Genomic DNA, 64,060 nt, shown 5'->3' with positions numbered 1-64,060 from the left:
TGTTATTTATTTTAGGTTTTTTTTTTCTGGTGAGATTGAAAGAAAAATGTGGTTCAGAAAATTTTAGGAAACAGGCAAGCCGATAAGAAGTTGGCGAAATATTGGTTTGAGAGACTTCGTCCACAAGCGCCTGAGTAGAGAAAACGAATACATACGTATAAAATGAGATTTTTATTCCGTCTAGATGGACATGACAACCTAATATATGCACTTGTTATCGGCTCTAGTTAATTTGGGCCAGAGAATTGTATTTGGAATATATATATATATTGCTTGAAGTCCAAGTTAGTAGACACCAACGTCAGAATATGTAAAAGATCTACAAACCTAAATTATAGAACTATCAATGGAAACCTGCATCCATTGATACTCCAGATAACGAAAAGCATTCTATTACCACTTTCTATTATTATCCTTTGCATTCTATTACCACTTTCTATTATTATCCTTTCTTTCTTCTAATATGAGAATTCTTATAGGGGTGGGCGTTCGGGTACCCGTTCGGGTTCGGATCGGGTATTTCGGATTATCGGGTATTTCGGTATAGAGGTCTAGAATCCGTTCGGGTATTTCTGTACTTCGGGTCGGGTTCGGGTATTTTTAGTTCGGATTCGGTTATTTTGGATCGGGTTCGGATATTTAGATTTTGAAAAAAAATATATTAAAATTTTTATTTCTCAAGTTTGTTGTATTTAAAAATATAACTTTCAGTTAACTAATTTTTTATTTTTAATAGATTGAATGGTTAATATATTTGGACATAACATTTTAAAACTAAAAATGCATTAATTTAGTTACTTTTTTTAAATTTTGGATGTAACTTTTTGTTAATTTTTGAAATAAAAAACTTGATATGCATTTTAAGTGAGTAGCAAATCATTTTTTCCGTAATTGTATGTATATCATATGAACTTAAAGTATGTGTAGTATCAATATAAATATTTTATATAAAATGAGAGATATAAACTAGAAATATAAGGTTAATTATATATATGTTCGGTTATCTTCGGATATCCATTCGGGTTCGGATATTATCCATTCGGGTTTGGGTATCCAATCTCTCCTTATTCAATACCCGTTCGGGTATTTTGCTACTTCGGTTCGGATTTCGGTTCGGGTTTTTCGGATCGGGTTCGGGTGCCACTTCGGTATTTTGTTGGAAGTGGCATTCCAACAAGCAATGAAATGTCAAATGATGGCCCATGTGTTTAGGGTTTCACAAGTGTTTTCGTATAAATATTCATGTTCTTTGCAAAAAATATAAAAAATATGCATCTTATGTAATGAAAAAAACTCAAAAAGTAACATTATCTCATCAATGGACGCAAAGCATGTTTCCTTTGATAGTTTGGCAATATAGGTTTGTAGGTCTTTTACATTTTCTGACGTTGGTATCTAATAACTTGGTATTCATGCAGTAGACCACATATACGCTCATGTCATTGTTTCCTCTTTACGATCTAATCGAACTTCCTATTGATCTTGGTGACAATCTAAAGTTCTTTTTCCTTTTCTTTATTTTTATCTTGGTGACAAGCTACTTCATTTTCTATATATGTTGTTTATGACTAATCTAATTGAGTTATTAAAGCAAACATAAGCCTATATAGGATCTATTCACAATTATATGCTGAAATCAAGGTTCTAAAAATCGGTTTAGGTGGCGCCTAGGCGCGGTCCTATTTGAGACGATTTTTCTAAAATCCGATCTATACCGATTAAACAATTCAAATCGGTTGAAACTGTTCTAAATCAGTTAAAATTGATATAAGTTAGTTTAAATATGTTAAATTAAACAATAATGTAAGTATAAATCCACATTTTTCTAATTTATTTTGTTTTATATATCTAATTTTGATAATTTATTACAACAATTTTATATTTAAATTCAAAAACTAAAATATATCAAATAAATGTAAAATATATATAAAATATATCAATAATTTACTAACGTCTAGGCCTCGCCTAGACCCCGAGTAATCCGTCTAATCGTTAGTCGTCTAGTTATCGCTTAGCGATAGTTTGAATATTGGTTGAAATTGAGATTAATCCACGGAGCATTCGGTCAATCGTCAATCATGACTAAAATTACAATTACAACATTGGGATTTTGGTCTCTCGACCCTATGATAACTTTTTCAACCACTAAATCACTTTGCTATTTTTACTTTGCATTTGGCAATGATCACAACAATTATAGTTTTATGTAATTTGGTGTTGACTATTTTATTTTTTCTACTGCATTTGTTGTTGGTTATCAACATCACCGCCATAACTAACTAATTATAAGGTTGGATTTCTTGACTCGCGAGAGAGAAGAGCTTACAAAACGCGATTGAATTAACCCCGGCGTCCGGTGGCGCGTGACGGCGCGTGCCGACGCCGGAGGCACCTTCCATCTTACTTTTTGCTTTCTAGTTTGCTTCCCCGACAGATCTGTTCTCTCGTCGTCTTGTTCGTTTTCTCTGGTGTGGGGTCTCGTTTATGGATAGATCTGCCCTCAAGGTTGTTCGGACCGGAGATGCGTCAGCCATGGCTGGAGGTGCGACGCGACAGATTGTAGCAGTCTCTGCTGAGGGGAGTCGAAGTTTATGGGTCTTGAGAGCTTTCATTTTTCAATTTTCTGGATCTCTCGTGTAGTGATCTTCATGAGTGGGATGAGTCTGATGAACAGTCCGGTTGTTTCTGTGACGGGTAAGCAGAGCTGATGACGTTTTAGTTCGTCTATGGTGTTTGGAGCAGTGGTATCCTTGGATCCCTTGCCTTCCGGTTTTAGTCCGTTGACGTTTATTGACTTTTGGCGTCCCGTTAACCAAAAAAGTGGTGTTTAAGTAAGGTTTTGTGAGAGTTGACTTAGCAGGTTTATTTCAAATGGAGGAGGTTACAGTGGTCGCTTGCCTTTTCGGTTGGAATTTTCGATTGGCAAGGCTTCATCTTTATGGAGTTTGTTTGGGCTTCTATCTAGGAGTTAGTGGGCGCTAAAAGCGTCACATCCGTATCCGAAGATTGTGTGAACCGGGTAGAGGTTCGTTCTGTCGGATTATGAAGTCGTAGAGTCTTGGTTTCTTGGGCGTTATCGTATGGCGGGCATGAGCAGCAGCGGTAAGTCGTGGTGTTGGGGTGTAGGAAGTGGAGTTTCTTGTGTGGCGGGCTATTGGCAGCAGCGATAAACAATTCTCGTTCACTGACCTATTCTTAGTTCTAAATTTTGCTAAGTCAACTTGTTACGTCCTTTAGGTAGTTGAAAGTTGAGTATCTAGTTTTTCTTCTGGTTTTACTCAGTTGTTGTATTGCAGTAAGGTACCCCGGAGTGGGTTTAAGTCGCCGCCATCATGTGGGCTCTAGTGTCTGGGGACTACCTTTTATCCGCCAGTTGTTGTATTAAAATGTGAACTTTATTTGGAATGAAAAAAAAAAAAAATCAACATCACCGCCAAGTGTACTTAATAGTCTGAAAAGAACCAATTCCGTTTTTGTTTGACATACCGGCGTCCCGTATAACTTCGTATAACACAACACACATCTTCCTGTGAAGAGATTATCATTATGGTACTTGAGAAAATTTTGGGCCTAACTTAGGCCACCAAAGTTCACAGGCCATATAAAGAAGCATAGCCTACACAAAAAAATAAACAAAGAAAGTAAACTAAACTAAACATTTTACTTTAGTAAATATTCAGTTTCGTATCAATATTTGTTTGTTTTCTTGTAGATATAGCTTAATTCAAACCTAGCCAGATTTAGATCATAACTTGGCCCTAATACCATAGTGAAGAGCCGCACTGATATTTGTATTAAACAAAAACAGCTTTGTTTTTCTTAGTTGTTGAACCAAAAATATTTCCATTACAATAGTCAATAGAATACATGTTTACTCTGTTGATAAATTAATTGATTTCGTTCTTGGCGTGGCCGAACAAATTATACAGTTTTAAATCCAGAGATATTTTTTATATAAATTGCTTTCATCATTTAAGATGTATGGTCAGTTGGTCACTCAATTTGACCCAATGTTCAGAGTTCTTAACCTATTTAAAAATCAATTTGTATTTAAGATGTACGTATTAATTGAAAATACTGTGTCTTCGACCGTTCGACGTTGTCAGTTTTTTTTTCATCCCAGTTTATATGAATTCAAATAAATGAATTATTGCGTTAGATCCATATATGAATGGGTTCATTTATAATCTAAATAAACATCACTAGAAACTCCCCGGCCTAGGTCAGACCTAAATAGTTAGGATTTTTGAAAGAAATGTAACAACGTAGAACCATCATCATAACCTAACTTTTTTGTTGGATGATTCTGACTCCATTAACCATTACAGTATCAATTACTTGGACGAGAAATGTCACCTCTCTTCAATTTTTTTAAAATAAAAATTATCGAGTCATCAACTTTATTATTATGCCATTTGGACCCCATCATCTTTATATTTTCTAATGTGGGTCCTTAATCAACCGCAGCCAAGAGTAGACAAATAGACTGGTCCACTAAATTTTGCTGATTGTTACTACAAGATTTTACGTTGCTTATGTCAGCCAAATGCCTTGTCGTTTCTTTTTGTTTTCTTGCGCTTAAAATATTAGGTCATGATTAAACCGATCTCTTAACTAAGTTCTTAATTTCGGCAAAAAAATGATTCTTAACTTTTAATTAAGAAAAAGAGAAGTTTCTTAACCGGAAAATGTAAAAAAAAAAGTTAAATTGTGAGTTAAAAATTTTAAATAAGAAAACGAGATTAATCATGTTCTTATTTCACATACAATGATATTTTGAACAAAAAGCTTTGCTTACAATTTTAAAAGTTGGTTAGTGGAAGTTAAGGTAGAATCCCATAATTACTTCACAATTTGGGACTTAATTACTAAGAAAGAGTTTTGTGGTCTAGTGAGACGCGCATGTTGCTACTAATACTAATCCTAATATCTACCACTTACATAAGTGAATACGTAATCATAATGATTATTAGGTATGGCGTTGTATTTGATGGTATACTATGTTCATAAATATTGAGGTTTTGCGCTATCTGTTGTTTGACAAAAGATAATAATGTTAGTTTCAGACAGAAAAAATCTAGATGAGATGAGAATTAAAAATATATATATGGATGGGATGAGATATTTTTTTGTTGGATTTTGCCAAGCTTTATAAATTTCTTTTTTTCTTTTTCACTATATTGTTTCTCAGTTAAGCATATTTTCAGTCGTTATGTTGTTCAGAGTATCTATCAGTTAGATTCATCGTTAATTACTAACTGAAAGTTCATGAACCAGAGTCCAGATAAATCTCCAAACTTGCATATATATGCATGTATATATATATATATTGCTTAAAATGTTTTTTTTTTTGTAAAAATGTTAAAATTTTATACTGTTTAAAATGTTTAAAGATGTCGGTCACAATTGTAATCGTAAAGTGGAAACGCTTGAACCATCGTTACTCAAATCATAGTAAATTATTCAGTTACCACAGTCCACAGACCACCATGCATTAGTTTAGATTTATCATTTGTTCTTCATAATATCAATGATTTTTAATCAATATGTTATGAAAACAAACTATTAAGGCATGGTGATGTGGTTTACACATTTAGATAGTGGTTTAGTTGAAACCGGCTTGTACCGGCGGATAGTTTATGGTTTGTATATAAACACTTGTATCTCGTTACTTTACAATTAACAGAAACTATTCATTCATTTCCAAATCTTCTCAACTTCATCTTCTTCATGAGAGCTCTGTTCTGTTCAACCTCAAGTTTACTAAAACAAACACTGAATCAACCAATACGCCTCATATAGTACAGATGATGCTTATATCATGACATTTACAGATCTAGGTTATATATGTTCATTTCCAGACTCCGGATATATAAAAACTCAGGGTATTAGGAATAAACAACGAATTGGTCTCCATTTTAATCATATCGCTGATCAGTTGGCGTATGATAATAATTATTTCTGACGATATATTAGGAGAACTCACGTACGTTCTATATAAATCATGGTCTCTTGATACGTTATAGGACGAAACGCGACGTAACTACATAAATAAAATGTTTAGATAGCATCACACTATTTGGATTTATGTTTAAACACATGCCGATAAAAAATAAAAAGTAATATGACGTAAACATCTTACCCTTAGTGCAATTGTGGAGACGCTCGTGTAGCTTCGTCACGCATGTAAAGTAGCCTCACCTCTATGTGAAAGGTTATTATCTGAAAATAGATATTGATAAATAAATAAAACATGTACGACAATTCCATCTTCTATATATCATTGGAGAAATTAAACCAATAATTCCGTATCTTTTCCAATAGCATTGAAAATCTTCTTCACCTCTCTATCTCTCTCCTTCTTTCTCCACATCTATCTATATTTCCCTAGATCCTTGGACGTCGTGCCGTTTATTTAATTTAAAAGTGTAGAGGTAGAGAGATGGAGGTGAAGGTTAGAAAGCAAGAGTTTGTGCCGTTTATGGCAATGGTGATAATGGAGGCATGCACAATTGCTCTAACGATAATGGCGAAAACGGCTTTAACAGGAGGGATGAGTCCTTTTGTGTTCGTTGTTTACACAAACGCTTTGGGATCTATTCTTCTTCTTCCATTTTCTTTGTTCTTCCACCGAAATGATAGGTCGGTCTACTTGATCCATATAATTTATAAGCATAATATGTTTTCACTCATCAGTCTTGACTCATGTTCTGGTTTTGTTATGTTTTTACATTCTTGCAGAACTGAAGAGTCCATCTTTTCTTGGCCACTCGTCGTTCGTGTTTTCTTTCTTGGTTTCACCGGGTGAGTACATCATCTCGCCTTATTATTGAATATTTTCTTATGAAGATAGATTTTAGGGGTCAGACTTTTCCCCAATATTTTCCTTAGCAATACTAATAGGAGGTCTTAAACCAAAAGAATAATACAAGGTCCGTGTTGTGATATTCTGTAGACGTATCAACCACAAAATGTTTTGATTAATATTATATTATTATATGACATGGGTTTTCCACGTCATCTATCGAAAATGGACAAAATTATAAACAACTAGGGCTATTTTAGTGTCTACAACATCGTGACGTTTCCTTGTGAGCGGCATGCATCGCACACCATGTTTTATTTGTATAATAATTAATATAAAATAAATAAAAATTGCATGACGTTGTGTCTAATTATTTTACCCTCTTGTTAGCACACACGTACTGCACTTGCATGATTTTTTAACGTACTAATTAGCTTGTTATTCATGCATGTACACGTACACTGAAATATATTTTTTTATATATGAAGGGTATTTCTTTTCCAAAACTTGGCATTCGTGGGACTAAGCTTCAGTTCACCCATAGTGGTATGCGCAATGGGATTACTCATTCCTTCATTCTCCTTCTTGCTCAATCTTATTCTCGGGTAAGCCATCTACATCACCATTTCATAATCTGCATATCAATTAGAGGTGACGATTTTCAAATAACTATGTATGCTCAAATAGAAGGAGCAAGTTGGACTTGAGAAACACGAGCACGAGGGCTAAAGTGATGGGAACAGTAATTTCATTAAGCGGAGCATTTGTTGAAGAACTATACAAAGGTCCCTTCATAAGACCAGCTTCGTCTCCTTCCCCAAATCATCTTCTTAAATCAATCCGTAAACTCTTGGTCTACTACAATCTTCCCGACAATTGGTTCCTTGGTTGTATCTTTTTGGCCGCAGCTGTTTTTTTTGTCTCCCTCTTCAATGTTGTTCAGGTACCTTTAACAATAATATAAACCATATGTATGCCTTTTATTCAATTAAGATTATAATTATTTTCAATCTTTTGTCAGACAGGGACGGTCAAAAAGTATCCACACGTTATGAAAGTGGCTTCGTTTTACAGCATAGTCGGGACGGTTCAATGTCTTATTTTCTCGTTGTATATGGAAAGAGACCTAAGTGCATGGAAGATCGAACCTAACTTCGATCTTTTTCTCATTATCGCCACGGTAATTAAATTTAGGCACAATTATATACAAACACAACCTAGTATCCGTATAGCTAAGTAACCTATCATGAATGTAATAAAAACAGGGAATATTCGGAAGTGTGATTCGAACAAGCGTACACGTAAAGTGCACCCAAATGAAAGGACCATATTATGTACCATTATTCAAACCTTTTGGTATCTTTTGGGCAACACTCTTTGGCACCAGCTTCTTCGTCAACAGTCTTCACTACGGCAGGTAATTCGTTAAAGATTATTTACTAATCGTCATAATTTATTTGCATATAGTTACCATGCTTGAGTATTGAGTATATGTTTGGTGCATGTGTGTGCAGTGTGTTAGGAGCAGCCATAGGTGGCGTTGGATATTACACAGTATCGTGGGGACAATTGAAGGAAACCGAAGAAAAACAAAATCCAAAGGAAGAAAGAAAACCCATCAAAACTATCTATCATCAAGAAGAAGATGAATACAAAGTTCCATTGCTTATTAGTCAAGAAGAAAGTCCTGTGTGAATTTTGTATCAAATATACATTTTTCTTAATAGAAGAAAAGGAGGGTCGCTTAAATATTTTTGGCCCTTTATTTCTATTGCTTGTAAAAGAAGAAATGCGTGTTAGAATGTGTTAAGTCGTCAGTGTCAATGGGAGATTGCGGAAGTAGGCTTAGCTTTTTGGTCCGAAAAGCATAAACCCACCCAATGTAAATACATGTTTTTGGATATATAGAGCTCTTTATTATGTATTATATTGAAGATTCTGCAAATCACGGATCGATTTATTCCCACTATTAAATCTAATGTATATACATTGAACAAGTTGTTTACATGTCTTTTAGACTCTAAAAAGCTAGCTTCGTCTTCTGAAAACAGTTAAATACTTGCATTAGTTTCTTTTATGGGCCAGATACAAGTGTGTACGATACTATTTCAGTCGAGGAAAAAAGTATTCCTTCGTCTCTAATTTGGTAGCGGTTTCGAACTTTCTATAGGCTTGCATTTATTGGTTTTGATCTAGGTTAAAGTACGTTTTTAATCAAATAGAATTGACAAAATATTGAATTGAATTTTTACTGTTTTCGGTTTATTATTATTAATAGACCACTATATATATAGAGAGAGAGTTCGTGTTACCTCATTAAAAATGTCCACGTTATGGGAGATAGCATAGACATATATACCCACGATTTTTATTCATATTTTATTCTGTAAATATGCACTTGATAGAGGGAATGCTATTATGAAGGCTTATACCATCTTCAATAGAACTCTATTTTTTCTTTTATAATTTACACAAAAATAAAATAATTCTATTATAGTGTAATTTTTGCTCCAATGGTGTTATTCTATAATAGAGTTACTCTATTATAAAGTAACACCACTAGAACAAAAGTTACACTATAACAGAGTTACTTTATTTTGGTGTAAATTATAAAAGAAAATAGAATGTTATTGGAGATTCCCTTCCGGTAGTACTTTTATCAAAGAAAATCCTCCAGCTGAGCTCGATCCCTTGATAGCTATCGGCTAATGTGAGTTCGCCAACATGGTAATTGACCGAGTGAACGCCGAGCTTATTGAAAACATAAGCGTGAGTGGAGGAATAGCTAGAGTTATGGTGATCGATAATGAAAACTGCCTATTGTTTGAATAAGTTTCTCCCACTTGGAAATGGGTAATGGATAGTTAGCTGATGGGTGTGGCTTGACTGTTGGCATTTGTTCTTAATCTGTTGTATTGCTTTCAAGCAGGCCTTTGTGGAAAATCGTAATCGAAAAAGATATCTTAGTGCAATTAAATGTTCGGGTTTGTTAGTATGAAGCTAAACCAGCGGGAGGGCTGTATTTTTTCATGCAAAACTTTAGCTATAATCATTATGAAAGAATCATGAACCAGGTGAGTTTGCTAGGTTCCATTTGGTACAAATAAAGACCTTCACAATTTTCATTTTGTATGGTATTGACTCATGTTTTTGTTTGTTTAAGGCAATACAATGCAGTTTGTTGGGCATCTCTTTTAGGATATTAAGGATGAAGAAAAACAAAATTCAGTGAAGCACTAAGGATTAAAAAGGATCATCTTATGCGCTCAAGCTACAACAACGCTATATAAAAAATGATGAGCCGAAACTACTGGTTATATAGGCCGACGACAACAATCTCATATATACATCTACTGACAATTTTATTGTCCATTATTATTTCTTAAATGATGTAACAGAAATGGTAGTGAAGAGGGTTTGTCAACAGACCTAACTGATGAACGAAAGAGAACTGAAATTCAAATTAAAATTTCTCGGGATTTACATTCCTCATTAAACTATCGTGAAAGTGAAGACGCACTGAAATTTGTGTCTGTTTTAGAGTTTACGTTCCTTTCTTTTATTACTTTAGTCCCAAGTCGAGACTTATTTTTAAAATTCAAATAGCTATGCAGTCTTTATCATTGTTTATATTGCAAAATTAAACAATTAAAAAAAACTGTAAATCCACGTGTATATGTTTAATCTAGTACACACAAAAATAACATAATATAGTAAAAAAATAGAATTAATAAATATGTGGGTTTAAATTGATGAAACAAAGTCTAAGGCTAAACAGGAGTAGAGTCCAAAACTTCACTTGCAGACCATGATAACAAATAGTTATTTTATTTTTGTTAATAGAAATAGACAAATATAAAACCACCAGAAACAGAGACTGAAGTTACACGACTTGCATCTCACCCTACACTAAGTATCCTCAAACCTTTATTTTACTTGATGATGATGATTAGCTAATACTCTTGCTGCATTGTTGTTGTTTCCAAGTGAAATCACTTGCTTTGCTGTCAATGCTTACCACTGTCTCCGTTTGCAAGGTAGTGGTGTTAAGTCCATTGTGCTTCCTTCATCAACTGTAGCATCAGGGAAACCTGTGGTGTTCTGTGCACCTCTTATGTCCACCTCATGAGAGGTTTCACAGTGACGGTCATTCAGGTAAACAAACCCAACAGCATTCTCGTCATGCCAACCTGCAGATGTGAAAGATGTGAATCCGCATTGTAGTTTTAGTGAGCAATTAGAACATGTTATAGTACCATATGTTATAGTATTAGTAGTCTCAATGCCACCAACTTGGGAGTGTAGATGCACTCCACCGTCCGTGGTGTTATTGTTGCATACTGAGTAGAGTGCAATAGTGACATTCGAAACAAAGCTGGGAGTTAATGCAATGTAAAAAGAGTAAGAAAACGAACTTGTGGCGGAGAATGCAGCCAGTGTGATGACTCTATTAACTGAACACCTCCATATTTGGAAGAATTTTAGTAGCAACCTATGCCACCTTCACAAGACCTGCGGTGAGTAGTGTGCCACAAAGTTAAGGACGCTATTTAGATTAAAGTTATTCCAAAATCTCCAGTTTGATGCCTCTTACTCGTTGAACTCTAGCTGGACAGGCTTTCATGGTCAAAATAGGAGTGTGTTTAGAGCCTTAATTACATTGAGTAATAGCCAACCTGCAGTCAGACATTTGGTTGGTATGTAAGCTGGTGTGATGTTGTTATTAAAAATGATAAGGAAAACAAAAGATGAGGACCTCCAACTAATCTAGGATTTAATGTGGGTTGCAAATTACTTGCAATGATGACTTTTGGCACTATAGAATTGAGCCCATTGGATATTAGCTAAGTTAGGCCCATTAAAGTAAGTTAGGCCCATTAAAGTAGAGGTTTCTACGGGCCTTTATTCCATTTAACGGAGGCTCATTTACGGTTACAACCGAAGATATTTCTCAACCGCTACATTTTCCAGAACCACCGTCTGAGAGCGCGAAGAGGAAGTTCCAATCGCCGCCATGAGTCCAGCGAACGCGACGGCGACCAAAGCCGGAGGTGGAGGAAGCGGTGACGAGTACGAGGTGGGGAAGACGTACGAGGTGAAGCTGACGACTGGAAACGAGTTCAAGGGGATCGTCTTGGCATACGACTCTGATCCACACGTCGTCATCTTCCATATCCTTTCGATCTTACTTCTTTTTATCTCTTTGCTACTTCTTCTTCGTCTTCTTGAGATGTATCCTTGACGTGAATTTCTACGAGAGGGAGCGATTCCGGGAAAATGTAAATCGATGATGACTACACGGACGGTGAACGCAAGTTTCATATCCAAGGCCAATCTCATTGGGAAGTGTAAAGATCCGATGGATTCGAACAAGAAAAAGTGGTTCGTTGATCTCAGTGGACTCTTAGAGAAAGAGGCAATCGCTATTAGGTGTGTGATTTGTTGAATGATTCACTCGTTGTGACTGATTGATTGAATCTTACGAGGCAACGTATTATGCAGGAGGATCGAGAGCATTGGTGTTGGCGTTACCGCAGAGGCGCAGAAGATCTTCGACGCTTTGTCTAAGACGTAAGGATCTTTTGGTTCTTTGAATCTTTTTTTAGCGTGGTTTTGGTTAGTTCTTGTGCCAAGAAGCCTAGGTTGATTCTACTTTGATTGAGTGGTTGGCTTGTTTAAGGAACTGTGAATCGTTAGGACTTCTCTTTTTTAGTTATTGTGGGATGATTACGTTTGATCTTGATTCAATTTAGCGTGTGTATTATTGCGCTTGGTGTGGTGAAGATGCTTACTTTTTGTGACTAACAATGTTTTTGCTCTATGGTTTGAATTTGTCTTTAGTCTTGCTTTCAGTGTTTGCTTCTATGAAAATGCGTGTTAATCAGCTTCAAACCTCAAATATTTACTCTAGTCTTCTTACAATGATCGAGTAGAATTGCAACGAAAGTAATCAGCTAGTTTATGTTACCATTGGGTGAGTTTGATTATATCAGTTTCGAGATGGTTATAGGCTGCCTATGTTGTGTACACTAAGCTTTCTTGGTTTAATAATTAAGAACCGGTCATGACGCATGGCTTTAGACTCTTATATATGTCAGTTGATGAATGTGTCACATTTTCCAGGCTTCATGTAAAGTGGGAAAACAAAGACATGGTGATAATGGAAGATGTGCGTATATGTAGCCCTTACCATTCTGATTCTGTCACTGGAGGAACTCGTGCTGCCAATGATCGTATAAAGAAAGTGGTAAGTGTCAATGCTACCAAAGTAATAAATGGTACATCCTTGCATTTCACCGCAGATGATATTAATATAGTTTTGTTTCACAGCTGAACAACGTGAGAGAGAAGCTGCAACTTAGTAGTGACACATGATGCAAGTGAAGGAGTTGTCCATTGAAAAACGGCAAAGGGTAAAGCTGTTACTATTCTGAATAAGTGAATGTATTGCTTATAATGGTTAAGCATAGATCGAGTGTGGGTGATGACAAGAACATAGAGAGTGTTGGTGTTTTCTTGTGTATATAGCAAATTAGAATCCTCGGAACCAAAACAAATTCATGTTTAGAAGCTAACTGCTCGCTAATGAAAAGGTCAACATTTACATTTTATTTCAGTACACTGAAACTGAGAGCTGTAGTGGATTGATGGCTTGATCTAGTTAAAACTTAGGATAATGATGAATGTTGAAGATCAAAAATATTAAGGAAGTATTTGTAGTGTATGTTCTAGCATCAGGCTTTACTCCTAAACCGAACGTCGTTTTCTTGTATTTTTCCTGAACTTATTTGCTTTTGCATATTCCCTGCTAAAGCAAATGCAGTTAACTCTTCTGGTTTCATCTGCTGAAACGTGAAAAAGACAAGCACCCAAAATGATCATCAAACAGGGTATTTATAAGCAAACATCTCCTTTCCAAAGCTACCTTACTTGGTTTCTCCTTCAAGCCGTCTTAACCGTTCCCAGAGTTGAACACAAAGTTCTAGCAGATTTATGGAAGAGGAACAGGGTCTATAAGCAGTTGGTTAAGCTGAGGAATGGCTTTACGGTCATCACTACCGGAAGATTCAGGGTTTTGGAGAAGCACAGGATTCTCCAATTCTGCTTACGGTCCCAAGCTAGACATTTGTTCGTTAGATCCGACAAGCCATGGGTTTGAGAGCTGACTCTCTAAGTAATCTTGTGGTTTGGATCGGTTATGACTTTGAACTTAGCCTAGAAAGTCTTATAATCTGCAAAAGTGTTCTTCCATACACCATCTGGTATTATAGTATGCAACCAAGTGACCAAAAATCTGATGGCCTCCCACATTTTCATCATTCTCGTTGCACATGAATGCCTCTGGTGACATGAAACTCAAAGTCCCCACCACATATCTTATTGATATCAGTAGCTTGTCAGATTTAAGTTTAGAAAATGGGAGTATTTTACCAATTATTATTGAATATTCCTAGCGTCACTATTGATGGCCTTAGCGATACCAGATATAACTTTTGAAAATGCGATATATGAAGCTGACATCTGTTTTTTATTTAGAACCTTTCTTATTTCGAGAATGCAAAATGAATGGGAAAATGGGTGGCAGGTGTTCATAAATCTGTAGCGGGCTGTGGCAGTTAAATTTAAAGATTGTGTAGTGTGGGGCACTGAAGGCAAGAGATAATAAATACAATAATGGTAACTACATAGCTTCAATGAACACGGCCTATCTGAGAGATATAGAGTTTCACATTTGATCAACAGAGACTGAGATGAAGGCGTTTGCGGTAGAGGAAGGAGCTAGAGTTGACATAAGACAACCAACTGAAGACAACATCAAGATAGAGCCTACACCCATTTGTCATTACCGGTTCTTAATTGTCAAACCAAGAAAGTTCAATGTACACAACACATGTATAAGATCATCTCCATTGCTAAATAATCTATGAGTATCTTAGCAAAAAAAAATTGAAAAAGTAAGAGAGAGATAGGATTTTCTCAAAGATTCTTTGAAAAATTTATGAGAAATTCTCTCAAACCTATGTTTGAATATGAGTGATTCATATTCATTTAAAATTAAAATTTAATCTAGTAACAAAATTGTGATATAATATTAATACTATCGAAATCAGAAATCATATTTGACAAATTCTTTTAATGTGATTATTAAACAAATATTTATTTTTCTAAAATATGAATCTTTTTATAACATAATGAGTAACTTTTTAGAGTAGGTGTTTAGTTGCCTTAAATATTTGAGAAAAGCTTGACTTTTAAATTTGAAGTGTTTGTGAAAAGGTTGATAAGAATAAATCTAGATTTTCGTTGAACTCAACACCTAATTAAAAAATAGTCCACGAATACAAGATGAAAATCCCATCCACGAATGATGTTTAATAATCTAACTATAATCAATCAAATTATGCACAAGATCTGACCAAAACCACAAAATAAAATCAAAGAAACTATAGGATTGCATAAAAAAAGTCACTGAATAAAAGCAAACCAATAGCAAAGTAATTATGAAATCTCTCGTCTCATTAGTCTCAGTCTGTATAAAAAAAAACAGCAGCTAAAAGAACCAAAGACAATATTCAAATTACACAAATACTCAAACTTTGGGAACTACTTCATCATCCTGAAACTATGGAAAAAAATATTCCAAATCATCATGCTCTCTCTCTCGATATCGCTCTCTTTGTTTCAATAATTTAAAGTAAATAGACATTTTATAGTAAATTGAATGAGAAATTCACTTTGGTTCCATCAATATGTGAGTTTCTCTCTTCATATTATGTTTAAGATCTTCAACATTGACTTTATTTATTAATCTTTATTTTTACTAAAATCGATTTAACGCTACAGTAAGTCAAAACTACTTGTAATCAATGTTGTTAAATTCTAAAGCAAGCTGCAGTTTTCCTCTTTGCTCTCGTTATGGGAATATTTTCTTGTGTGATCATTATTCATAAAACAATTTACAAACTCTACATTAGAATATACTGATAGAACCGAATTTGTACAAGTCTTGGCGAACAAGTTTATACAAATATATTAGCCGATGCTCTTTTTAATATAAATAAATCCATAAATGGATTAATTATATCAATATTAATATAAGACCAACATATATATATATATGTTAATTAATCAATAATTATAATTAAAGTCTGATTAGAGCGAGTCAAATGTTTATGATCTAGCTCTTTATAGATCATAAAAGATGTCGATTGCAAAGATGAAACAAGTTTCCTTGATTAGCTTGTTCGTGATGCTCGTCAATGATTTGTCAAACACATAATATAATGGTAACTGGGAATATCCCCATGCGCGTTAAACAAGCTTGTCATGCTAAACTCCCCTTTTTTCCAAGCCCCACAAAAGGTGAAGTGTAACTGGGGATATTCCCCACTTTCCCATGTATTGTGATCATCGACGCTACATGCTCTTAAACAAGTTGTCATACTATTTATTATAAGTTAAAAATCATTATATGTGACAATTATTATACATAACATAAATAAATAAACAAAGAATTTAAGATTTTATAAAGAAACACTATATATATATAAAGTGATTAACCAAAGTATTTTGAAACAAAAATGAGCTTATTTTATTCTAAACTATTCTAAATCGAACATAAAATTCTCGGAAATCGATAATTTCATGTTCTTCATTATTAACATTTAATTAGATGAAAGTAATAATATAAACTTTGAAGTTAATTAGATGATGATAAACACTTCTAATTTATTCAAGTATAAAATAACAATATGTTAAAGGATTAGTTTGTAAAAAAAAGGTTCATCTTAAAAAAATGATCAACTAAACAGTATTTCTTTAAATTTGAAGAAATACAGTTTGATTCTTCAAGATTTGAAGAGGTGATAAAGAAAATGAAGCACTATTTGAGTAAAAAAGAAGCAAAAATTGAAAATAAAACACTAGTAAGGATGCTTGAGGTGTTATTGGTTTATATATTTTGATTGATTTAGAAATTCATATAGTATTTACAAATCAAAAAAAAATATACAGATTTTCAAATTTTCTCGGATTAGTATTTATAAATCCGGAGATTTTTCCTTGGATTTTAGTCTTTGTATTTTTAACAAAGAAATCTATACAAATCAATTCAAATCCATTATAAAATCAAATCTATTAACAAATCTGTATGATTGAATAACACTTGATTTAAATTAGAATTTATAAATAATAAAACCAATAACATGATTTCAATACAAATTTTAAAATCATAGAACCAATAACAATAAATTTAGTTTAGATTTTCAAATCCATTAAAGACACCAACCAATAACCCCCAAGACTATAAAAACAAGGATCTTCCTCTAGACCTAGTCAGTTATGTACACAAAACCTAGAATGCATCAGCACATAACATTCAATTAAAAAGAGTAAATGTTTGTTGTTCTTGTTGCCATGATTCCTTCATCAACTAACGTAAGACAACATCTAAATTGAGCCTACAACCCTTTTTCATGACTTGTTCTTGATTGCCAAACCAAAAGTACTCTAGCATAAGAAAACTACAGTAAGGTTTGAGACTGATCTACATGCACTTTCACAACATCAAACACATAAGCAGGACTAAAGACATACTCAACAGGAAATGCATAGTTGTCCCAAAAAGTATGCAACCTATGGAAACCAGGAGCAATAAAAACGTTAAGATCAAAAATACTTGTCCCAGAGTAACTGAAATAAAATTCCTACTGAATCACAATAGCTTACTTCGTATCGGCATAACTCCATGTTGTGTGACGTCTCATGCTCTTACCAACTCTATCTCTAGGCGTGCATATGAGAGATGGTGTGTAAGTAGGCTGTGTAGCTCAACTGGTAACTCCCTCCATTGCGGATAACCACATCAAACATCTTTGCCGACATACTTACGTTTGTAGGTATGCCCCTCCTGGAATACTGTCGCACATCTCTCGAAGATCATGTTGCAAATCTGGTTGAATATACCATACTTGATCAGTTAGAGTACTCTGATTGCCTCATCCATGGTCTCAGTCTTCATAATCATCTCAATGAGGGAGGCGTAGTGGATCATATTTGGCTCCATCTTGTAGAAGTCCCTCTTCTTCGAAAAAAAACGTAAGCATCTAGTGTATGGTTACTTGACTGAGCATGGGTGGTGAGGACGGCTCGAAGTGTAGGTTTGATCCCTGCCATCTCCATCTGAGCGAAAGTGGCAATAGCTTTGTTAAGAAGATTATCCACATTCCACATGTGCAAACAACAAACTTCTCCATGCTAAAGGTCCCTTGTTTCTTAGCTCCATTTTCCCAAACAAAGTGATCAACATGGCTACATGCTTTTCACTTTCAGCAAGTTCCAGTTTGATGATGATGATATGGATGATCTTAGGCATCTTTGATGGCTTGGCAATATGATCTATGTGGTTAATACATCAGTGAATAATGCTCATATACAAATTGATAAGAAAATAAAAAAAAGTTTTCTTTTTAGCATTATAAAAATTGATTCTAACATTCTCAAGAAATTTGGACATATATTGTTCATTTTGAATATGACCTGAAAACAACTAACTGTACTATGAAGTAATATTTTCAGAGGGGAGGAAGATGAAACATTTGAATGTTGCTGATCAAGAATATTGAGGACTTTGAATCTTTGATCAAGAAGATTAAGGACTTTAATCTGCAAAATATAAAAGTCCAAGACTTTACATATGGGTCTTGACCCTTTTCCAATTTGTAGCCCAATCAAAACAATGCCCATAATTGAATCTTATTTCGGATGGTGATTGTAGGAATAAATAAGTTCATTTGTGAATTTGGAATCAATGTATCATTGGCATGGTTCCTACAAAGTGACATTCACAAGCTTCTTTAATGTCAAATCTAAAAGAGTGTAACATATCTTTTTGTCTTTCTTTAACTAAAATCTAGCTTTCTTCCCATTAAAAAATGTCTTTTGCTTTCAACTTTACAGTTTCTCATCGCTTTCCTGAAATCTCTGTAAAATTTTCTGTCTGTAAAAACTTACAATCTTCCTTTATCGCTTTCAGTCACTGTGCTCATTACTTTTCTTTTATGCTCGTCTCCTTTCTCTCACGTTCATCCTCTTTTTCCTTTGCATTCTTTAGATTAATCGAAAAGAATCAAAACTATATATTGCTAACTTTGAGCTATGGAGTCTAATATAAATCAAATCAAAACCAATATAATTTTTTAATCATAAGGAAATAAGTACCGGCAGAAAGTGGACTAACACACATGTTGAATGTGAACTATTAAAATTGTTTTTTTTGTTGGATTTAAAATCCAAGTTCTAATACTAAACGTGCTTAATTATAAGATGATAATTAGTTAGAGCTTCTCTGTGCGCGCACGCGTGCGAGTGTCCTTGTAACAACATGAATAGGTGGGATTAGCAAAAGAGTGATTGATGATGAAACAAAGGACTTTCCTAAGAAGTGTCAATGTCCACTAAGGTGCGGAATGAGAGTGCACATAAGGAAGAGTGACTAAATCTTGGTTTGTGATCATAAATAACAAAAAGCAAACCCACGAAAATTCCTAAAGCAATACATAATAAGAGACGCTCCCTCGATAGACCAAGTTCACTAACTCTCTCACGCCCTACGGGTCGGGCCATGCCACCATTGCATGTTTGCAATTAATGGCGAACGCGTGTACCAAACAGACAGGACAAAGATAATTAAGATAGTAATTAAAAGATAAATGTCTTCATACTCATGAGATATAAGCTTCAGTCCCTTTGTGTCCCTATCTGTCTTAATCAAAACCCGAAAGAGGGTTAGGATAAACAAGAAGTTAATAAAGAATGATGGAGGCAATCGCGATGCTTGATATAATGGATATGTCCAAATGTGTGTGCTAGTCACCTAACAACCATATATATAGTATAATCTCTATTTACTTTGCTTCATGTTAGATTAAATAGTGGTGCGGGAAGCTTCTATTCTTTTTCATTCTTGTAATAGTTATCTTGTACGTATTCCCTTTTATATAAGTCAATGTGGTTCCTCCTCAGCTCGTGACTCGTCATGTCATATTGATGCTCTTGCACCATACCAATTTATATATTCATGAATTTCAAAATCATGGCAACTTTCCTTATAAAGTTAATGAATAGTAATACTGACTGGTACTGGAGTAAAAGTAGTAACACAAATTCTTACGTACTTCTGAGTGGAATAGTTTGATCACAGTGCATGTTCAATAATTTATATACAGATTTAAATGTATACAATGATGTCAACATCAGTTTATGGTTGAAAGATGTAAAAAGTGATGTAAATTAAAATAATGAAAAAATAGAGAGGAGCGTCATGAGCATTTAAAAGTAGATTACGTTGTTAAATCCGATAGATAAGTAAAGCAGTAGTGAGATTAGTTTATGAGACGCAAGATTTGTTCATTGGGGGATGAAAAACTAATGTCTTTGATTAAGTATAAATAAATATTAAACTAGTAATTGATTAGAATTAAGCGGATATAGATATTTTTTCGACGCAGAGTTCACTTAGAACATATTTTATAACTTCAAATATAAAGTTTTTTCCTCTAAAAAAAACTTCAAATTTAGAGTTTTAAAAATTGATACTTCATATTTGAAATTTCACTACTCAAAACTCTAAATTTGAAGTTTCATTTTTTATTTGTATTTTGGTCCTTATAATTAATTACACATCACACTTATGATACTTAAGTTTCTTTTTATTTATCGTTTTAATCTTAAAACTTTTGTATATAATAAATACTTCAAATTTTTTATTATAAATTCAAATTTTACACATAAAATTAAATAAAAATTTTAAAATAAGATTTATAATATTTCAAAACTAGAATTAGACAATAAGAATATTACAAAAAACTTAATAAGAAAAACTTTTTAAAAAGATACATGGAGACATAATTATTACACAAATTTAAATATTACAACAACACTAATAGTCTAGTAAATTTTCTCTGGAAGCTCTAAAATATTATCCAAAAAAAATTGTGTAACCGAAAATGGAGCATTACGGAAATAATTTTATGGAATTTTGTTTGTAGTTTTAATATTTAGTTATGTATTTCTATCTATGATTTTATATTTTAGTGTAATATTTTATTGATTAATATTAATAGTAATATTTTTATATATGTGCTAGTTATTTATAAAAAATTTATGGATTTATATTAGTAATGACAAATATAAGGACCAAAGTGTAAATTATAAATAATTTTTAAGTTAAATTTGAAGTTTTTCTCTTGGAAAATAATACCTTAACACTTCAAATATTAAATTTTGTAAATTCTAAAATAGAAAGTTTTTATGGAGATGCTCTTATGTCGGAATAAACTCAAAATTGCTTGGTTATAAGATTAAAATATACCTTAAGTGTTTTGTTTAGCAGTAATTTAGTTTTGACTTTTCTTTTACTTCTTATTTCCTGTCTACTTGTAGATTCGTGCTCGTGCATATAGATAGATGCAGACTTGGTATTTGTGTGGCTAGTGTTTGAGGGGTTCAAGAGAGGAAACGGTGTTGCTATGTTGTGGTTTTGTGGTGAGACCACTTTCTCTGACATGGAGACAGATCAACATCACATGTTTGCTACTCTTATTAGTTGTTCATCTACACACCAATAAGTATAAAACCAAGAAAGGAATGAATGTGTTTAGCATATTTTTTGTTTTGTTTTTGTTTTACTGCTGTTAGAATAGGTAAATACAAAAATTACTTGTACAATTGTGTGTTAGAGATGAGAACCTTATCTACAAAAAATGTATTTCAGGGATTACATTTGATGAAAGCTGCGAGGGAGCTCACTAACTCTCTGAACATCAAATAATCTTTTCTTTTTCTTTTGGTCTTAGATTTAAGTAAATCAAGTATATATACTTTTTGTCTTCATACGTTCGTCGTCCAATAAAATACACATAACTCGATTCACAAACTCGGAGGTTCACATGGCTTATGCTCCCCCACAAGGCCACACCACTCCTATTATCTTATCTTACGTCCTTCTCACTATTAACAATATCTACAAGTCCGCTACGACCATGATTACTTTGCTTCATTATTAGCTCCATGTCTTACATATTTTTCTTTTCAAAAACTTCGAAGACAATTTCAATTATAGAAAAGAAACAAATCATATAAAATATACACACGTGACGCCTTACACGCATGCATAGGGAGTGCAAAATGTAAATCAAAACATAGAAAGAAAAAAAGAGAAAAAAAAAGCAAACACGTGCAAGACACGCCTCCGGCGCGTGCAGTCGCACACAAAGAATCAAAAATATTAGGGTTCAATCCCAAAGAAAAAGAACATATATACACTCGCAACTACCCAAAGAAGCTTGGGGTCCACGACTTCTGCGAACCATTAAGACAAAGGCCTCTCTGTCTGAAATTCAAACCTTCACCAAAGATCTTCCACAACTGTGACTGTAATGCATTCATGCCCTTCTCTCTCACACGCATAAAAACACTCATGATCTTATCTTCTCACACGTGTGTTTATCACGCTCACTCACTTTCTTCTCCTTGGGAATCTGCAAAGTCATTAATGATGACCATTGTCTCTCCCAACTAATGCAAATCTTACCATTAATCATGCTTTTAATTTAATACCCTTTTTAGAATCTTGCACTTATTATCATTAACCATGTACTTCATGTTATACTTTACTCCCCCCACACCTCTGTTTATTCTGAGCTGGAGTTGTCATCACCTACCCACGAGTAATCACTTAGTTTCCTTCTTTTACATGGAGAAGATAAGGATGCTGATGATGAGAAAGAGGGTTCTTCACTTGGCATCATCAATGTGGATGCTGCTCTTACGCTCACTCTGAGCTTTGCTATCACTTTTGGTGAATTTCTCCTGTTATTCTCTATCGCCATGGCTTTCATTAGCCTGTAGCATTTCACAATCTTCTCCTGAAAAAATAAAAAAAAATATTAATCAAAAGACAATATTTTTTAGTCCTCTGTTTTATAAAAAATATTATAAATCCAACTTACTTTGCTTAATCCGTCACACCAAGTCTCAGGGCTCTCGTGGGGATTTAGAGCAGAGGATAAAGAAGGTAGCTCGTTGGCTACACATAGAATCGCAGCTGCAGCTATGCTCGATGGCCTGTACTCAAGAAAGCTCGCTTCTGCCAATATTGTTTTTTTTGTTAGAACCAGACCAGTGAACGTATGATAAAATATACAACATTACACTACCTTTAGTGTTGGAGAGTATAATCTTTGTTGCATGCGTGAGAAAGAGCCCGAGAGAGGTTCCCTGAGGATCAATCTTGTAAGCAAAGAAGCTGAGGAAGCTGAAGGGTGTAACGGATCTTAGTCTCCAATCTAACACACTCAGAACAAGAAGTTCCATTCTTTGTATCGTCTTTGCCTCAAATATATACTTCACTCCTTCAACCTACATTACAGACAATGAGACGCGAATTAAATAAACATATTGGAGCCATCCAGAGTCTATAAAATGAATCTTTAGAACAGAACCGAACTTACCTGGAAATCAAAAAGATGAGGAACGAGAACTTCCTCCATCTTGGCAGCTAAAGACAAGCATGCCACTGCTAAAAGCTGCATTGGCCAACCACTCGTTTCCTGTTCGAAGAAAGATGATTTAATCTCATGATTGATTAATCTACAATATTATTATAGTAGAGGAGCGTTTTAAAACCATAATCAAAAGTCATATATAAAGCAGATATATGGAGTGGAAAGTTTACAGCAAAGTATAATATTATTATATCATCTAAAATATAATATATATTATTATGAAATATTAAATAATACTAAGAGAAATTCATTTAAATAAAGTAAATAAAATCTCCCCCATCCCGCTCCTACGCTCCTGCTCTATCAATATCTCCATTTACATCTATTATTCGTTATTTTTCATAAATAAAATTAACTTCCATACACCAAAGTCGTTTTCAAATCTCTGAAGAAAAGTCAATAGATCCCATCAAAAGTGAAAACTACGACTTATTTGTCATATCAAAATGATCAAAAAGCAGAGAGAATATTAACGTGGACGTTTAAAAACTTTACCGGTAACCGGCGAGCGTAGAGAAACCGATCCATGTAGTTAACGGCGAGGTACGCCGTTAAAGGCTGAAACTTGTAATACGCTTGTACCTGTAACCAAACAATAGCACAGTCTCAAAAAGCCTTCTCTGCATGTAAACGACTTGACCGGCGTATTTTAGCATCGGTGAACTCTCCCGGCGTTACTAACCGGAAAAATAAGTTGATAGAGAGATAGAAAAATATTTAGACGCTTGCCTTTAGTATCCATGAGACAGAGTCTTCTCGAGCGGAAGCGTCCAGAGATTGAGAGTGGAACCTAGAGAGATAGTCAAGTCCTGGAACAAAGTGTCCCTCGTCCTCTAAACAGCTTGCTATTGACTCCTCAGGCCAAGAATCAATCTCCTCCGACGAGATATCAGCCGTTGATTCGCCGGAAAACACGTCGGACGAATCCTCTCCGCATAACAAGTCCATATCCTTGCAGCAGTCGCTGAGACGGCGGCTACTCATTCCATGTCCATAACCGGTGGAGAACTTGCCGAGATCTGAGTGAGAGAAAAAGGAAAGAAGAAGGAGAAGCAGAAGATGAAGAGAGAGAGGTCAAGAAGTGGTTTCTTGATTTTGTTGGATAGAAGAAAGAGTGAGTGAGGCTTTTAGCACATTCATTTGTTTTGGTATATAAACACGAGAAAGTAGAGAGACTGTAAGACTTTATTATAGTTATTACAATTTTATAAATTTTTCATTTTGTAAAAGGTGTTGTTGAAGAACGAAACAGAGACTGTTACAGTTTCCGTTTTGCCCGGGAAAACGGGCTGTTCGAATCGAGACAGTGAAGGTTATTACATTGGGCTTTGACGTTTAAGTTTGATTTTGTATTGCGTTTGTGACTAACATGCACTGAAGCACAATGCGCTGGTTAGCATTAAGCAGTGGTGTAACAAACGGGGGTGAGGTAACGTTATCACCGTAGAGATTGCATGAGTAGTTGAGTACAAGCTATGCGCAGCTAAGACCACCCGCAACGGAGTAACATCACCAGTCCTTAGCGCTTAATCTTAGGCAAATACACATATAATAATAATATTTTGCTTAATAAAACTAAGAACTGTAACGTAGCTAAGGAATTTTAGGACTTGATCCTTATGGTACGTGGCTACTTGTAAATGGATGGGAAGGCTTTTGTGTTTTTTTTTTTTCTTATCACCAAGGCTTTTGTGTTTCGTAGCTGAGGGGTCTTGTGAAAGAAGAAACACAAACTGAAACCGAAGAGCAACAGATTAGAGAGCACTTGTAGCGGCGCGCATCCGTTTCCGGCAAAGGGTTTAGATTCAATTGTCTGATTTTCATTCTTCTGAAATAAAAACGAAACATTGTCACTCTACGGGATCTTGATTCTGGTAAAGTTTCGATCTTTATTGTACTTTACGACTCTGCTTACCAATAATTTGAGTATGTTCTAGCTATTACAGGTTTTCAGTTTTGGGTTTATGTTTAACTCTTTGTCTGATACAATCATTCTTGAACTCTTTGTCCCTGAGGCTGTGATTGTAGTCTCTGGTCTCAATTGGAAGACCAGTGACTCTGTCTCAATCCATGTACTGATGGAAAAGCAAAAAGAGAATGATTCAAGCACGGGAAAGATGGTGTTGGATGCAGTAACGTTTCAGCTCATGCTGTTCACGAGTTCGTTGCGAATAACGATACTGCGGTAAGCTGTCACGAGAGTGATGCTTCAGAAAAGCAAAGGAGAAGGAGTTTCATGTGATTGATCTGAGTGGTGGAGGAGAAGAAAGTGATAATGGACAAAGAATCTGCAGGATTTATCATTTTGGTTCTGATCAATATTCTGATAGAGTTTCTGGCAAGTCAGTAAGTGTAGACTTGATTGAGATTGGTTGCAAATGCAAAAATGAGCTTGGCCTTTCCCATTTTCATTGCGTTGAAGCTTGGTTTAAGCTTCAGCACTGAATGTTCCAGTAAGGTTGACGGAGGAGGAGTGGAGTGAAATAAGGGACACTACAACGGGTGAAGGAAGAAGACGTGGAAGTGGACAATCTTGCTGCATCTTCATGGTTTTTCTTTTTACTATCATTCTCTTTCATTGGTTCTTCAAGAAGATGAGTGGTTACTACCAAAACACATAAAATTAATTTGTTAGTTAGTAAGCATATATGTTTGTAACTTGTACATCCTATTCTGACTCTAAGACTATATGGAGACAGAAGAAGATAGAATATAATACAAGTTCTTTAGATCAAACTCTGATTAAATTTTTAAGGACTCCAAATTGGAGAACACCATTGGACATATCTTTTGGATTAGGATTCTTAACTATTCAAAAAAAAAAAAAAATTATTATAATAATGCTAAGGACTTCATGGTGAGACTCACCATTGTGGATGCTACTCGTGAGGAGAGAGGTCCGGTGTCTTTAAAAATATGCTGACGTGTAATTTAGTCATTGGTGATATGTTTAATGGGCCTGGTATTCATGGGGCCATGAAGCCGTTTTCTGTTCGGTCGCTTAGGATGGATGAAACATTTAACAGGTTGTGATTTGCATTTTAAGGTAATTAAATTTTGGTAGAAGTTTGGAACTTGGCGGAAACTTGTAAATTGTGATATACCGGTGTCTTCAGTATACGTTTAAGGCAGTGTCTTATGTTTGTAAACGTATCGTAAAATATTTCTAGTTCGTCATTTCTCATTGTGTTTTATGTATGTACCGTCATGCATATCGAAAATCTACAAAAATTTGTTTGAACTTTTATATGAAAAGCCATGGTGAACATCGAAACCTGTTTTTCTCTAAAGAAGTTGTTGACATTGGAAAATAGGGATATTTTTCATTATTAATCGATCTCTTATTGTTATGATTCGGTTCGTTCTAATAATTCATTTCTCTATTTAGGTAGACAAATATCAAAACATGCATACGGCATACATTCATGTTCATATATACATATACATTTCCACTTATTAAATGTATGTGAATGTGTTCATTTATATTAACATTAATGAAGCCAAAATAATGAAAATCAAAAGAAGTGAAATTATGCACCTCTCAACCTACAACAGTTTATCAGACTGACACTACATTCTCGTGGTAGGCCTCGTCAATTTGGTTAATCTCATATTTTTCTCAAATAATATCAATCCAACTCATGGGAGCTATTGTCTTATAGTCAATAATCGTTGTTGAATGGTTATTTCAGATTCACATGTTACGTGCAGTAGGCATTATCTTATATCATCATCGTCACATTAATTGATACTCGTTACGAAATGTTTTGTTCTCCTGTACCATGGTCAACTTGGACGGTAGTGACACATACGTCTATATCTCTTGCATTATAATTGATAATGATATCAATATATTTATTTTGTACAACAAGGAGGTTAAATTAAATACGCAGGCCTCTCGTCATATATTGTGAATGATCACCGATCGATGAGCATGAATGAGTCCATGTTGAGTTAGTGGAAATATAATGAATAGTTAACGAGATGGGTCGAATCGTTTTTCAACTATATATATATTTGATTTCCTGCTATACTATAAAGTGATCATGGAACACATTTTTCAGTACCAGTTTGGTTTATTTTGACCAAACATTGAAAAATCGGTGAACTCAGGTAATTGTAGCTACCAAATTTCAATGGAATGATACAGACGCCTGAATGATATATTTGCATTAATCATTCATCGATTTTTTTACTCGAGTGCCAGACTCTTGTTTTTACTACACAGCAACATGAATTAAAATCTTTTTAACCTTTAATCTCTTTATTCATATCCTGGAAACATTGGCAAGATGAATTAATGCATAGTGATACATAGAAAAATAGTGTAGACACCGTAATAAAGGCTGTTTTGAGTATTAATCTAATGTCTTCGTGTTCATTTAGTTTTCGTTGAAGTATTCTTCTCTCCTTTTTATCGTTGAAGTATTTAGTGTCAACACAAAAAAAGCCTTAAAACCCTCTTAGTCTTAGTCAGATAATGATAATATATGCCAACTTAGCTAATTGTTGAAAGACGTTAGTAATCTGGTACGAGTTGCCATCGAGATATGCACACAAGAAGTGTTCAGATGGACCCTTCTTCATCTTTTTGTATATCTTTTTGGACTTTGGTCGGCGTTGGCCGATTATGACCTATACTATCATTTTTGTCTCCTTGCTACATATAAACTTTATTAATTTATGTAGCATATTTTTTTTTTCGTCAACATAAACAAATTGTAGGATTCTGCAAACCAAAACGATAACTTAATGACAAATTACCGTTGTTGCATTCTATAGCCTTTTTTTTTTTCTTATTGTTTTGTCTATATAACACCTTTATCTCTATAGTTTAGTGGCATATAGGCTCCCAATCAAACTCGGATACATTTCATCGTTTTCCTAAGAAAGATGTTTCCACTTCATGTCTTTGTTTCAGTGTCTGGTAAAATTATATATATATATATATATATATATATAAAATCTTTTTATTGATTCATAAATCTATACAAATACGCAAATACAAGAAAGTAATTGCTTATATTGGTATGTTATTTTCTCATGCATTTAAGGAAACAAATTTAACGGTTCATGTGTATGAAATCATCATTTCATTGTTATACCAAATTATAAGACTATGAAATAAAATAGGTTAAGTGGTACATAAATAATTATGTTCTTAAACAACATAATAGTGGGACGTGCATCGGAAAACGAATACATTATATAACTCAAAGACACCACAGGATATTTATCAGTACTTCTAAACTTTTTTTACAACTTAAAACAATTCTTTTTATATTTTAGCATGTGTAAAGTATGTATATAGCCTCAAAACAAGAAAACATTTGAATTTCGTTTTATTGATGTGAAAGTGAAAACGTAGCATCATTCATGTTATTTATACACTGGTACGAATTAATGAATTCATCCGGATAGATCTCACATCCCTTTTTAAAATTTCAACTTAACACAAGTGAATTAATTAGTACTACTGATAACTTAAGGATCTATACATACACACGCGTATATGCAAATGTAAAATGTATTTATTGTGTACAATTCTATACAGAAAGCTTCACGCAGTAGATGTTTTGTCAATGTTATAGTGCCAAAGTTGCTGCTTATCTAATTTTCCACTAAGCTTTTCTTAGTTTAGTATATTATAGCTCTGTTATACATCTTTTATCGAAATCAATTAATTACCAGGGAGGCTTGACAGATTGTGGCTATTTTTTAATGATAATCTATAATTCTTTTTATTAGTTGTAGATACCTACCATGGTTTCATACTTCCAATCTATATAATATACGTGTGACATTATTATAAGCACATTTATATCCTTAAAAGTATTAGTACTAAACTGCCTAAAGAATAAAGATGATAAAAATAGCAACCAATAAATATAAAAGGTTTATAATGACTATTGACTGACTTTTGAACTCAGCAGCGTAGGCCTACTCAACAGCTACTCGCAACTCAACCTAACTCTAATATTCATAAGACTAATTAACAATAGGATGATTTTAATGTAAAAGTCTCATGCATGTTTGACTATATAATAGTTCTGATATGTTGCATTTCTTTCTTTCACACTAAGTTAAGTAATAGATTGATTATTGGTTGGTGATACGTATTATGTAAAACCAAATTCTAACACAATTAACCCTTAGGCAATATATGCAAGCAGGTTTATGTTTTGACTTGTGTAGACATATATATAACATTAACACGGTACGTATTTATAAGTATACGATACGTACACAAACCACACATGTGACACGGACCAACATGTATGAAGAAACGGTCCCATTGAGAGAGATCTCATGACTTCAAATCAAGAACTAGCCCAATTCCAAAATGGACACGTAAATATGTACAAAGCTTAATCCCCATCCCTCTATAATGGGTCTACACACAGCCTAGCTTTTTTTGTATTTTGTGCACTGTTTTTTTTTTTCTATACTTTTAGTTTACTTTGATATTTACTTTGAAATTTTTTTTTATATTCTCACATTTCGATTAATGAGTCTAGTCGCTTCCATTGATTCCGTCACGGCTAATCAAATCAACATTAGTTAAACAGGCGAGAAAAAAACATATGGGTATGAATGGTGAACAGGGAACGGCGATGAATAATGCATTCCCTAACTTTCATAAAAAAAAATCACCATTAACAAGGAATAATAATTTTTTCTCATTCCCTTTCATTATTTTTTTTGTAGAGAATTAAAGAACAAAATTTATTCCTTGTTAAAATTGATAAGGAACAACCATTCCTTTTCATTCCTGCTATTTTATTCCCAAACATTCATTTTTTATTTGTTCCTCTTGTTTCCCGAATGGTCACCAGTCAGACCCTTCCATATGTTTACAAAAATGTCATTTTAATTGACACCCTCACACAAACTAATAAAATATTATTTTAGTTAGTAATTAAATTCATATGTTAATTAAAATATTTCGACAATCCAGATTTGAAATTATATATTTTTATTATATTTAAAAAAAATATTTTATTAAAATTTAAAAATATATTTCTGTGTAACAAGAAACAAAATTTTCAAAATGACAACCTTTAGAGAACAGATGGAGTATAAATTATTAATGAAGTTCATGAAACCTGGTGCCTGCCTATTCAAGATGCTGTCTCACATTCCTAAATATTTCAGTAAAATCCATTATAGTATATGATCCCATGTAAATTATTGGTGAGGCTGCTAAATGCGAGCAAGCAACATTACAATTATGGTGTCACATCAAACTTGGTTACAGAAACTATGGGCATAATAGATATAATTCTGTCTTAATGGGCTTGAGTTGAATCCCAAATAGACCCATTAAATACCACATGAATAAAGTTAAATAATGGGCTTTCTCATGAGGTCATCTTCTCCGGCGAAAAGGAGGAAGGAGAAGATGACGAAACACACAAGGATGAACGGAGAGCTTCCCTCTGCGATTTCGTTCTGCTCCGTTCTCATTTTTTTTTCTCGTCTTCAGTCATCTTTCTCCTTGTGTTCTTCTACTTTTCATCGAATCCAACAAAGATACGTTTTCTTATTTCCGACTTGACTTTTAGTAGCTGAGAAGATCTCATTTTAGCTTGTTGGGTTGTTTTTGTAATGAAAGGACTTGGAGAAACTCAAACTGGGTTCCGTGTTGGTGGTGTGACCAATATTGCTAAGAAGAAGAATGTGTTCAGAGAGACCTTAAAGCTGCTTTTAAAGAAGTGAGTGAGTGGTGTCTTGAAGATAGCACCAACTGTGTCTGGGAGTAAGAAGACTAAGGATCATGTCTGTAGTAGAGGGTTTTCTCTTGTTGATGTCAAAGGCAAGATTGATGCAAACATGTAGATTAGCATTTGTCCAATCTTTCTCCCTTAGGTTGTATGTAAGCTAAGCCAAAGATCTTTTGTTTTCAAAGGTTTTTGGAGCAGTTCACTGGGAAGTGGTTATAATTTGGTAAGGTTATAAAGCAAATAAAAATATCAGGTTGTGGATTTCTCTCCGAACTAATCAGCGTCTGAGAAGCTATACTCAGATACAGTCTATGATGATCTTCTGTTTTTTTGTTTTTTCTTGAAGCAGTTTCTAATGTTGATGTTGTTGAAGAAGATATACTTTTGTTGATTCATGGGATGATTCAGACAAAGAAGTAGATGAGACACAAGTGGTAGAATCTCCCAGTGAACTGAGCCGTGATTCTAAATCCAATGTGTAAGGTCTCCGAAACACGCGTGGATGGGATGATGAATTAAGGAACATGATTGATAGGTCTGCTGTGGAAGAAGTTGCTGAAGAGAATCTTGAATCTGTGAACAGCTCAGTGTCATACTCAGATGAGCAGCGAATTGATAGAATCCGTAGGCTGGAGATGAAACAAATAAGAAGTTTCAGTATCAACTTATGCCCAACAATAGTTTGGAGACAATGCTCGAGGTTCCAAGAAAACAAACACCCTTGTATCAAGAATGTGGAAGTTAAATCTGATGGAGTTATTTTGGTAGCTCCTTGAAAAGACAGAGGACTGCTATAGCTGTTAAGTTAGAAAGGGATAACAGTGATGAGTTGAAGGAGAAGAGAATCCAGAAGCTCGAGAAGGTTAGACCAAGTGTATGTTTTGACGAGTGTTCTCTTTGTAGTCGTGCTTCTCTTAGTTTCAGCCATGTGTATATCAAACCTGTCACGGATAACACGTTTCAGGTCGCAGCACCTTCAGGAAATGATGTATGGATCGTTCAGATGGGCGACTGCACCATCTGCACGTGTGGGGATTTTCAAAGGTGTAGACGCTCTAGCCGTCTGCAAGAAGCTGAAACTCAACCCTTTGAAGTATGTAGACGACTGTTACACTTTTGAACTGTATTACAAAACTTATGAGGCCACTTTTCCTCCTGTTCCAGAGTTATCATCGTGGCCGGAAGCTCACGGAGTTCCGAGATTGTTTCCTCCACTTATGTAAGGCTCAACTGTTTATGGTATATGGTTATGTGTAGTATCGTGTGACTTTCGGGAGTAGAGGGTTAATGGTTTCTTTTTTTAAAAGGGATAGTTGCTGTAACAGAAACAGAAAGGGTGTTGATGTTTTTTGTATGTGCAAACCAATCCGGTACATTTGTAAACCGTTAGGAAAACAAATCTAAACATGATCGACAAACTGAATACCACTAAGAAGCTAATGGTTATTACACACCTTCAACTCAAGTCCCCACTGGCCGTTATTAATGAACCTGTTGAAATAACCATTTGCTTATCACAGCTTCTGTGTAGATCATCTTAGTTCCCAATTCCCCTTATGAAACAAGCTGCAGCAGGATGAATTTGATTCCCGCCTTTACAAAGGCCTCCACATCAGTGCACTCGTGCTCATGATCATGTAAAAATCTATACTATATAAAAGTTGAGGATATAAGCTATTGAGAGCGTCCACGTAGGATTTAAAACAATCAATCGTACTATGACACATCATTATATTAGTTTATTATTTATAGAAAATATTAATATTTCCATAGTTATATTAAAAATGAAATTAATATTCCATATATAACTTAAACTAACAAAATAAACATTAATAAGCCATTGAGAGTGTCTGTGTGTGTCAATCGACAGCGAAGCGTGCAGATGCTAAATTGGTTCCAGCCAACTTTAAATCAAAATACCACAAGAATTACCAGATTATCCCTAATGAATTTTAACCTAATATTTATGTGCTCTGCCATTGTTCTAGACAACACACTTTCTTACTTTCATACAGCAAATAAAAAAATCATAAAACTATAATAAAACGATTTATTATTTTATGATTTTTATTAAATTAAAACATCAAACGAAACCTGTTGCGCTCATATCTTGTACCATATAAAGTAATCTTTTAATGTGTCAATTTAGAGGCTCAAAAGCAAAAGACAATGCAAAGAAACAAATTTCAAAATGAATAAAGAGTTATTGGTCGAAAATCTAAATTGACAAAAGCTTCCTTCAAGTTGTACTATTATTGATTACACAAGTGTTACGCATTCTAATACTTAGAAGACCAATGGCATTGGACATGAGGGTCAAAATAAACTAGCCATAAGCTTTTTTTATATATGCGTGTTGGTCGCTTATGTATGATGAGAAACAGCTCTCGTGCCAGTCGCTTATGTATGATGAGAAACAGCTCTCGTGCCAGTCGCATTTCAAAATAAGACACGAAACCCTGGACAAGTAGTTAAGTTCTGTCAACAACTTGTCCAAAAAAAAAAAAAAACTGCATCACAGAGAAGAACTACAGAGGAAAATTCTGCCTAACAGTTAATATCCGGAGAGAAGAGTTTCGATTCTGAATCTCAAAAAACATTTCCTTAGTTTGGATCTCCAAAAAAGGCCAGCAAAGACCAAAAGAGTGAGAATCAACAAGAGCCCACCAAACCAGTTTCTCATAGCTATTATCTTGGAAGACACGCTATCGCTTGAAGAATCCTCTTCCTTGGCCCCTGCATTAGAATCAATGGAATGGTACAAAAAGTTCAAGAAATCTGCTAAAAGAACAAATCAATCTAAGTTGTTTTAGATCCAAAGGAGAGAGTACCATTGGTATGATGAGATCTTTTAGATCACTTTCTTTCATCTGCTTTATTGTGTTCATATCCACCTGTTGTCAATATTAGTGGAGCTTTGTTATAGATGATTGATGATTGATGAATAATGAAGAAACTTTTAGACAAGGATAGAATGTCACACTTACTTCCTCTCTCTTAAAGGCAAGGGAGTATCTTCCAAGTCCAAGTGAATCTAGAAAACTGTCTACTGTTAGAGGCTCTTCCACCTGTTATACCACCAAGAAGATATACATGACACATGTTATATCACACATGTATAAGATGAGCAAGGCATACAAGTTTTGACTATCTGAGCACACATTGAGTGAGAAGAAGAAAAAGGATCTTACAGGGAAGGGACTGTTCTGCATAATACTTCCAAATGGAGGAAGCTGACTCAAAGGAGGTAACAGATGAGGGTTTGGGACCGGAGGAGGTAACATTGGCCTGGCGAAAGTAGGGCCGCTTGTTGGTGCTTGACTATTTAGGACACCTCTGAATCCATACGGTGAGGCTCTCACATCATCAAGCATCCTGCTTCGTCCATTAAAATCATCTACGTTCCTTGATGGAGGCGAACCCATTGAAGAACCCATGTAGCTTCCAGGATTCCTAGGAGGGGAAAACCCCCGAGAAGAGCTCATGTAGCTGCTTCCCACATTTCTAGTTGGGGACATAGTCCTATAGCCACTACTGAAGCTATTTGTGATCCTTGCCGGTGATAGATCCCTTGGATGGCCACTTATTCTTCCAGCATGTCCTGGTGGTGATAGATCCCTTGGATGGCCACTTATTCTTCCAGCATGTCTTGGCGGTGATAGATCTCTTGGACGAGCGATCATTCTTCCAGCATCTCTTGGCGGTGATAGATCCCTTGGACGAGCAATCATTCTTCCAGCATTTCTAGGCGGTGATGCTGATAGATCCCTTGGATGGCCAATCATTCTTCCAGCAGTTCTTGGCGGTGATAGATCCCTTGGATGGCCAATCATTCTTCCAGCATGTCTTGGAGATGATAGGTCCCTTGGAGTTGGATGGCCAAGAGGTGATACTGATAGATCCCTTCGATTGCCAATCATTCTTCCAGCATTTCTAGGTGGTGATACTGATAGATCCCTTGGATGGCCAACTGTTCTTCCAGCGTTTCTTGGCGGCGATAGAGCAGCCCTAGAACCACCACTGAAGCTTCTGGTGTTCCTTGGCGGTGATAGCGCCCTTGGAGTGCCACTGATACTTCCAGTGTTCCTTGGAGGCGATCGGCCCCTGGAACTACCCACAAGCCTCTCTGGAGATCTCCTTGGTATATCATCCCGAGTCCGAGGAGAATAGTTACTGCCTGATGAAAGCATGTGCGAGGGACCACGGACAGTTCCTGAAGGAGGAGGTAACGGGCCATCCCTTGGCTCAGCCATGCGAGGACGGCTATCAAGGCTACGAGGAGGAGGAGGCTGCTCACTCTTGGAGAGAAGCTTTTGACGAAGATCCATAGTGCTGCTGCCTCCATCGCTCTGAGTTCGTCTCTTGGCATTTCTTTGCAACAGTTTGAACCGGAGATCATTTTTACTTATCTGCAAATCTTAGTAACATAAGAGCAGTAGTAGGCGTCAGAAAAGAATCAGCAAAGATGGTAGAGTGCATCAACTATCCAGTATATATCTATACCATTTCCGCTGAAACTAGCTTCCCCTCTTTGCCTACACAAAACAAAAACAAAAACAAAAAGAGAAATCACTGTATTTTCAGTGATTGACTAAAATCTAAAACACACAAAACACTCCTTACAATACTCATTATTACCAGCTCCATGAACCCAAAGAAAAGGCCTAACTTTCACTGACAATCATAGAAATCAATATGATTGCATCAACCAACACTCATTGTTCTCATCCCCATGAACTCAAAGGAAAAAGGAAACACCTTTTAGTGACGGCATCACTATCCAACAGGTTCCCTAATCTCTCTTTGACAGAACGCTTGGTCCCAACTCTGGGCAACTCATCTTCTAAATCACTTCCATCTCGACTTACCACCTGCAAAAGATGAAACACACTTTTCAACATCCACTTGTACGATAGGAACAGTGGGATGGATGAAGAGACGTACCTGGCCGCTACGGCCTAGAGTGATAGTGACCCTGCTCCGACGAGAACCTTCTGACATTTGACGAAACTCTCACTTACCTCCTTCAAACCCTAACCATATGGATTCGATTACTGAGAGGTTTATACGATAAGATTAGATATACGGAGAGATGAGACTGGAGTTATACGTGATGACCGGAGACGAAGACTCTCTCTGCGCAGTGCTTGCGAACCGAGAGAGGAGGCCTCCTGACTCTCAATTCAATTGGTGGCTTCGAAATTGCAAGAGATGCCCTCAGAGTTATTAACTAGTTTCACATTTAACCCCTAGTTTTATTTACGTTGAATTATGTCCACCTTTTTTTGAGGCATTTATTTGGTTAATTGTTATCATGAACCAGATATTCTTACATCGGACACCAACCATTTACATCTGTTTGATCCATATATAAAAATTAATAAAGATCACATTCCATTCTCCAATGTCGAACATATTTTGGAATTATAATTTCAAATTATGAATCTTGTTCCACTACTGAATGTCGAGTGATCAGTTCATTATTTTTAAGGAAAAATAAATCATTATTTTATCATAAACTAGGTTTGATGTGAGTGACATAAAAATAGGCTCATCTGAGATTTCGGTAAAATTTCTTTTAGTAGTTCTTTTCCATATCCAGATTATATCCAGATCTAACTCTGAACGTAAAGACTTTAACCGTGATCTGTGAATCAACAAATCATTACTTATTCATACGTGGTGTGTAGCCATCATTTTCATGTATCACTTATCATCATATATGCTATATCTAAAATACTAAAACTATCGATTAATCACCAACAAATGACTAGAATAAAATATCATCTAGCTATTTACATATGCATGGCTATGAGGTGATAATTAGGCAAACTATAGAGTATACATTATATAAAAAAACTAGCACATGAGGTATAATCTGCTAAAATCACAATGTTTAAACTACTTTATTCCATTCAGAGCCATGTTATGAATCAACGTGTTATCTTGTGTTTCATGATTATGTTAAGCAATCTCATGATCATTCTCATTCTGACTATGGCGTTATTGGCTTGGTAATGAGTACATATATAAATAATTTTAATACATCATCTCGTACTAATTGCTATTGTTTACTCCATAGCCACTCATAAGACATATTAACATATTAACACAATTTCGCCAATACAAAGTAGTTTCATTTTATCGGATGTCGCCAACTAACTTTGTATTCTGAAAAATTCTAATTTTTCCGAAAAACTAGTGTTTGTTCATTTGACCCCAAGTTTTATTTACATTCTGTTATATCTATCCATTTTTAAGGAATCTATTTTGTTTATTGGTATACTAAGATCTCTAGTTGTGGTTGATGCATATTTGTCTTCAAAATTTTATGTGTAGATGCTACATTGAACAACACTTATATATTTGATCTATTTATAATTTTTTATCGTTTTTAATTAATATTTTCAGCATTTGACACATAATAAATTAAAATTAATTATATATACATCATTTTCTGATGAATAGTTTTAAATTATTATGTCACTGTTTACTAAGAAGAAAACCAAAAAATCATCCACAAAACCATTAGCTTTCATATTTTGTCAGTCTTCTAAAATATTTTGGTGATTATGTGTTTTGGTAATCTTGTTTTTTGTTATTTAGATATTCTTGTCGAACATATTTTTGTTATTTAAATATTCTTATATAATTTTTGTTTCATTTCAGTGGTCACTCGAACTGGTGAACTCTAACACAATAGTCAAAGTCTTTTTCACTTAAGCTAATAACCTATGATAAAAAAAAACATTTTTTTCTATAATATGCAATCGAATAATATCATCAATACATTCAACTACATTTCAATACTTAACAATATAACTATTTTACAAATATACACATTCATTAACACAAATAAACATCTTATTAGATTAAATATATTTCAAAACACACCATCCTATATTTAACAAATTTTTATATCAATTTTTGATTGAAGCCCAGTCTCTGGTAATACTATTTCTAATTATTTATTGACAACCATTAAAGTTATTTTAGTAAAGTTAATACTCTAATATTCAATAACAATATATTTGTCGAATATATTGAAGTAGATTTTTTGAAATCCCCTTTATTTTGCTTAGTATTTACAGAAGTGATATTCCTATATTAATGGTAATATTATTTCTAATTATTTATTAAAAACCATTAAGGTTATTTTCGTAAAGTTAATACTCTAATATTCAATAACATTATATTTGTCGAATATGTAAATACTTGAGCATTAAGTAAAGGACTAGATTTAAACCCGCACATCTGTGCGGATATATTTTATTTTGTAAAATAACATTTAAAATATAAAATAAGTTATAGATATATATTTAATATCAATTCATATGTATCTAATAAACTATTAAAACTGAAGTACAATTAGTATTTAACCCTAAGTTTTCCTCAATAATTACAAGTGAATGCCACTCTATTTTTAATTAACAAATAAATTTACAAAAACTAATATATAAGTTTCCATAAAAATCGTAAGTGAGATTCCCTAATATTTAGCTATTACAGCAACTTAAAAGATTGCAATCTTTCATTTCCTAAAAAAATCTAAAATATAAACACAGAAATCCTAAATATTCTATTAGAGACAAAATATGCTAGATAGTAGGTACATACGTAATACTTTCATTATACCATTTCATTAAAGTATTTGAGCAAAGTTATGATTGCTATGGCTTTTTGTACGTGAAATTGGTAATTGCAAACATAATTTATTCTTTATTAGTTAATTTCTTTTTATCATAAATATTTTAGCGTTTGCACTTATGAAATGCAAAAAACCATACTAAAATCATATAATAAAGTCAAAATCATATGTAAATGTAACTTATGTTTAATAATCTAAATACAAAATCCATACTAAAATCATATGTAAATTTAAGTTAGGTTTAATAATAAAAATACAAAAAATCCATACCAAAATCATATAGTATAAATTATTTATCATTTAAAAAATTTAAATTTCATAGTTACATCCAAATTTTAAATTTTAATAATCTATTTCTTATAAAATTAATGTTGTAAATATATATAATTAAATGAAAACTATCCAACTTATGTTTTAAAAATATTTATTTATTTGATTATTTCAAATAGTTAATGTGCTAACACTATATACTACAATCATATAAAAATATTGATCCAAATTGTTGTTCATTTGCTTATAAATGGTAGATTTAGTTATTTACAAATGAAAAAACTTTACTCACATCAAAATGAAAAAACATAGCATATTTTGTTTTTAGATTTTGCTTTATTAGTATACAAGAAACGAGAACTAAAATGAAAATTTGAAACAAATAAATTCTATTTACAAATTCAAATTTTACAATTATTGTATTTATAAATGACTGAATTTACAATTTTTATATTTAGTATGATTATTGTTATTTTATTTACCATTACTCAGGTAAAACAATACTGTTGTATATTAAATGAATATAATACCCGCACGGACGTGCGGGTTAAGTTCTAGTATAATATTATTTTGAAATTTTTTTCTTTGTTGAAATTTGTTTTTGATGAAATTTTACATAATATTTTTGTTTATTTATTTAAATATTAGTTTTATATGAATTAATACAAATTTTATTAGATTTTTTTGGTTCAGAAATATTTTTTTTTGAAATGTTTGTGTGTGACTAAATTTTTTTTTTTTGATAAAACTAAATTAAATTAAACTATTTAATATTATATTTTTAAAATATTATTTTATTTAATATATTATATTTCAGTTTGGTTTTTTATTTATATTACAAAAAATCAAAAATAAAATGTTACAGCCAATAAAATATTATTTCTTTTGTTTTATATAAAAAGTTAATATGATAATTTAAAAATAATTGGGCTACACCATTTAATTTCAAAATTAATTACTGATATATATATAATATGGTCTAGGCTAAACATGATGAACAACAAACAGTAATTATATCTTCCTTGTCTTAGAAATGTTATTATTTAGATGTATATTGTTTTTGTCAGAAAAATATCATATATGATTAAATTGTTAAGAAAATATCATGTATGAGTAAATTTATGATGTTTAGTTAAGTTTCTAATGAATGGTCTAACATAGACTTTTTGTATGGTATATAAAAAATAAGATCCTAAATTAATAGATTAGATATTCGTTTGTTGAAATAATATCCAATGCTAACGATTTTGTTAAATTGAGATAAACCAAAATGTCATCAGTTTGAGTTCGGCATATGTATATTGACAATGATCAAATGGATAGTTTGACTAAAAACATAATTTGTTAACTCAAACTTATATATATATATATATATATATATATATATATATATATTGTGTGTGTGTTTATATATCTAGGGGTTTGTAAGCAAGCAGTAATATTAGTTTTTATTTTTTTTTCTCAATAGTATGTCTCGAAAATGATGGATATTTCTTTAACAAATGTTATGATGGAGTGAAACTAATGTTATTTGTAATATTTATATGCCTAAAAATATTGATTATATTTATTTCTTACTTAAAAAAATATATTAAATATTTCAATTACTTATAAATTGAACTACTCAAAATGTCGGATTATCCGATTAAATATTTAATCTGTTAAAATTTCGTGAAAATTTTTATCCGATTAAATATTCCAACATTTTTTTCTAAAATTCCAAAAATATGATTTTTGCTCAAACTATACAAAATTAACAAAAAGTAGAAACCAAGCTAGAATCAAATTAGACCCAAAATTATTTTGAGTTCCTAATGTTGTTATTGGAACCAAAACGAAAACCAAATAAACATATCGGAACCAAACCCAAATTCATAAATAAGCAAACAAGTCATATATCTATATAACAAAAAAATCACAATCGAATCAGAACCAAACCATTAAACAAAAAAAAGTTGAAACTGAACCGAATTTTGAAGCCTGAACAAAACAAACATACATGTTAATAAGTTTGTCAACAAAAACTAATCCCGCGTTTTAAAAACGCGGATCAAAATCTAATTATCATTTAAAATCACCTTAACAATTCTAAAATTTTCAGAAAATATCTTACCCAATTACCTATAAATTTTATTTTTATTTTTGAACTTTTACTAAAACACTCAAATCACTTCAAAACACACATAAATCCCACCAAAATTAAAACACTCCAAAATCTCCTAAAATCTTTAATTCAATACACTCCCCTAACTCTTAATCCATTACATCTCCTTAATGAATTTGCGAGTTTTATAATTTAGAAAAAACATTATTTTCATCCAAAAAAGTCTTAGTACTCTGTTTGTTCAAAAACAAAAAGTCTTAGTACTCTTTATGAATATTATTCCCTAGAATTTACTGTGAAAAATGTACAAAAGAAATATTCCTGGGTCCAAAATCGAGAGCACATTTCCAACATTAGATCTGATAAAATAAAACATCATCATATATATTCACATAAAGTTCGTTCACATAAAGTTCTATTTCCCTAATAACTAAAAGGGTAAAAGCTTAGTAAATAAACAAACATAAAAAGCAGACAAACACAAACAGAGAGACAAACGTGTTTTGATTAGTCTTTTAACACTTAGAAGGCCTCTCGTAATAAGGAGGCAAAGAAGGGCAGTTCTCATTCATGTTTGGATAAGGGTCAATGGTGTTATAACCAGGCAACTCCATTCTATATTCACCTAGAATCTGACAGAACTCAAGCTTCCCTTTCTCTGTGTTACACCAGCTCGGTAGCCTCGTCTGATTATCTTCAAATAGCCTCAGAGTGTAAGCATCTCGGATCTGAAACAAACCAAACAAAACAACGCTCAAGAGTGATGTAACATGGGGAAAAAAAAAGTGAAAGACTATTGAAAGACTGAAACTCACAGTGAACTCAGTGACTTGAATATGATCAGCAAGAGGACCGAACACACCAGCTGCTTTGTACATTGCAAGGATGAAAGCAACACACGTTGTTGACTTCCCATCGCTGTAAACCCACTCATCCTGTTCAGGGATGGTGAGCAGCTCATCAAATGACATTCCACGCCTCGCTGTTTCTTCAAGAATCCCATACAAATCCAGATCCTGTAACAACAGAAACTTATTATAGCTTATCCTCCTATTCATAATAGCATGAGAAAAAGTGCTTGTATATATATATACCTCAGTACCAAGCCGTTTATTGAGTGCCTCGTTCCACATATTAGCAGCATATGCAGGTTGCACACGAGTCCACATAGACATGACAGAAATAACCTGAAAGTTCCAATGTCACTTGTTTATTGCCATGATGATAGATCTTTACAAGTATCAGAGATGTACAAGTACCAAGTGAGCATCAAGGGGAGGTGGGTAGTTATCGCCTAAAGTGTCGATCCAGCTGAATATCATGTTGTGATATCCATAAGGCTTGCCCAACATACTCCGCGCATACTCCCACGCAGCAGTGTTGTTGAACTTTCCTCGGACATCCGGATGCAAAGGAAGCAAAGCTACTTGTGGGTTTGAGTTATCCTTCAACGTGAGAGCCCACCATTCATCCCAAGGAATCACAACAATGATCTCTTCACCCTTCTCGTTCTCATGACCAGATTCACCAACCCAAAGTCTCCCCAAATCATCCTTCAAACAAACAGCAGTGTGACCAGCGAAAGCACCAGTCACCCATTTCTCCAAAGTCTCAAACCCACCCCACCTTCCTCTAATCTTAGACACAGCCAAGAAATCACCAGAATGCACATCTTCCGGATTAATCACAGACCGCCAAGGCTGAGGCCGCTTCTCAAACGTAGCACCCATATGCTTCTTCAAGAAAGCCAAGTTCGCATTCTGTCCCCAAGCCGTGTTGGAGAAAAGAGGCAACACATCAATCAATGAAAGCAATGTCCCAAGCATCCCTGATGGCATTAGAAACACTGAAACTCCATGCTCCTTCACCTAAAACACTCGCAGATTAGTCTATCAAGGACACAAAGAGCAGCAAGACGAGAACTAATTCAAAAAAAAAAAACTTACATAATCCAACTCAGCTGTCTCTTCCCATGAATCAAAGCTCAAAGTATGATCTCTTGCAGAGAAGTAGTAGTCCCACGTGATCCTATACGGCGTTGCAAAGACGTATAGGTCCATACAAGTCAAGCTATGCGCCTCTGATATCTGCCCAAATGGTGCCAAAGCAGTTTAATTTCGACCATAAAGCTACAAACTTTACACACATAAAGCTACAAACTTTGATGATCAGCAAGTCATATATGTCTAAAAATTGAACCAAACAGCTTAGTTTCAACTATAAAGTTCCAAACTTTGATGATCAAACAACAAAGGAGGAAGAGAAAGGAACCAACTTTGAGGTGGAGAAGGCCGCCTCCGAGACCAGGCTCGTCGCGATCGCTAGGGGTGATGTCGAGACGAGCCTCGTTGCCGCGAAAGCAAGCACCTTTCCACTCAAGAGACGCGTTGTTGTTGGGAGTTAAGGACCCGATGAAGACAGGCAGCAGATCCACGGCGCTGTGGAAGCTGTTGAGGACGGGCCAGGAGACTTGGCGAGGAAGCATCGGGAGAACATCGTTGACGCTGAAGGGGACCTTGAGGGATTGACCCAGGTCAACGGAGAAACCTAGAAGAAGAAGAAGAAGACATGAGAGGAAGAGGAAGGGCTTCCTAGACATTCGGTCGGATCTTTTCCGGGTAGGATCTCAAGTTGTGATTTTGAGAGTTTTCTCCGAGATTTCTGGGAAAGAGAGGGGTTATGGTGGTGGTGTCAAGGTTGAAGATGATGATCCATTGTTGTCTCTCTGTTTTTGGTTGGACTTTTTGGGATGATGAAGAAAGAGACTTTTCCTTGCAAACTATTTTGAACATTCTTTGCTTTTGCTTTTGCTTCCTATCTCCATAACCGTTTTCAATTCCGGTCAGTTCCGGTTTATTTCGGTATTCGTGTTCATTTTGTAATTAATCTGAATAACTTCTTTATGTTAATTTTTGGTTTCTTCTTGTTCAGTTTTGTAATTGTTTAGTTTTCACTACGAACATATCATGATGATGGGATAAAAGTTCACCTAATAAATTAAATGACTACAACAATGATGGTATGCAGATGCTGGTCATCATCCACATAAATAACTACACCAACCCAAAAATTATATTATGTCATCCGTAACTAACTACAATCATTGTCCATTGTCCGGGTAAGCGAAGATGTTGGTCCATAGACCGGTTTAGACCGACAATTTTTTGTAGAGTTTATTTGACGAAGCCGAAGTAGTTTGAGTAGCAAGAGATAACAGAGGACTCTGTTCCACCGCCATTGGTTGTCTGAATGGATTTAAAAAAAAAAACATTATTATTCTATACCATATGGATAATAGTTTTTGTGTATATTTTCTATGCAAAAACATCACTATCCAACAAAGGTTGATTGGAGAATTGGACATTAGTGTATGTACGTGGCTCCAAATTGATTTCTAAGAAGATATGAAAAGAAATATGCCTTGTCCTTTTTCAACTTCATTATATGGTAATGGTATATGCTATGTGTCGACCTCTCTGTTCTCTATATTCAGTTTTGATGAGACATAAGCTTGACCACATGGCAGGAATTTAATTTTCCCCCATTTCTTATTGTCTTACATCGACCCACACAACTAGATTTGAGCAAGTTAAATAGGATTAGACTTACAGTTAATGATAGTTTTGCTATGCCACTGTAACGATCATGATAAAATCCTCCATCAAGCTGTAACGAAATAGCGGATTTGTTACTGGGTTTGAGTAGTTTCTCACTTGAATATTTACAATCACAATCTTCTTCCATGCAAGGAGCATATCTGCAAAGGGAGATCACCTCTTTATCCCAAATCAACAAGAGAACATGCAGATAACGATCCATCAGATTAGTGCCATAATACATACCAAAATAAATAATAATTAGCTACAGCGTTTAAGTTATATTATAATAAAGATATATTATGATGTAACTCTTTTGGAGAGTGTTACATGGAACATCAGGTCCAATCAGTTCTACACGAGAACGCTATAAATGTTTGGAAAATGCTAGAAATCCGAAATCTGAAATCACAATTTTTTATATAAAAATAGGTTTACAGAAACGTTAAAGAATGTTCTCTACAGGAAAACTATAATCAAAATAGTTTTGTCGAACCGGATCAATACTGATAATGAATGTAATATGATTACAAATAACACTAGGTAATAACCCGCGCCTTGCGCGGGATGTGATTATTAGTTTCGTTATTTTTAATAAAAAGACATTAAATCTGTTTTATCTGGATATTAGTTTGGTTTTAAGTTTTTTTTTGATGTTTAATGTTCTAAAATATAACCATTATTTTAAATTAATATTTATTTTAGTTTATTCGGTTAAAATGTTTGATTTTTTGGTTTTTTCCGGTAAAACTAAAAATTAATATTATTGGTTTATTTTCATGTTATGAATTTTAAACAGTCGTCATGTCGAACCAATAGTTTCATATTATAGTTTCTAAACAGATAAATAGTTTGAAAAAAAAAATTATTAAGACAAATCATTTCACTACAATTTGGTCGGTAGTGAAAGAAGCATTAAAAAAAAATATTTCAACTTTCAAAAAAATTAGATACTTCAGTTACGGTGAATACTTAGTTACAATATGCTCACATCAAGGTGCACATGTATGTGTATGTAAAAAGTATATAAAAATAATTGACAAATATATAAAGATATAGTTAATTAATATTAAATAACATTTTTGTTCAGAATAATACATGAAAGATAAAATTAAAATTAGTTTAAAATAAAAAAGGCCTTGACATTAGTCAACTTTTTCATATAAATAAAATAAAATTGTATCTTTAAGTAGGGGTGGACACAGATCGAATATCTGGATATTTGGAAGCATTCATGTCGATTCGATCTTTAGCCACCTAGATATTCGGTGACTCGGATATCTGAAATGTTTTAGAATTTTAAAGAATATCCGATTTGATCCGTAAATAAAATAAAATTTTAAAAATAATTGAAAATTTTAATAATAACATTTTATTACAAAAATAAAACATTATTTAACTTTTTAAATTCTAGTACCTAATATAATAAATTTAATTCATAAAAAATATTGTAAAACTGATATAAAGTATAATATATATAATGTATATATATAATTCTTTACATATATGTATATATATGCATATAACAGATCGAATTAGATATATGTTCCTAAAAATATTGGTATTTGTGAATTGCTTCTTTTTTTTATATTGTATTTTAGTATTTGATTTGTTTCGTAGAGTTTCGGATATCCAGATTTTTTGGTTCAAATCAAAACGGATAACGAATCAAATCAAAATTTATGAATATTTTTTGCTCAACTTTATCCGTAAACAATAAAAATAATATATATATATATAGTTTGGTTTTTGATTCTTTATCTATTTTTATTTGAACCGAAAAATCAAGAGTTTTATTAAAACCATTATGTGAGTTTTATATTAAAAAACGCAAAATACGTAGTGTGAACACATTTATGAATATAGTGTGAACGCGTTAGCATATTTATTATCAAATCATTGTGAAGCTGCCACGTGTCTATTATAGTGTGAATGCATTTATCAAAATGCTTATCTTTTAATATATAAGAGATTAAAACTTACTATAATATAGCTCACAGAGCGTGCGTATAAGTGTTTTAGTGCATTCGTGGTATCCTAATGGGTGGCATGTGTCCATCTTGCAAACTTGATTTATTTTTTGGATCTCAGGTTGTTGATTAACTGTTTGACTGTAAAGTGACTTAGTCTGGAGTTTTCTGTTTCGAATATCGAGCTTTCTACCTCAAAATTCGAGGTAACCCTTGGACGAGCTAGTTGGACGTAGCCAATGAACCGCATATATATGTTGAACCAACCTGTCTAAAGTAAACTTTTAGTGGACCAGATTTATGTGTTAAATCCAATTCCTATTCTTAGATCATGAGGAGTCATGTATTTCCAACTAATCAACTTTCATATTAAAGTATAGAGATTGTAGACTGAATGGATGAAATAATGTTGTTTCGGTAAAAAAAATAAAAATAAAACCCTTGCAAACTTAATAAAATAAAGAAAACAAGTCAAAAATAGACGCAAGTAGGGTTGTTCTTGTTCCCAAACGAAGTGGCCTTTGTCTAAGAACCCGGCTCGAACCGTAAGGTGGTTTCACCGCACGCATACCTCATAACTCCAGTCGACTTTTCTCTACAATCCGTAAGAAACAACTGTGATCCGAACTTCACTTCCTTCTTCTCTTTGATATCTTTGATAATGTTTTTTCCAATCAAACCTCCTATATCTTCTTCATAGATAGAAGCTGAAACCCTAAGTTGTTGAGGCGAGTTCAGCTTGAGATTCTCGTACCTGTGTCTAGAGGAGATAGCAATGGTAATATTCTTGTAAAACAAGGAAGCTTGAAGGTCTCCTTGAAGACATATATAGTTATCAGGAAGCGTATTGGGGATCCTTGTCAATAAATCCCAAGTGGCACTGAGATGAGTTTGTGTAATGTTTTGTATCGTGAAATCCATAGAAGCTACTTCTATTTCCGGCACGGGAGTTGGTAAAAAAAAAGGAAGCATAATGAAGGCAATCAAACAAAAAAAAGGACAATTACTAAGCCGTCTATTTCTTCGTCTCTTCCTTTGGGTGCCATTATGCAAGATTGAGTAGATAGAGAAGATTAAAACTTTTTGATAGAGATAGTAAGAATGTTCCCTATATATAGGACATTTAAGATTCGGATTAGAAAAAAAAGGAAAAGGAAAAAAAAGGAAAAGGAAAAAAAAGGAAAAGGAAAAAAAGGAAAAATTAGCGCACGAGAAAAAAGGACACTTTACATTCTCAGTAGAAAAAAAACATTTTCCTTTTTTTTTCAAGATAATATTCTCTACAGAAAAATAAAAAATGACACTTTACATTCTCAGTAGAAAAAACCGAAAAACTCCAAAATCTTGAAAATACGCTAAAAAAATTCACGAAGTTTCATTCCAACCAATTTACTTTTGTGAAAGTTGTTTTTGATATGCGAAAAGTCAACTTAAAACTCAGAACACAACGCAAAACAATTTGTCTACGACTACAAGCAGAGACGCCTGGACACGCAAGAATCAATTAAGTGATCGAGAAAAGAAACACGTACAGACCTAAAAGGCCCTTAGAGGAGGATATGTTGGGGGAGTTGCAATAGTGGATAAGATATCTATCAGTTGCTTTAGTCCTTATCGTCTTGATTCTTGGTTAGTGGATCTTTCTGAAGAGTCAATGATGTATTTATATATACAGAGAAGTCGCCAAGTGTGTTCTAGTTCGAGTTATGTAAGAAAAGTATTATACAGTTTTCTGTCAATGTATGTGCATAGCGTTTCAAAGTGAGGACGATGATACATTCATTTTGTTTCTCATATTGCAAACTTACTACATATCAGTCAAGGATTTAATTTTCAGTAGAAATCAAGAAGTTACAAGACCATCTGGGTTTCAATCTTTTAGCGTCCATGAGAGACAAAGGATTCAGATGAAGGTCAAGGGTGCGACAGAACAGGAGTCACCTGAGATTTCAGTACCTCCATGAACTTGTCGAGCTTTTGCAATGTCAAGTAAGTTATGAGGAAGCTCTGCGACACTGTCCAAGTATTGAATGACGCTGGACATGTTTGGTCTGATGGCTGATAATGGATGAGAACAGAGTAAGCCACGTTTCAGAACAAGTTCGACTTGCTCCTCAGAATAGTCTTGCCCCACAATCTTCTGATCAAGATGTTGGCTGGTTTAATGTCCCTATGGATAATCACTTGCACCCATTGTTGGTGCAGATAGGAGAGTCAACAAGCTACATCTTTGATGATCTTGAATCTTTGAGACCAGTTAAGACTTTGTTTCTGTTGGTGGTAGAGGAAGTTATCAACGCTTCCTTTGGGCATACAATCATACACTAAGTAGAGTTCACCTTTTCTTCTGCAGTAGCCCTGGAGCCGAACTAAGTTAGGATGTCTGAGTCAGCCAATGGTTGTAATCTCAGCGATGAACTCTCTCATTCCCTGTCTTGAATCGTGAGAAACCCTCTTCACCGCAATCTCTATGTTAGACACTGGTAATGCACCCTTGTAGACTTTCCCAAACCCTCCTCTACCAAGAAGCTCAGTATCCTTGAAACCCTTTGTGGCAGTGTTTATATCTTTGTAAGCAAACCTATGAGGACCAAACTGTACCTCCCAGTCCTCAAGAACTTCCAGTAGCTTCTTCCTCTTCAAGAAAAGCCATGATGAGTATGGTGACGCCTGATGTTGTCAAACTAATGGTCAAAACACCCTTTGGAGTTTGGATCCATGGCTGTTTAAAACGGGGAACCTCTGGAAGGCGAGAAAGGTCTATATCTTGAGCCGTCCCATTCATCTTGAAATTCAAAGCCAATATATAGTGAGATGCAGTTAGCATTCCTGTGGAGGAGGTGAAGCCAACATACATAGATTCAAGCAAATAGGGACAAAGATCTTTTTGTAGAGAAAGGAGTGGAAGCTTTGGTTTAGGGACACGAACAGGATGAAGTGTGACATTAAGCAGTTTCTGTTTACTGTCATATTCCACCCACAACTGCATGGAATCTCCACTGGTAAGAGATATGTTTCTGAAAGTACCATCATCTTTGAAATAACCTGCTGAAGCAGCTATTTCCGAAACTATACTATTTATGTCTATACCAACATGGTTATCATCTATGTCATGGACTTCAGCACGTTGGACTGTATCCAGTTCAACAGCTACAATATGATTTTCAGGATTTCCAATATTGCTTATGTTGAAGAGTCCAAGATATTGGGTGACATCAACGTTTACCAAACCTTTTGTAGGAGAGAGGACAAAGGCCGGTCCATAAAAAATTTAACATTATTTTATTGGCCAGACAATATTCAATAAATAAAAAAAGTACATTGAAATATGTAAATTACTTATATTGTGAAACAAATTTTTTTTGCTAAAACTACCTACATTTGGAAACAGAGGGAGTATTACAAAAAAATCGATATATTTTTAGAAAAGAATATGATTGGTTGGGCTTTATCTCCATACTTTAGCTTTATTTATTTTTAAATCACTAAATTTTACCAATCATGCTGTAGCTTTACTTTTAAAAATTAAAGTCTACATCAAGTTTTTATTTAGTTTTACCAATCATGCTTTAGTTTTATTTTTAAAGCTACAACAAAAAAAAATAAAGCAAAACTTTTTCTTATGTATTTTAGGCAAAAATGTTGCATCATCTTTTTATAGGCTGTAGAATCTGTAAAATGAAAAAAATCTTTAATATCAAATAAATTATATAATCATAAGAAAAACTTTTATAAATATTTTAATTTTGAATTTGAGTGTTTTTTAATTATTAATAAATTTAAATAATATAAATATTATTTACATATCACATTTTAAATTACAATAAATTTTGATAATTTATAAATAATATTAATATAAATTATTTTAATTCATATAAAATAATAATTTTATATATACAACACATATTTTATATATTTTATTTTAAAATATCTACAGTGTATAACTTACAGCTACAACAAATTTAACTACAGAAAAAGTCTTTGCAAAAAAAAGATTAACAACTTTACAGCTACAACCAATTTATCTAAACATCTACAACTAAATTTAAATTTTTTAAGCCACAGTCGAACCAATCAATCACCATAGTGATGCTTTTATGTAAGCCCAAAACGTATAAAAGGGACGGTGCAAATGGAATTAGGGTTTCAACCCCAAAAACCTATTCTTCTCCGTTGGCTCGGTCATCGAAACGAAACATGGGGTACGTTGTTTCCTTCCGTCTCTTAGTTCCTTACTGTCTCTGCATGTTTACTTTAGTTGATCTTCTCCTCTTGCTTATGTTTCGCCAACGAACCTTTGGTTGAGGAAAGGTTCTTTCCAACCCTTTGACGTAGCATCAAGGTCTGGTCGATCTATGCTAGCTGCTGATTTTCGCTCTTTCACGAAGAACAACGAGTACAATGATGGATCTCCGTTGAATTCCCTATGAAAAAATGTAAGATAATAAAGAAGAAATAACTTGCTTTGTCAATTCATGAGGATATGTAAGACTGAACTACAAGAAAACAAAATTTGCTTTGTTATATCTTTTTATTATCTGATGAGTCTCTGTGTTTGATTATGCAGCGGTTGTGGTTATAACCCGCATGAGCCTGTTCTCTCTAACTGTGCTAGAGAACAGCATATCAACAATGAAAAGAATATTGCTCCTTCTGTCCCCAACAAACCTCTTTTTAACATCACTCGTGAGGTTAAAAATATCAACCCCAAATAAGCCTTTGTACCCAATTCTTAAACATGGATTAGTTTCTGTCAAATGGTTGAATCATCTTCTGTTTGTTCGCAGTTCATGTTTTGTTTAAGCTGTTATAGACGTCTCTTCAAATTTACAGGTCAGATATTAAAATTAGGGCAGTGAACGCGAATAGAAATTTAATGAATTAAACATGCAATCATGTAATGAGCAGGGATTCAAAGGAAAAAAAAAAGCAAAATATCTTAGTATTTCAAAACATGAGAAAAGCTCATTCATGGAAAACCAGTAACATATTATAAGGTCGAGACTAAACTCAAAAACCAATAAAATAAGAAACAGCTTTAATTACCAAGAGGTGCTTAGTTTCTTCTCTTTATGTTTAGTGGATATTTGACAGATTTTTCTCCTTTTCTATGACAGTACCACTAGAGTTATGAGATCTGGTCGCAAGCGATCAACAACCTTAGGAGTAGGCAGAGATTGGACACACAAGCTTATCAAGAAGATTTCTCCTTCTGTCCCCAACAAACCTCGTTTTAACTTCACTGAGGTTAAGATATCATTAAAGCCTTTCTGCCTTTGTAACCTAGATTAGTTTCTGTCAAATGTTGATTCATCTTTTGTTTGTTTGCAGGACATGTTCTTGATTACTCATCGCTCTCATGGAATTGTCAATGAGGAAATGTAAGACTATAAGAAAAAAAATTTGATTTGTTATATTGAGTCTCTGTTTTTTGTTATTCAGATGTTGTGGGGTTAACCCACATGAGCCTGTTCCCTCTAACTGTGCTAGAGCACATCATATCATGAATGGAGATAAGATTACTCCTTCTGTCAACAAACCTCGTTTAAAATTTATTGAGGTTAAGATATCATTAAAGCCTTTGTAACCAAGATTACTTTCTGTCAAATGCTTGAATCATCATCTGTTTGTTTGCAGTGCAAGTTCTTGATTGCTCCTGGAGTTAGCATCAAGGACTGGAAGTTTAATGCTGCTAATTTGTCTTCTGCCATGAACGAAGAGGACAAGGATGGATCTCCTCGTTCTAATGGAATTGTCATGATATTTGAGTTTCATATTCTATGATCTATACTATAGTAATGCTTTTATTTATATACTAGGATAAGACATGCGTCTTGCGCAGGGTAAGTTTATATGAAAATTATTTACGTAATATTGTATGGAAAAATAATATTAATATTTTTGATCGAATTAATATTTTTGGCCCTTAAATAATTTTTTTTTTTTTGTTAATTACATAATTTGTTTATTGATGAGCTGATTCCATTTTTAAAAATATTTTAGGTCAAAAACTCACTTATCGCATAAAAACCTAATATTTAGGCCGACGAATCTCAGGTCTACTATTTGGTTACAATAAAACTATGTCAGCTCGATTTTATATCATTATTTAGCAATTTAAAAATTAATTATAGTTATGAGAAGTTTACGTTCACGTGCCAATCCTATCTATCTTTAATATTTTTCTCATTTTGGTGTTGTTTTTTTTCATTTTGGTTATTGCTCGAAATAAATATTGATTTTTGAGTTTATTCTCATTTCGTTATTTTGTTTTTGCCTATATTTAGAAAATGTATAAGATTTAAAATTATTAAAGAGATACATACTTATGTTAAGATCCGCGCCTTGTGCAAAATAAATATTTTATATTTATTACTTATTTTATGTTTTTTTCTGCATATTAATAATAATTATAATTTAAATAACTAAAAAATCAGTTAATATTATGTAATAAATTGGTATGCACATATAAATCAAACGACCGTTCTTGTTTATTCGCAATCATTTTAGGGTAAATAAATCAAAACAATCAATCTTATCTATCGTATATGATATATATTTAAATTTAAATGATATTAACATTCATATATAATATACTTGGGTCCCAATATACTTTTAATATGGATATTTATAAATGAGGCTACTCATATGATTTTATGATTATTTGCATATTTGTGTAACAAAAGTTTACACCAATGTGGAATGTTTAGTGGTTTCAATAATTTATAATCATTAAAAAAAACAATGAAGAGTTCAAAATTAAAATATTAACTTTTCAATATATGTTCAACAAAGATATCAAAATATAAGTATATATTTTCATATGATGTATAGTTTAATTTAAACGATATATATATATATATTAACATAAACACATATTAAAATAAAATTATTTATTCATATGATTTTATAATAATTGTATCTTATTATAGAAAAAAATTTAAACCTTGATCACAAATGTTTATGTGAAACTCTTAACATTTTTAGTAATTTATACTCGTTTTGAAAAATTCAAAATACAACATATACAAAAAAAAATCTAAATTTTTATTATATGATTAATGTAATTGTGTAATTTATTTTAATGATAAATAATTAATCAAAAAATGATAGTAAATATATAGATTGTTAACAAATATTTATTAATTAAAATCATTAATTACCATATATCTTAATCACATTAAGTAATTCCGTAGGTTTTATTTAATGAAAGAATATATAATAATTTTATTTTGAGAAATGAATGGTCCATAATAGACATACTATATAATACAACATTCCATAGCAATTTAATTTTGGACTAACAAATTTTTTAATTGATTCTCAAGCCGCTACGTAAACAAAATTAACATTTTAACGAGGCATAAATGGCATTAGACAGAGTTAGGAGTGTTTTCATAAAAACCAAAAGACATTAACTTATGGTTGAAATAATACATAGTCTGCTTAGAAGAAGAAAGATTTTGTGTTAATTTTATAGGCATGATAAGCGAATTTCTTTCCTTTTTTCTTGCTTTGAAGTACAGAAGCCAACAGTTTTAGAAATTCCGGAAAACTCCCTTAAGGTAGTCAACCAAATCCATGACATGAAGAGAAATATAAAGAAGGGATCAAATACTCACAGATGCTGTATGGCCAGTTAAAGAATGTACCAAGATACCATCAGATGCATTCCACACGCATATTCTACAATCTTTAACATAGAAAGTGATTCTAGTTAGCAAGAGTTGAGCGCTCTAAAAATCGGCCTGGATAAACTCTCAGCCATCAAAAAAGTGTTACCCATGATAGCGGCGAGAACAAAACGATTATCCAGACTCCAAGCGAAATTGAACATTACATGTGATCTCCGTGATCTTGGGATCCAAATGATTGCACTACCATCACGAGAGCATGTAACTATGTTATCATGACAGAACCTAGAAAATAGATATGTCATTGAATGTCAACACAAAATAGAACAGGAAGAAAAGGTGCATGTGGAATATTAACAGTAATTGCAGCTGTGATCGATAGAATTACTTTTTGAAGTTTATAGTTACTGCTGCTACCAAGTCCATTTTTTTTATAAAGAAGGTGACTCTTTTACCTACAAACACAAACAAATACATAACTCTGTCTAATGGATTCAAAGCTTATGCCTTTGACAAAACACATACCAACGTTCATACGCATACATGAGGACAGTTCAGCACAATCTCATCTTTTTTACACAAATATGGTGCATTCTACAGACAATCAAAATAGAGATAAGTATTCGTAAGCACGTTAATACTTTTCCAAATCGTTTCAACAGCTTGAACATATATTGAAAAGCATGAAAGATCTTGATTCTTAGATCGAAAGAAAAAGACTTACCAAGTGATTAGCAATCCCATAAACAAAGATCAACCTTGCAACGTTGAGCATCAATATAAACGCTCCTTCCCTCTCCACAAATCCTTCTCCAACCATCTTTCCCTTTCTACGCACCTCTCCCACCCCTCGCACCTCCATTAGACCCACATGCCACAACATGTCAAAGCCCTCGAACTTCTCAACAATCCTACCGTCAAAACCCCTGCGACCACCGTCCCTCCTCCAAACTCCCACCACCGTCATAACCTGCGATGCCGGCTCCCAATTCCTCCTCGTCACCTCCATCTCCTTAACAAACTGCTCCTCCGCTCTCTCCATCTCCTCCACAACATTCAGAGCTCTCTCCACATCTCTCGTCTCCCTCTCTTTCTTCAACTGTCCTTCTCTCTGCCCACCACATCGCGTCCCTGATTCACACCACTCCTTCTCCGCGGCCGCAACGGCCACTTAGAAACGTAATGCGTTTCTTTGTTTCTATATTTTTTTAGACTTCATTTATAAGTTGTTAATCATATAACAAAGTTTATGTTTAATATATTTTCCCTAGAAAATTGACCTTGGACTAACTAATTTTCCAACTGATTCAAATCATATCACATCAGCGAAATTATGTTCTAATTAAGCGCCACCTCAGCAAGCTTAATGTGTAAATATTACAAATCAATTAATATATAGAGAATTACGTGACAATTCAGCAGTACACTTTTTAATGTTTTTTAATTAATATATAGAGATCGGTGTTGATGAGTCGCAGTGGTTGATTATGTAGTTGTATTAGAACTAAGATTTCTAATAGCATCTTCATCCCTACTTCATTTGACTAAAAGTGAATATGGAGTAAGAAATGCTCTAATCCAACTTCATATCTCACATCATAATGAAATTTACTCCATAAATAGAGTAATCTATTTTTTGTTTGTTCATAGAAAATGGAATAGGATTGGAGCAATTTTACTCCATTTTACTTTTATTCCATTTTGAAAGAAAAAAATGAAGTTATACATCGGAGATGTTCTAACGCTGCAATTGGTAAGTGTGCTAGACTAGAACAATGATAGAAATGAGGTGGAATGTTTAGGTTTAGAGCTCGTGACCGATAGTGTACTGTATACGCGTGTGTGTAATAATAACTTTTGAAAAAAAAGATTAAGACGTCGTAAGAATGATATGAACCAAAAAGCTTACTTTCTTTTAACCTAATATCTCTTAGAGATTAAATTAATTCTCGGAAGCTTTTTCATTATTAAACATATGAAATCATTATATAGGGATACAAATTGATTGAAAAAGGAAAACACTTAAACTAAGTAAAAATAAAACTTCAAAACTAATTATTAAATGGAAAATCATTAAAAATGTAAAATAAACTAATCTATCTAACCATAGTCATGTATCAAAGAACTCTTGGTACTCAGAGTTGTTAAGCTTCTCCTTCACTCGATCAATAAAAGCAATTCCTTGGACATGCCCTGGCTATCTAGCTCAGAAATCAATTATCATCATAAGTATAAAATAAAGGAAAACGAGAAAATCTGCTTTTTCTTACACCTTTTTCATCACAAATAGATGAAGTGCCAACAGCTCCACAAAACTTGTCTCCTCCTCTAGCCTGATTCGAGATTTCAGGAGAATCATCGGCCCTTAGTGTCAGCTTCTTTTTAGAGTTATCATTCTTTGTGCCAGTGCGTCTAATCTCTTCTTTACTTTCTTTCAACAAAGACCTCTCATGGTCTAGATCCCTATGCTCCGGTTTGAGGTCACGGTCTGTATGTGAATCAATGATCCGGTCCTTCTGCAACAATGCGCAAACAAGTAAAAGCTCTGAGTATCGAATATCCAGTACCTCACAAATTACTTCAAGGGAAAAAAACTAGGTATTATAGGAAGTTAACCTAGTGACGTGTCTTTACTAGCTTATGGTCATTTTTAATGTGTATTTCCATCTATGTTCAGGTGACTAATTGACTAAAAAATTATTAGATAAAGTTCATGAATTGTGTATGCATATCAACAACAACTGATGTCAGAATAACTCAACTTGAACAAGAATAAAAACACCAATGTATACCCTCTAATAAAAACCATCTTAAAGTTGTAAACAACGTTATACAGATGAAGGAACCAAAGAAGAAGAAAAATATACAAAAAGTTACTTGACATATATATCCATATAATTTATAGTTGAAGTAGAAACGATAACACTTGTAAATTAGATACATCATCATATTAAAACTCTACCAGATAAAAGAATTTTCCAAATAAAATACATACGAAAAAAACTACTGAAAATCTAGATAAGGATTAAAATTTTCTTTTAAAAGTTCATCCATATATATTGTCCATAATATGAAACTCAAACGATGAAAATTAGCTGAAATGAATATCGGTTTTTTCTTAAACGATGAAAAATAACTGCAATGAATGATAAGTTTTGTCATCAACAACAAACTAGTGATAACAACTTAATATCCCAGCCTATTTCAACTGCAAGATCAATCTTCTCTATAGTATCATCTATAGCGAGCAGGGAGAAAAGCTGTAAAGTCCACACACAAATCATGGTGTTCTCGGAGGGCATACAACACCTGCAAAACAGGTGATCATTTCTTTAACAAAATATAGGTAAATCGTCAACCCAATACATTAACACTAAAGAAGAAACAAGTTTAATAATATTATACACATATTAGTTACAGTTAGTTTTTTTTTATCATAATGGTTACAATTACTGAAACACACACACATATACAGGGCACATATATATATATATATATTTATACCTCATGATGGACCTCAGTAAAACTCTTCTTATTTTCTTTGAACATTCGCAATATCTCTAATAAGGACTTGTATGCATGCTCGTCTTGCAACCTTTCCTACAAATAAACGATATTTAACGAGAGATGGTGAAACAGAAAAGATGAATATAATTTATTACTAGGGCTAGAATACAATTATACAAACTGTGCTATATTTTTTAAAAATTTAAATGTTTATAGCTAGGACAAAATAAACTGAAAGTCAAATCATTAGTCGAATTATATATTCCTATTTACTACCGTGGGCGAGTGTGCGTACCTTGACCTTGTTGAGAAATTCAGAAGCATCCCGAAGCTCAGGCTTCTTTCGTTGAGTTTGATCCTCCGGGAGTGTTATCTTATAGCCCGGCGGCAAAAACTCATTGAAACCCAAAAGCAGATCTTTGTGTTCCTTGAAGAGCTGACTCACCTTTGATATGACATCATTGTAAGTAAAACCAGGTCTGCAATTAAAACACCATTAAATTTTTCAACTTCTCATAAGTCATAAGATTATTATGCGGACAGAAATTGAACAAATTAACGAGGAAAATTAATATTTAACACATAGAAAATACCTTGGAAGTCTCAAATCCTTCAAGAGCTTGGTAATTTTATCATATATTTCACGATTATCAGGAAACCTATTCAGCACAATTTGGAGGTACTCAAGTACATCCCTTGCAGATTGTCTCTTTATGATCATGATTTGAAATTGCCTAGAATTATTTAGAGACAAAGTATAGCAATGTAAAATAATCCCAAACTACAATAAACTAATTTGAAACGTATATACTATATATTCAAATACTCCAATTCGAATTCCATCCCAAAATACAAATATAAACAATCACGCAGCACAGTTAGTAACAGGTACGGTGAACAATCATAGGAAATATTGCAATGAATATCAAGACCACAAACTAAAGAATTTGAACCTAGACTAGTCCAGATATTATTTTACAATATAAACATAAAACGTTAGAACAATTACCACAGAATGAGAGAAATGAAAACTATAGAACCACATCATACACCTATCAAATCTTAAGCGAGACCTAAATCATCATCCAGAGGAAAGGGTTTCTCCTTACCTCACACAGCACGCAGACAGGTTTTGAACAATTCCCACAAAAGTAGACAAGAATATTTTATGGTTTAAAATTATATTACGTTGCATTTATATACAAATGTGGAATAGACAAAAAAAATCATATTTCTAAGGTAATAATGAAAATATATCTTTTATTTCCTTCCTTTTATTTGACTAAAACAATTCATTCACAGAAAATATTAGAAAATATATCATAACATATACAGCCAACAATTATATTTATAAAAGCTTCAAAATTTAAATTGATCTCTTCTATATCTTTTAATACTATATAGGTGGATATCATAATTCTCTTTCTTAGTTAACGATTTACACCTCTCTTTTTTTTTTTTGAAAGATTAAACCTCTCTTTTTTTTTGAACAAAAGATTAAACCTCTCTTTCTCTGTTAAAAAAGTACAATCCTCATATATATACTAGGCCTGAGACTTATTATCCATGATTCGGATCCGATCCAGAATCCGCTCCGAAGATAGGATATCCGGAGTGTTCGGATCCGAATTCGTATAGTAAAATCTTGGATCCGTCAAAACCGGATCCGGATATCTTAATTTTTAGATCAGATATCCGGATTCAAATCCGTGTTTTAAAAAAAAAAAATTAATTTTATTAATAATTATATTTGATAGATCAATATTTATATATAAAATTAGTTTTATAATATTATATTTTAATTTTAATAATATTCTTAGACTTGCTATGTGTAGTAATTGAACTAAACTTTTATAATTTAAACCGTCTTCTATTTTTGTCCACTTATTTTACTGCATATAATGAATATGTAGGGAGTAAATAAATCTGTGACATGAGCTTTGTACCGATATGTAATTGTAAATACTAGTGGTTCATTATTCACCGTAGGAAAAAACCAACAACGTCATCTACTCTCTCATTGACAACCGGAAACATGTTAAGGAAAGTGACAAAACCGGATGGTTTTTGGTCTAAATGTCTGACATTACATTATGTCAAAATCATTGTCACTTGCCTAATTTATATTCAAATTATGACTACTACGTAATAAGCCCAATATTTAAACTTCTCTTTCTCAATTAAAAATGTACAATTCTTATATATAAACAACTGTCTCAGTACTTGAGGTTCGCCCTAGCCGCTCTCTCAGACACGAACATCGAGGAGACCTTGCGATTCACGATCTCCGGCGTCGGTGAGGCTCTTTATCGCCGGCGCTGGCCACCATCTCTTCTCTGCTCTCTGGTCTTCACGCTACTGCTTGTCCTTTGTTTTTGCTCTGCTTTGTTTCTCTTCATGTTCTGTGAAGGAAGGAGATCCCGATGAAGCACGCGACGAGGACCATCGATCTGGTTCTCCGTTCTCGTCCTCTTGGTGTCTCTTCCCTCTCATTTGTTCTGTTCACCAGCAATGAGTCTGGAGGACTCTCCCACCGCTGATGTGCTTTGTTTATGGGGGGTAATCTCCGTTGATCCCATGTGTTACCGCCGACGGACAAGTCACACGGAAGGCTTTGTCCAAGCTCTTCAATCTGTCATGGAGCATCATGTTCATCACTTGTGCTCTCCCTTGCTTCCCTCCAGTTCCAGCGCCAGATCCGTAGCATCCTCTGACCAGATCCGTGTTTGTTTGGCAAACTTATACCGTCCTTGACAACTTTACAACCATGTTTTCATCTGTTTGTGAATCTGATGTCCGATGTAGGTGGGAATCCACTCCGGCGTCTAGCTCTGAACCATTTGTTTGTGAATCTGGTGTCCGATGTAGGTGGAAATTCACTCCGGCGTCCAGCTTTGAGCCATCAAAAACTAGTAAAGTCATGTTGTCTGCGCACAACTTCCATCTCCTCCTCTGTTGCGGAGAGTATTTCACTACCATATCTCCTTTCTATGAATAGAGCAAATTTCTCAGATTCTTTTTTGAGCTTTAGTTTCAGTTTACTCACCGGTTTGTTACCTTGTGGAGCGGTCTGTGCGGGGTCTGAAGGTGCAATCAAGACTACTTCGGTTTTTCTTATTGGTGAAAACTGTCTCTCAACGTCACTTGTGACTATCTCTAAGCTGTACGACTTTGTCGTGAAAGTTTCCCCGACGCATTCAAGCATCGTCTCGAATTCGCTGTCATCTTCGGTTGAAGACTTATCTCGTTTAGCTTATTTATTTGTTGCATTTTATGTTTATGGACAAAGAGGATGGATGATTCTCTCTTTTTTGTTGTATGGAAGAAGATTGAGTGTTTAATGAAAGTAGGTGTGTTTCAAAAAAAAAAACTGTCTCAGTCGGACACAAAAATCATGATAAATGGTTAATTTTTTTGAAGAGTCTTTCAAAAATCTCTAATTATCTCATATATTAAGGGAAAAGCCAAGAAACAAAACATTAATTAATAATTTAGATGTATAATTATGAAAATTGTTTAAGAATGTATTAGTTTACAGATAAATTGATATTTATTTGATTTTGAAAACATTCTAATGAAAAATAAAGAAAAAAGGAAAAATAATATTGAATAATATAAATAATATAAATAAGTTACTTCACACCTGATTTCTATGAGTTATTCCACAAGGATTCTGTAATCACAACAGTCCAGTAGTTAGAGCTAAATTTGATTCCACTCCACTCAATCAATCATAAAAAGCTATACTCACTCTTAGTAACGATGCCAGAGAGTAATCCTTCTCCAGAAAGAAAAATAAAAGATGGTCAAATCATATACCTTTTGACATAGGAATGTAATACGAGAAACACAAGTTCTGAATAAAATTATCCATAAGGTCCGATTAAATTCTCCACCTGAAACAATAATATATGTCCATATAAGGTTAGGCAGATAAACATACCAAAGAATGCAATTCAGGTTGGCTGATTATTTTCTTTGAAAATAGATTAAGCCATCGCAAGAACACTTGGTTTTCCGAGGTGTTAAGTTTCATCTTCACTCGATCAACAAAAGCAAGTTTTTGGACATGGCCTGTCATCACAAAAGTTAATTTCAGGCCATAACTAATGGCAGACAAGGCTGCTTGAAATGAAATCAAGAAACTCACTCCTTCCCTAGCCTGATTTGTGATTTCAGGAGAATCATCATCCCTTAGTGTCAGTTTCTTTTTTACTGTGAAGAAACTGCTCTTACTGGCTATCAATTCCATAACCTTTCCTGTTGCTGTCATCCATCCATGTGATCATTCATTGTGTCAATGCGTCTAGCCTCTTCTTTACTTCCTTTCAACAAAGATCTCTCATTGTCTAGGTCCATACGCTCCATTTTGAGGTCACAGAGTCTGTATGTGAAGCAATGATCCGGTCCCGCATGGTGGGAAGTGATTTAACAGCTCTATCACGTACTGACATTTTTGTTTGATCAAAAGCTCTGTAAATATCTGAATAATGCACTACTTTCATTGAATAAAAGAGATGACTATAAATAGCCTTACAAAGAGCAACGAGTTCCTACAATAGCGGCACTAAGCCAACTAATAAACTTGGTCCTAGATACATGGATATCACTAACCATGATCGCTACTAATAAGCAAACAGAAATGACTAATTCAAACTTACAAACTGAAACTTAAACTTCCAACGGCTCCTTTGATTTGCTCTAACAAACCCTCTCTAAACTAAGCTTCTGGAACAAGACTTAGCTTAACCTTAGCAGAACAAATCTCAAGTGGACTCCTTATCCTCTCAAACGCTTCTCGACTTAGTGGTTTTGTGAAAACATCAGCAAGTTGTTCATGCGTGCCACAGTGCTCCAAGTGTATCTCTCCATCGGTTACCAGATTCCTGAGAAAGTGAAAACAGACTCCTATGTGCTTGCATCTTCCATGAAAGACCGGATTCTTTGAAAGCTTGATTGTTGAGGTGTTGTCACAAAGAATGACTGTACTCTTCTTCATGTTGTGTCCTTGTTCTTCCAAGATTCTCTTGAACCAGATAGCTTGACAGGCGCATACAAAGGCAGCAAGAGGATTGTGTGACTATAGGTTGCTTCTTCAAAGACCAAGCTACTGCAGCTCCATCCATCACGAACACATATCCAGACGTGCTCTTCCTGCTATCAATATCTCCTGCAAAATCACTATCAGTGTAGACCAGTAGCTCTCCTTTCCCTCCTCTCTTATACCAGATGCCAAAATCCATAGTTCCCTTTAGGTACCTTAGTACCCTCTTTGCTGCTTGCAAGTGAAGATCTGTGGGATTTGACATGTAACGGCTTAAGAGACTTACTGAAAACTGCAGGTCTGGCCGTGTTGTGGTGATGTACATCAGACTCCCTATGATCTTCTTGTAGAAGGTTTCATCCACTCGATTCCCTCCCTCATCCATGTCTAGTTTGTTTCCAGGCACCATTGGGTTGCACACCGAGTTGCAGTTCTCCATATCAAAATGCTTTAAGACCTCCATTGCATACTTTTCTTGAGACACATGAATTCCGTGTGGCGTCTGCAACACTTCAAGCCCAAGAAAGTACCTCATCTTTCCAAGATCCGTCATGTCAAACTCCCTTTGCATCGACTCCTTGAACTCTTTCATCATTGAAATATCATCTCCTATGTATATCAAATCGTCAACATACACACTCACAATCAGGGTATTACCTTGATCATTGAACTTTTGAAACAGAGTTTCCTCATTCTGCGACTTCATGAACCCTTCATTGGTGAAGTATTCTTTAATTCTACTAAACCAGGCTCTGGGAGCTTGTTTCAGACCGTACAGGGCCTTGTGGAGTTTGTAGACTTGATCCTCTTCTCCTTCTACCTCATATCCCTTTGGTTGTTGAATGTAGACATCTTCTGTAAGGACACCATGGAGAAAGGCAGACTTAACATCAAGTTGATGTATCTCCCAGCTCATTTGTGCTGCAGTGGCAAGTATAGCTCTGATTGTGTCCATACGAGCCACCGGTGCATAGACTTCTGTGTATTCAATGTCATGCTCCTGCGAGTATCCCTTTGCGACCAATCGTGCCTTGTGTTTGTTGATCTCCCCGTGTTCATTTAGCTTGGTTTTGTAGATCCACTTAACTCCAATACACTTTGCTCCATCAGGAAGAAGACATAACTCCCATGTTTGGTTCTTTTGGATTGATTTTATTTCCTCCTCCATCGCTTCCCTCCACTTTTGTTCTTTC

At 34.0% G+C, this 64,060-nt stretch overlaps 5 protein-coding genes, 2 long non-coding RNA genes and 3 pseudogenes across 11 annotated transcripts; 5 read left to right on the top strand and 5 right to left on the bottom strand.

The window, feature by feature from the left end:
- Nucleotides 1-6,273: 6,273 nt before the first annotated feature.
- Nucleotides 6,274-8,732, top strand: LOC106394749 (WAT1-related protein At1g70260). Its single transcript, XM_013835307.3, has 7 exons — nucleotides 6,274-6,642; nucleotides 6,742-6,804; nucleotides 7,294-7,410; nucleotides 7,493-7,748; nucleotides 7,827-7,985; nucleotides 8,071-8,222; nucleotides 8,320-8,732. The coding sequence occupies exons 1-7, from the start codon at nucleotides 6,443-6,445 to the stop codon at nucleotides 8,498-8,500; spliced, it is 1,128 nt and encodes a 375-aa protein (XP_013690761.2). The 5' UTR covers nucleotides 6,274-6,442; the 3' UTR covers nucleotides 8,501-8,732.
- Nucleotides 8,733-11,730: 2,998 nt separating this feature from the next.
- LOC106420989 (protein LSM12 homolog B-like) lies at nucleotides 11,731-13,416 on the top strand. The gene is made up of 5 exons (XM_013861832.3): nucleotides 11,731-11,976; nucleotides 12,061-12,235; nucleotides 12,308-12,376; nucleotides 12,929-13,052; nucleotides 13,136-13,416. Exons 1-5 carry the CDS (start codon nucleotides 11,820-11,822, stop codon nucleotides 13,178-13,180), a joined length of 570 nt encoding a protein of 189 aa, XP_013717286.2. The 5' UTR covers nucleotides 11,731-11,819; the 3' UTR covers nucleotides 13,181-13,416.
- An 8,504-nt stretch (nucleotides 13,417-21,920) lies between these two features.
- LOC106394758 (cyclin-D1-1-like) lies at nucleotides 21,921-24,645 on the bottom strand. 2 transcript variants are annotated; one of them, XM_048759251.1, is made up of 7 exons: nucleotides 24,378-24,644; nucleotides 24,100-24,340; nucleotides 23,866-23,952; nucleotides 23,317-23,415; nucleotides 23,023-23,224; nucleotides 22,816-22,952; nucleotides 21,921-22,731 (listed from the first exon to the last, which is right to left on the bottom strand). In XM_048759251.1, exons 2-7 carry the CDS (start codon nucleotides 24,316-24,318, stop codon nucleotides 22,498-22,500), a joined length of 978 nt encoding a protein of 325 aa, XP_048615208.1. In that variant the 5' UTR covers nucleotides 24,319-24,340; nucleotides 24,378-24,644; the 3' UTR covers nucleotides 21,921-22,497. The 2 variants fall into 2 exon arrangements, with proteins under 2 accessions (XP_048615208.1, XP_048615207.1); XM_048759250.1 differs by having other exon boundaries at nucleotides 24,100-24,645.
- A 300-nt stretch (nucleotides 24,646-24,945) lies between these two features.
- On the top strand, nucleotides 24,946-26,154 carry LOC125588390 (annotated as a pseudogene).
- A 3,199-nt stretch (nucleotides 26,155-29,353) lies between these two features.
- Nucleotides 29,354-32,545, top strand: LOC125589214. The gene is made up of 2 exons (XR_007325393.1): nucleotides 29,354-31,956; nucleotides 32,059-32,545. It is a non-coding gene; the product is annotated as an uncharacterized LOC125589214 (long non-coding RNA).
- A 958-nt stretch (nucleotides 32,546-33,503) lies between these two features.
- On the bottom strand, nucleotides 33,504-36,288 carry LOC106394803 (zinc finger CCCH domain-containing protein 18). 3 transcript variants are annotated; one of them, XM_013835365.3, is made up of 8 exons: nucleotides 36,205-36,288; nucleotides 36,039-36,127; nucleotides 35,853-35,965; nucleotides 35,598-35,629; nucleotides 34,286-35,511; nucleotides 34,082-34,162; nucleotides 33,926-33,988; nucleotides 33,504-33,830 (listed from the first exon to the last, which is right to left on the bottom strand). In XM_013835365.3, the coding sequence occupies exons 2-8, from the start codon at nucleotides 36,093-36,095 to the stop codon at nucleotides 33,783-33,785; spliced, it is 1,620 nt and encodes a 539-aa protein (XP_013690819.2). In that variant the 5' UTR covers nucleotides 36,096-36,127; nucleotides 36,205-36,288; the 3' UTR covers nucleotides 33,504-33,782. The 3 variants fall into 3 exon arrangements, with proteins under 3 accessions (XP_013690819.2, XP_013690828.2, XP_048614997.1); XM_013835374.3 differs by having other exon boundaries at nucleotides 36,039-36,118; nucleotides 36,205-36,282; XM_048759040.1 differs by lacking the exon at nucleotides 36,205-36,288 and having other exon boundaries at nucleotides 35,733-35,965; nucleotides 36,039-36,176.
- A 5,188-nt stretch (nucleotides 36,289-41,476) lies between these two features.
- Nucleotides 41,477-43,893, bottom strand: LOC106394829. Its single transcript, XM_013835391.3, has 6 exons — nucleotides 43,392-43,893; nucleotides 43,063-43,203; nucleotides 42,376-42,984; nucleotides 42,211-42,303; nucleotides 41,932-42,132; nucleotides 41,477-41,844 (listed from the first exon to the last, which is right to left on the bottom strand). Exons 1-6 carry the CDS (start codon nucleotides 43,713-43,715, stop codon nucleotides 41,632-41,634), a joined length of 1,581 nt encoding a protein of 526 aa, XP_013690845.2. The 5' UTR covers nucleotides 43,716-43,893; the 3' UTR covers nucleotides 41,477-41,631.
- A 2,926-nt stretch (nucleotides 43,894-46,819) lies between these two features.
- Nucleotides 46,820-47,877, bottom strand: LOC106410689 (annotated as a pseudogene).
- Nucleotides 47,878-48,560: 683 nt separating this feature from the next.
- On the bottom strand, nucleotides 48,561-49,947 carry LOC106410696 (annotated as a pseudogene).
- An 860-nt stretch (nucleotides 49,948-50,807) lies between these two features.
- Nucleotides 50,808-51,510, top strand: LOC111208899. 2 transcript variants are annotated; one of them, XR_002660818.2, is made up of 4 exons: nucleotides 50,808-50,884; nucleotides 50,994-51,118; nucleotides 51,250-51,373; nucleotides 51,470-51,510. It is a non-coding gene; the product is annotated as an uncharacterized LOC111208899 (long non-coding RNA). The 2 variants fall into 2 exon arrangements; XR_007322748.1 differs by lacking the exon at nucleotides 51,470-51,510 and having other exon boundaries at nucleotides 51,250-51,462.
- Nucleotides 51,511-64,060: the final 12,550 nt, after the last annotated feature.

This window comes from Brassica napus, chromosome A2 (genome assembly GCF_020379485.1).
Source record: "Brassica napus cultivar Da-Ae chromosome A2, Da-Ae, whole genome shotgun sequence".
NCBI lineage: Eukaryota > Viridiplantae > Streptophyta > Magnoliopsida > Brassicales > Brassicaceae > Brassica > Brassica napus.
This window is presented reverse-complemented; position numbering and strand designations above follow the sequence as displayed.

Bases quoted from the DNA above. Each gene is read 5' to 3' on its own strand.
- LOC106394749 (XM_013835307.3), top strand. From the start codon at position 6,443: ATGGAGGTGAAGGTTAGAAAGCAAGAGTTTGTGCCGTTTATGGCAATG. The intron at 6,805-7,293 runs GTGAGTACATCA...TTATATATGAAG, and splicing joins TTCTTTCTTGGTTTCACCGG to GGTATTTCTTTTCCAAAACT. The intron at 7,986-8,070 runs GTAATTAAATTT...TAATAAAAACAG, and splicing joins TTTTTCTCATTATCGCCACG to GGAATATTCGGAAGTGTGAT.
- LOC106420989 (XM_013861832.3), top strand. From the start codon at position 11,820: ATGAGTCCAGCGAACGCGACGGCGACCAAAGCCGGAGGTGGAGGAAGC. The intron at 12,236-12,307 runs GTGTGTGATTTG...CGTATTATGCAG, and splicing joins AAAGAGGCAATCGCTATTAG to GAGGATCGAGAGCATTGGTG. The intron at 12,377-12,928 runs GTAAGGATCTTT...CACATTTTCCAG, and splicing joins TTCGACGCTTTGTCTAAGAC to GCTTCATGTAAAGTGGGAAA.
- LOC106394758 (XM_048759250.1), bottom strand. From the start codon at position 24,354: ATGAGTAGCCGCCGTCTCAGCGACTGCTGCAAGGATATGGACTTGTTA. The intron at 23,225-23,316 runs GTAAGTTCGGTT...TCTGTAATGTAG, and splicing joins CTCATCTTTTTGATTTCCAG to GTTGAAGGAGTGAAGTATAT. The intron at 22,953-23,022 runs GTAGTGTAATGT...CAATATTGGCAG, and splicing joins TATACTCTCCAACACTAAAG to AAGCGAGCTTTCTTGAGTAC.
- LOC106394803 (XM_013835365.3), bottom strand. From the start codon at position 36,095: ATGTCAGAAGGTTCTCGTCGGAGCAGGGTCACTATCACTCTAGGCCGT. The intron at 35,966-36,038 runs GTACGTCTCTTC...CATCTTTTGCAG, and splicing joins CTCTAGGCCGTAGCGGCCAG to GTGGTAAGTCGAGATGGAAG. The intron at 33,831-33,925 runs GTACTCTCTCCT...ATTCTAATGCAG, and splicing joins AAGATCTCATCATACCAATG to GGGCCAAGGAAGAGGATTCT.
- LOC106394829 (XM_013835391.3), bottom strand. From the start codon at position 43,715: ATGTCTAGGAAGCCCTTCCTCTTCCTCTCATGTCTTCTTCTTCTTCTT. The intron at 42,985-43,062 runs GTAAGTTTTTTT...CGAGTGTTTTAG, and splicing joins AGACAGCTGAGTTGGATTAT to GTGAAGGAGCATGGAGTTTC. The intron at 42,133-42,210 runs GTATATATATAT...CTGTTGTTACAG, and splicing joins ATAAACGGCTTGGTACTGAG to GATCTGGATTTGTATGGGAT.